We start from the raw sequence: 72,089 nt of genomic DNA on the forward strand, positions 1-72,089 counted from the left end.
CAGACTCCTGAATTACATTCAAAACATGTGACCTGGGGAAAATCATCATAAATTTCTCTCTGGGGATCGGATTGAAATTTCGTAAGAAGGTACAAAAAGAGGACGGACATTAGTTTCTTGTATGCATGTTTCAAATTCAAAGGTTGAAACAGTGACTCGTGGCACGTTGTACAAGTTCGATCTACTGAACTAGTCTAAAAGCAAGTCACTGTGGGAGATTTCACATAACGCTTCCTTGGAGAATCCAATTTGGGTCAGACGTGTGGCATTGGAAAGAGGACACAGAATGCTACTACAAGTCACAATTTTAGAACTAGATGATCCGAAATTACAAAGATACATCAGATTCAATATCAGGTTTCTATAAAGTGAAAAAAGGTGTGTAGTTTTTTTTAAATTTTTGTGTAAGCTTGGTTTAACGGAATACAAAGGGCATAGTAAAGCATTATTATCGGTAACTGATGCCTCGAGGAAAGAAAATGAAAACACCTAGTAAGGAACCTGAAAGCTCTAGCATGACTCATGAAGAAGAGGAAGAAATGCTACATGATATATCAAAATTACAAGAACAAGTGCAACAAATGTCACGCTCACAAAAGCTAACAAAAGCTAAGATAAGTGGCGTAGAATCTAAGATAAATGGCGTGGAATCTAAGATAAAGGGCATGGAAGCTAAGATGGATGATTCAAAGACAGATTTGAAGAGAGACATGGCAGATTTGAAGATAGATTTGAAGACAGACATGGCAGATTTGAAGACATATTTGACAAATTTTCTACAAGAAATACTTACTAATGGTGAAAAGGTTGTAAAGGAAACTCATAATGTGAAAAAAATTAATGTTAATCATGATTCCATAGACGCTAATGTTGGATCGAAGACCCACATATTCCAAAAATCGATATGAGGAAGTTTGATGGCAAGGATCCCGCCACATGGATATTACAGATGGAGCAGTTCTTCGATCTCAATAATGTGCAAAACACACAAAAGGTACGTATGGCAACTGTATATTTGGAACCAAATCAGTTTGTATGGTATCAATGGCTTTGCTCTTGTAAAAAATTTATCACTTGGGCAATTATCACTTGAGCACGTTGAGGAGTTCCAAAAATTGAACATAAGGGTAAAAGATATTCCAGAGGAGCATAGGATTGATGTGTTCATAGGGTCTTTAAAGGATAATATCCAACATGATGTTCGCCTTTGGGAACCTGATTCATTAGAGAAGGCATTGAGGTTAGCAAGAAAAATGGAAAGCAAAATTATGGCAACCAGGAAGCATACCACCCACAACTATAAAGACGGAAGTGTTGTTGCCCCTAGTCTTCCACAACCTATAAGGTTGACACCACAACAATTGGAAGAAAAAAGAGCAAAAGGGCTTTGTTACAGTTGTGATAGAAAATACACTAAAGGTCATAAATGTGCTGAGAAGAAATTATTCTACATAGATTGTGAAGAGGAAGAAGAAAAGGAGCAAGAAAGGTCAAAAGAAGAAGATATACTCCAGGAACAAAGCCTAGATGAAGAAAAAATAAATCCGACCATATCTTGTAATGCATTGGCGGGAATTACCACTCCTCAAACCATCAAGATAGAAGGACAAATCAAGAAGAAAAAGGTAATAGTGTTTATTGATTCAGGAAGCACCCACAATTTTGTTCATTGTAGGGTAGCAAAAGAATTGAATTGCTTCCTATATCCAGCACCAGAGTGTCAAGTGATGATTGCAAATGGAGGAAAAATAAATTGCTCTGGAAGGTGCCATAATATCAAGCTATCCATGGGAGAATATGTACTGACTAGCCCAATGCTTTCCATTCCAATGGGAGGTGCTGATGTTGTACTAGGAGTCCAATGGCTACAATCCTTGGGTACAATAGCTTTCAATTTTCAAGAACTTTTCATCAAATTTCTACGGAAGAAAAGCAAGTTGAATTAAGGGGTATTGTGGGGAAACCAGGAAAGATAATCAGCTCTAATGGTATGACAAAGCTTCTAAAAAAGGAGCAAAGAGGTGTAATTGCACAATTATGTTCGCTAGATGTTTCCACATCGGAATCATCTTTTTCTCCAGATCTCCAAAAAGTCCTGGACAATCATTCCAAGGTATTTGAGACTCCCAAATGTCTCCCACCTATGCGTGATCATGATCATGCTATTCATCTGATTCCAGGAAGTGTTCCTCCAAACATCAGGCCGTACAGATATCCCTATGTCCAAAAAAGTGAAATTGAACGTATGGTTGCAGAAATGCTAGAGGCTGGTATAATTCAACCAAGTCAAAGTTCTTTCTCTGCTCCAGTAGTATTGGTGCACAAGAAGGATGGATCATGGCGCATGTGTCCAGATTATAGGGAGCTCAACAATCTCACTATTAAAGATAAGTTCCCCATTCCTGTCATTGATGAATTACTAGATGAATTGCATGGATCAATTTACTTCACCAAGTTGGATCTTCGTTCGGGATATCATCAAATCATAATGAAGATTTAAGACATTCTGAAAATGGCATTTAGAACTCATGAGGGTCATTATGAATTTTTTGTCATGCCTTTTGGCCTTACTAATGCACCTTCAACATTTCAAGGTTTGATGAATTCAATTTTCAAACCATTCCTTATAAAATTTGTGTTAGTATTTTTTGATGATATACTAATCTACAGTAAGTCTTGGAAGGATCATGTTGAACATGTTGAAAGAGTGCTAAAACTATTGGAGGAGAAACAATTATATGCAAAAAGATCCAAATTTTTCTTTGGAGTCCAGGAGGTGGAATATTTGGGTCATATTGTATCTCATGAAGGAGTTAAGGTAGACCCTAGCAAAATTAAAGCCATTAAGGAATGGAAAATCCCCACATCCATAAAGCATATGCGAGGATTTCTTGGGTTGACAGGGTATTATCGCAAGTTTGTTAAGAATTATGGGAGAATAGCATCACCTCTAACAACTTATTGAAGAAAGATGCATTTTCATGGACTTCGGAAGAAACAAAGGCCTTTGAACATCTTAAAGAGGCAATGTGCCAAGCACCGGTCTTAGCTACACCGGACTTCACAAAAACCTTTATTGTGGAATGTGATGCTTCAGGAAATGGAATTGGTGCTGTTCTAATGCAAGATGAAAGACCCATTGCTTTTGAAAGTCGTCCAATCAAGGGAAAGTTTTTAAGCAAAGCTATTTATGAGAAGGAAATGTTGGCAATACTCCATGCACTTAAGAAATGGCGACCCTACCTAATGGGAAGACACTTCAAGGTAAAAACGGATCATGATAGCCTTAAATACTTTTTAAAACAAAGATTATCCTCTGAAGAGCAACAAAAGTGGGTCACAAAGATGCTGGGTTATGACTTTGAAATCATCTACAAAAAAGGGAAGCAAAATGTGGTGGAAGATGCACTCTCAAGAAAGGATGAGGATGTGGAAGCATTGTTGTGCGCCATTTCTATTATCCAACCAGATTGGATAAATGAAGCAAGGGAGGAATGGAAGAATGATGAAGAAGTGTGGGCACTTATTTGGAAGCTACAAAAAGATTCCAGTACGTCTGATACATTTAGCTGGCAAAATGATTCATTATGGTACAAAGATCGCTTATACCTCTGTAAGAATTCCCAGCTAAAACAAAAGATTCTTATGGAATTGCACACTTCTCCCTTAGGAGGGCACTGGGATTTTTAAAAACTTACCACATGGTTAAGAAGGAATTTTTTTGGGATGGCCTTAAATCAGATATTCAAAAGCTTGTGGCGGAATGTTTGGTTTTCCAACAAAATAAAGTCGAAACAATTAAGACACCGGGTCTATTACAACCTTTATCCATTCCAAGCCAACATTGGGAGGAGGTTTCAATGGATTTTATCACAGGTTTACCCAAGTTTGAGGGAAAAAGTGTCATCATGGTGGTAGTTGATAGACTTACCAAGTATGCACATTTTTGTGCATTATCACATCCATTTAAAGCCAGTACAGTTTCTACTGCATTTATGGAAACAATTCAAAAGCTACATGGAAACCCAAAGATTATTGTAAGTGACAAAGATCCCGTTTTCACTGGAAATTTTTGGACAGAATTATTTTCTTGTCTTGGTACTCCATTAGCTCATAGCTCATCTTATCATCCTCAATCTGATGGGAAAACTGAGATAGTAAACAAATTTTTGGAAGGATATCTTCGTTGCTTTGTATCTGATAAACAGACACAATGGGTCAAATTGTTGCCTCTGGCTGAATGGTGGTATAACACTTCCTTCCATACAGCAACAAAAATGACCCCATTTATGGCACTTTATGGGTATCAACCACCATCCATCACATCATATTTAAGAGAAAATTCTAAGGTTCAGGAAGTGGAACATCACATCGAACATCAAAAACAAGTCCTCCAACTCTTAAAGGATAACCTCGTGTTGGCACAAAATAGAATGAAACAACAGGCAGATCAACATCGCAGTGAAAGAAGTTTTGATGTAGGTGATTGGGTATTCCTATGGCTACAACCATATAAGAAAATGTCCCTAAAGAAAGCTAATAAGGATAATAAATTATCACCAAAATATTATGGTCCGTACAAGGTGTTGCAAAAGATTGGTACTATGGCATACAAATTGGAGCTTCCTGCAGCTTCTCGATTGCACCCAGTTTTCCATGTTTCATGTTTAAAGAAGGTTATAGGTGACAAGCTCCCAGTGCAAACAATATTTCCAGAACTAGACGAGGAAGGAAAAATTATATTGGAACCGGAAGCAGTCACAGAAACAAGAACTCGACAGCTATGAAATCGATCAATTTCAGAGTATCTTATCAAGTGGAAGAACTTATCTGCTGAAGATTCCACATGGGAGGATGAGAATTTTATGCAGAAGTATCCAGAACTACTCAAGCATTGAGGACAACACTTTTTTGAAGGAGAGGGACATGTTGGGTCCCTATAATACTAGTGATTACCCAATTACTATTGTAGTTATACCCCTTATTTATATTGTTGTGCCCCTATTACCCCCATGTTGTTATTTCTGTGCCCCATAGAATCCCTCTATTGTTATTTTTATGGCTTTATATTATTATTGTTAGGTTGGCTAGATTATATTGTGACCTTAGACTCCTATATATAGAAAGGAGGTTTTTTCATTTGTATCATCAAAGAATTGTTCATTTATGTAATGTAAAGGAGGTTGCCCCCTTGAAGAGGTTGAATTCTAAGGCGTTGATCTATCTTTTCTATCTTTTCTTGAGCTGGTTTCATAACATGATCATAGCCACTATGCAAGTACAACTTGGAAAAATAAATAGCTTCTTTCAACTGATCTAATAGATCATCTATGCAAGGAAGGGGATAAAGATTTTTTATCGTTATCTTATTCAGTGCTCGGTAATCTTATTCAGTGCTCGATAATCAATGCATATTCTCCATGAGCCATCTTTATTTCTCACCAAGACAATTGGAGACCCACATGGCGATGTGCTATGTTATGAAACCAGCTCACAAAAAGATAGAAAAGATAGATCAACACCTTAGAATTCAGCCTCTTCGAGGGGAAACCTCCATTACATTACACAAATGAAAAATTCTTAGATGATACAAAGGAGAAGACCTATTTTCTATATATAGGAGTCTAAGGGGTCATAATATAATCAGAGCCGACATAACAATAATAATGTAAGGGCACAATAATAACAATAGTGGGCTTCTATGGGGAACAATAGTAATAATATGGGGACTACATGGGTACAACAATATAATAAGAGGGTTGTACTAATAACAATAATGGGTTACACTAGCCTTCAAAAAGTGTTGTCCTCAATGCTTGAGTAGTTCTTGATGCTTTGGTATAAAATTCTTGTCCTCCCATGTGAAATCTTCAGCGGGTGAGTCCTTCAACTTGATGAGATACTCTAAAATTGATCTATTTCATAGCTGTTGGGTTCTTTTTTCTGTGACTGCTCCAGGTTTCAATATGATTTTTCCTTCCTCTTCAAGTTCTAACCATATTGTTTGAATTGGGAACTTTTGAAAATTTTGAATGAGTGGCCACACTTCTTCATCCTTCTTCCATTCATCCCTTACTCCTTTTATCCAATCTGGTTGGATAATAGAAATAGCAGAAAACAATGCTTCCACATCCTCATCCTTTCTTGAGAGTGCATTTGCAACAAATTTTTGTTTCCCTTTTCTGTCGATGATGTCAAAGTCATAACCAGACATATTTGTGACCAATTTTTTCTGTTCTTCTAAAGATAATATTTGTTCTAAAATGTATTTAAGACTATCATGATCCATTTTTACCTTGAAATGTCTTCCCATTGGGTAAGGTCGGCATTTCTTAAGTGCATGTAGTATTGCCAACATTTCCTTCTCATAAATAGCTTACTTGAGATGTAGCTGTAAAAATACCCAATCACCTACATCAAAACATTTTTGACTAAATGTTGATCTACCTGTTTTTTCATTCGATTCTGCACCAAAGTGGCGTTATCCTTTAAAAGTTGGAGAACTTGTTTTTGAGGCTCGATGTGATCTTTCACTACTTGAACCTTTTTCTTCTTGATATGTCCTTCTATCTTTAGAGTTAGAAGAGTGGTAATTTCTTCCAATGCTTTACAAGATATGGTCTGATTCATTTCTTGATGCTTGATGTGATCTTTCACGTCTTGAGCATTTTTATTCTTGATATGTCCTTCTATCTTGATAGTTTGAGGAGTGGTAATTTCGGCCAATGCATGGTTGGATTCATTTCTTCTTTCTTGATGTGATCTTTCACTTCTTGAACCTTTTTCTTTTTGATATGCCCTTCTATCTTGATAGTTTGAGGAGTGGTAATTCTTGCCAATGCTTTAAAATATATGGTCGGATTCATTTCTTATTTCTCTAGGGTTGGGTCCCGGCATATATCCTCTTCTTTTGATGTTTCTTGATCCTTTTCTTCCTCCTCTTCATACTCTACGTAAAATATTTTCTTCTGAGCACACTTATGACCTTTAGTGCATTTGCTATCACAATTGTAACAAAGCCCTTTTTCTCTTTTTCCTTTCGATTGTTGTGGTGTAACCCTTGTAGGTTGTGGAAGGCTAGGAGAAATAACACTTCCATCTTTATAGTTGTGAGGGGTAGACTTCCTTGTTGCCATAACCTTTTTCTCTTTTTTCTTCCAATTGTTGTGGTGTTTCTCTAAAGAAGGTGTTGCTCTTTGTATCCTCATAATGTGCTATCATTTCCTCCGTGAAAATTGACCACATAACAAGATTTTTACGAGAACAAAGCCCTTTATACCATAAAAATCGATCTTGTTCTAAATAAGAAGATGCAATACATACCTTTTGTAAAAGTGGTACACCATGTAGATCAAAATATTTCTCCATTTGTAGTATCCAATTTACTAGATCCTTTCCATCAAACTTCCTCATATTGCCTTTTCTTGATTTCAGGAGCTCGATCTTGAAATCGCTGTAACTCTATAATTTCAGATATTCCAGTTCTAAAATTGTGACCTGAAGTAGCCCTCTGCATCCTCTTTCCAATGACACCAGTCGGATCCAAATTGGATGCTCCAAGGAAGAGTTATGCCAAATCTCCCACGATGACCTAATTATAGATTAGTTCAGTAGAGCGAACTTATACGACATGCCACGTGTCACTGTTTTGACCTTTGGATCTAAAAAATGTATACAAGAAACTACAGTCTATCCTCGTTATGTAACTTCTTATGAATTTCAATCTGATGCTCAAAACAAAAGTTATGACTATTTTCCCCAGGTCACCTCTTTGGAATGTAATTCAAGAGTCTACAAAAAAGTCAACTTCCTCAGATCATATCTCCGTGAATATAGTGTGAAAAGCTCTGAATTTCGGACCTGAGGTTTAGAACGATTTCAACCAAAATGGTTTTTTTTTTTAGTGTCTGAAACGTTTCAAAAAAAAATTTCTAGCGCAAATTCCATGATGACCCGTTTGGAGCAACGAAACCCTAGAATCCAAAGCTCTGATACCAAATGTTATGAAACTAGCTCACAAAAAGATAGATCAACGCCTTAGAATTTAGCCTCTTCGAGGGGGAAACATCATTTACATTACACAAATGAACAATTCTTAGATGATACAAATGACAAGACCTCCTTTCTATATATAGGAGTCTAAGGGATCATAATATAATCAAAGCCGACATAACAATAATAATGTAAGGGAAAAATAATAACAATAGTGGCTTCTATGGGCCACAATTGTAACAATATGGGGACTACATGGGTACAACAATATAATAAGGCAGTTGTACTAATAACAATAAGGGGTTACACTAGTAGTATAGGGGCCTAACATGCTAGGTCTTATGAACCCTTTCTTGAGCAGCTCTTGTACCTGCTTCTTGATTTCTGCATTCTCTAAAGTGGACAACCTGTACATTCCGATGTTAGGCAATGGAGCATCTTGTTGTAAATTAATATCATGTATTATTTCCTTCTTGGGTGGCAGACCTTTAGGTTCTTGAAATAGTATATCACAACTTTTTCTAAATCAGCTCGTTGTTTAGCATTACAGCCCTCAAATACATTGGTTTTATCAGGCTTCTTTTCCTTTACAACCATGAGTGAAAATTGTTTTCATGAATTTACAATTCTTTTCATCTGCCCTGAGTTTATGAGAGTATAATTATTCTTGGGTTTGTGAGCTCTTACAATATATTCAATTCCATATTTAATGAGTTGATACTTAATCTCAGCTCTATAGAAAATCGCTTTCTATCATACAAGTAAGGACTTCCTAAAAAAATTCCACATATATCCAAAGGAACTATATCTAACTCAACCTCATCTGCAAATACTAACCCAAAAGAAAACTTAAGTTTAGATTGTCTAGTCACTTATAGCTTTCCTTTATCACATAACCAACCTAATGGATATGGTTTCTTGTGGGGTGTGGTTAGTAATCCCAGCGTCTTTACAATTTCTTCAGAAATTGAATTTACTTGTGAGCCACTATCAAACAAAGTATCAATCTTTTGATGCTTGGAAATAACTCGAATATGAAAAAGTTCATGTCTTTTGCTCTCACTTTCTTCATTATCAATAGATTGTGTAGAATTACTACTACATGCTTCAGAATTTTTACCTTTTACACCTGTGGTTGGGATTGTTTTTTCATCCACTGAATCTGGCCCCAAATCTTTTTGAATAGCTACAACAGTCTTCTTCTTTTTTCCATCGTACTTCTTGGGTATCAACTCTAGATGCAGAATCCAGTAGTGTTCATCATCATGCCCATCCTTCTTACAGTGAGTGCATAAAGATTTGGTCTTTTTTGTACAGTATTTTTCTTCCTCTCTTTCCATTTCTTCTTTATCTTTTCCTTATTCTTTCTTGCAGTGGGTTTTGATGATCCCCCAACTTCTGAGTTCACATTCTTGCCTCTAGCCTCTAGATGTGTAGCCTGAACAGATACCTCATCTATGCTAGTGGGATTAAACATGAGAATGATGTGCTTTAAATAGCTGTGTAGACCACCTATATACTTCAGAAGAGTTTCAAGTGAGTCTAAAGAAATTCCTAGAATCAAAGCTCTTTTCCTAAATTCTTGGGTGTAGCCTTGTACATTTTCCCCTTTTAATTGGGGAAGATTTTGCTAGCTCATCATGGCTTGTTGCATATAGGCTAGTTGATAGAATTTATTTCTAATTGTAGAAACAAATTCATTCTAGACAGAAAGAATTTTACCATGCTTCTTCATGTTAGCTTGTGTCCTTCCTTCCCACCATACCAAGGCAGTGCCTCCAAGGTGTAGGCTGGCTAGCTGAATCTTACTCTTGTCTAAATCGATGCTCTTCACCTTGCAATATACATCAATTTGTCTAATCCAATTATCAAACTTCTCTGCATTTAACTCTCCATTATATATCAGAAAATCAAATTTAACATCTAATTTAATCAAAGATGTTTTCTTTTTATTTTCAGGGCTATTAGGAGGTGTGGGCAATTTTTCTTCCTTCCCTTTGCCTTGAGAATGGTCATGGAGGAGAGATTCTTCTACTCCTTTATCTTGTTTGGAGTTTGATGAATCTTCATCTCTACCTCTCTTAAATTCTCTATACATTTCTTCTACCATGGCTTTCATGGTCAAGAAACTGTCCATGAACTGTTGGGTCGTTAATATGCCATTGTTATTGTCACTTGTGAACGTTTATTCCACCCATTTCTACCATTCTTCATCATGTCATTTATTATAATTTATTATATAAATCCATTTTATGATGATTTATGCTCTTACATTATTTATTCTCCTTTATTTCTAATAAATTGATTATTATGCATTATTTTACCAATGATAGTTCTAATAAGTTGGTTGTAACATTATTTACCATTTTTAGCCTCCAAGGTAACTTCCAGATTGAAGATTTGATTTTTAAATCTGCCAACTCAGAAATTCGCTGGTTTAAGGAGTGACAGTTTTGCGGTTGCGATTCTGAGCAAATGAAGACGAATTTGGAAAATCCGGAACATGGGTTTTGTCTAGAACGGGCCCAATTAACTTTAGTGAAGAACGGTTTGCCCAAACTCGGTTTGTACAGGGAGAAACGCAGGGTTCTTTGAGCACGATTTTCTCAGATTTACAGTTGCGGCCGTCCTCCAAATCTCAGCTGCAAACCCAAATTCGTCTTGCTTTTGTTGAAGAGATGAAGGGAAATATATTTTCTTGTTGATCATCTGGTTAGAATCAACCCAAATTTGTAAAACAAATCATGTTGTATTTATCTATGCTCTCTGATCTTTCTCTATTTAAATGACAACAAAGATCAGAGAGAAAAAAAAGAGACGTGATGATGGATTTGGGGAATGAGAAATGATGGACAACAATGGTGGATTATTCATGCTATAATTCTTAAGCTTCTGCTGTTGTAATAATTCCACATTTGGCTGATTAATAAATGATTTGGGAGTGCTGTTCATTTTTATCATTCTGAAGTAACCCCGCAGCGTCCGCTGGCGGCTAAGGGCCCAGCCTCTTGCGGAGTATGGTGCTACTACTGTATAGTATATTCTTTTGTTTTATGCGTGGTTTGCTTATCTTTATTGTTCAGTAATCTAATGCACGAATGCTATGTTATCATTAATTCATTAATATTCCTTTCCGAAATCCTTGTGGCGATTCTGCATTATATTATTAAATCTTTTCCAGAATTGATTGCATGGTATCAGACTGAATCGGGTATTTCCGTTACAGAGCTTTTTGAACATTACCATCATGAGATTTATTTGAAGTTATGATTATTGGAATCCGGAAGTAATGTTGTATTTGGAAACATAGTTATCATCTCAGATTACTATCTTAGTGTGTTGAATGTATATATGATTGACGTTCCTGTTTTATAATGAACCGCTGTTCCATAATTCATTTGTAAATATCTTCTTGTAAAGTAAAGATCATTGGAATTGCTTTTTCCGATTGTTATTTGATTGCCGAATGTGAGTAAGTTGGTTTTGCTCGCGAGATTTAGTTCTTTTAATTGCTGTTTCATTTACTGTTGTCCATTTCGTTTCATGCTGCTTTTTGCCATTCCTTTTACTTGCATTTATTGGTTTGGTGTGGGAGGAGGATCAAGGCTGTCGTGAGACACAACAGACGCTATTATGCTCCCAGATCCATGATCCATACTCTAATTCCTTTTGCATCAATTTCTAGAGGAATGAGTTATTGCTACTATATCCTCGATTGATGGTTGTTTGAATGAATGATTTAGTTTCTTGCTGTTCCAATTAGATTTTGTTTCAAGCATTCATTTACTTTTGGGTTTTAAGCACTATACTGCAAAACATTACTCTTAAGTAAATAGCCGCCTCAGACATAGTACACTCTTGAAATAAAAATTCGTCCCTGGGTTGACAATTAATGTGAGGTAATTAGGAGTTCACAAGACACCTTTTTATCGCTCCACATTTTGGCGCCGTTGCCGGGGAGAGTGTAGCCATTTCTAAAGAGTAGTGTGAATTTGATGAGTGCCTGCTAGGGAAGAGTTGGATCTTAAAAACGGAAGGTAAGAACCTGCGTACGGAGCATGTAAAAGCCCTGCTCCACCGTCCGCTTTCCAGCAGGACTCTTAAAGAACCTAGAGTAGAAATAGATGTTTGAATTTTTGTGTGAATTATTAGGAAAAATAGAAATTCTTTTTAAAAAAATGAATCACATGATTTCACTTAAGTGGTGATGTAAGCACCACCCATTTCACTAACTAATTGACAGGAACATTTGAAGAAGGAGCCTTGAAGAAATACATGAAGAACATCTTCTATTATGGTAAGAAATGGCTCACGTTTCTACTTTTGAATTTCCTATCAAAGATCTAGGAGTGACACAAATGCACATAATTCCCCCATCTTTACCAAATTTTCATGGGTTAGCAAATGAAGATCCACATACATTTTTGTTTGAGTTTGAAATACTTTGTAGAGGATATGATTATTGTACTAATGATCAAAGATTGAAAGTGTTTCCTCTTACTCTAAAAGGAGCAGCTCTCCGATGGTTCATGAGCCTAGGTAGGAATTGCATCCAATCATGGGAGGACATGAAGAACATATTCTTGAAGAAGTACCAAGACTATTGCAAAGCCAATGAAGATATTTTCAATATGATACAAGGGGAAGATGAAAGTTTGGAGGATTATGTAGATCGATTTCATTATAACTTTCAAAAATCAAAATATAAGCATTTGGAAAAAGAGATCTTAAAAACACTCCTTCTTAAAGGAATCAAAGATGAATTTTTAGAACTTTTAAATCAGATAGGAAAAGGTGATGTTTTTCAGTTATCATATGATGATGTTTGTGAGTTGTGCATAAGGTATTCAAGAGGAATCTCCAAGGCTGGTAAGAATCCTAGAGATGTTTTTTCTTTGTTTTCCAAATCTGCTACAAGAACAGGAGACATAAGAGCTGAAATCAATGTGTTATTTGAAAATTTTAAAGTTGATTTTATTAACTCTCTAAATGAAAAATTGGATGTTTTGCAGGTTCATAAAAATGAAGAATTTGATGAAATGTTTTGTTCTCATGACTGAAAGGAGCATCTCATAGATATTCACTCTTCCTTACCTAGGATGGAAGTAGCATATCAAAGAGGTAAGAAAGCTGCAACAAGGCCTATAGGTATGGTTCAAAACACTTTTTCTCCATTGTCATACTTGCATAATCCATTATGGAATGCTAATGTGTTAGGGCAGCCATGTCAATTTCAATATAACCACCTATCTTGTTTACAAGTTGGGCATGGTTCATCTTATGATGGCATGACTACTCTCCCTCATCTTGTAGCACAAACACATTCTCCATATTCTCCACCAGCCCTTTCACAACACCTTGCTTGCCCATCAAAACCATTCACACAACCCAATCAGCCACATCATCAAAATGCTCCATTCCATACACATTTTCCTGCTCAACTAATTCCACACCCTCACCATAATAAACCAGTACAACATGCTTACAATGTTGAACTGGCAAATTTACCCACCCTTCCCACCCATTCTATCTCACATGTGTTATTAGAGAAAACCTACAATGAGATTCAGAATGTTTTAAATTTTAAAATTGTAGAAGCTATGGAAGAAAATGAGGTTTCTTGTAGGATGCATCAACAAGTTATTTTAAAAGACCAAGAACTTCATGGTATGATGGCTATGCGAAATCAAAAAAGTAAAGGATATATTGAAGATTGGTTTCACTCCATCACTTCTTTGTAACATCACTCTATGCTTCAACAATTTTTGAAACCATCTTTTCAAGGGAAGTTGGCTTCTCATACCCTAATTTTTGTCAACATGCATTTTTCGAATTTGGGTATGTGCATACATGAGACCTTATTTCTAACATGGTTCCACTGGAAATACTCTTATACATAAACATAATCAATTCTCAAAGAAGAGTAGGATAGTGGAGAAAATAAAATAAATAAAGAAATAAAACAAACACATTTTTTTATTTTTGTAAAACTAGTTGTTTCTTTTGTTGCAACACGCTATCGAAATCAACATCGGTGATAAATATTTCAATCTATTTGTGTATGTAGATGAATCATAATAGAAATAATAAGTTCTACAAACACTCATTTTCATTTTTATCATCAATTTGAAAAAATGCTTGAATTTCATTTTTTTTGGCTTGCGGGCTTGATGAACTTTTTGGAAAAACAGTCGGAACAGTCATGTTTTGAGGGACCAAAAGTGAATATTCTTAAAACCTGTTTCTACCCTAGGTATCCCTTGATGTCTACCTTCTAACCCAATTTGAATCACTCAATTTGGATTTGAAACGAAAAAGTTAGAACCAAAACATTGACAGGGTGTCTAGCGGGCAGCTCAGGAACAGAGTTGGGACAGTCAGTTTTTGGAGGCCTAAATGACCATATTTTTAAAACACCTGTTTCTACCCTAAGTAGCCCTTAATGTATACTTTCTAACCCAATTTTAATCACTCAATTTGGATTTGAAACGAAAAAGTTAGAACCAAAACATTGACCGGTTATCTAGCGGGCAGCTCACGAACAGAGTTGGGACAGTCCATTTTTGGAGGCCTAAATGACCATATTTTTAAAACATGTTTCTATGGTAGATTTCCCTGTGAATCTAGTTTACAATGCAATTTGAATCACTCATTTTTGATATCGTATGGGGAAGTTATGATCAAAATACTGACTGTCTATCGTAAATCAGCACCCTTAAAACTATGTCTTTCCGGTTGTTCCTTACAGTATTTGACCCATCAATTCTTCTTCTCTTCAAAACCTGTTTCTATTGGAGATAAATAAATAAATTTAATTTCATTTCCAATTTGAATCATTTGAATCCGACATCAAACGAAAACGGTACGCTTGAAATATCAACTGTTGGTCTAAACCGGGTAATCGACAATGACTCTATTATGTAGGTTGTTCTAACTAAAATTGACATATCATATCATTGAATCTTTAAAACCTGTTTCTAATGGAGATAAACCTTTGAATTAGCTCTCATTAGGCTTTGGAATCACTCAATTTCGACGAAAAACAAAGAAGTTGTGATTAAAACACTGCAGGTTAGTATGATTGGCCACTGCTCTCCCGCAGGTAACAAATAAACTTTACTTTGTTATTTTCTCTATGGATTTGTTATATAGAGTAACTACTTGTTAGTTTTTTACATAATTCTTGGATTAAGGGAGCCCGTACACCTCTCTTTCTTCATGATTTAATGTTTTATTGCAGGTAGATACTCGTTTTTTTGTAGGTCTTGGGAAAATAAAGAAGGTCAACTTATGGACAAGTGATTTTTTCAAAGAAATTTTTATAAAACAAAGGAATTTTATCCAAATCATTACCCAACGGATTCATAATAGAACAAATGAAGAATTGATTTCCATTTGAAGATTCATGTCATGTTTTTGCTGCCAAAACATTTTTCGAATAGATCATTTTTTTGACATAACATCATAGCTGTTGCAACTCAATTTATTTATTTACATACTGTTTTTTGTTGTTTCTTTTCTAATTTCTCTTATATTTTGTGTTTCAGGTGTTGCTTCATTCAAAGTGCAACTCATCCTCAGCATCAATGCAGTGAACAGCTAATTCATTCTTTGCATGCTTGCATTTTATGGTTGTGTTTTTGCTGTTCCTTTTCGAAAAGGAACAACATTTGTGTGATTTTGCTGTTCCTTTTCAAAAAGGAACAACATTTGTGTGATTTTTGCTGTTCCTTTTCAAAAAGGAACAACACTTGCGTGTTTTTGCTGTTCCTTTTCAAAAAAGAACAGCATTTGTGTGATTTTGCTGTTCCTTTTCCAAAAGGAACAGCACTTGCGTGTTTTTGTTGTTCCTTTTCGAAAAGGAACAGCATTTGTGTGATTTTTGCTGTTCTTTTTCAAAAAGGAACAGCACTTGCGTGTTTTTGCTGTTCCTTTGCGAAAAGGAACAGAACGTGCGTGTTTTTATTGTTCCTTTGCGAAAAGGAACAACACTTGTGTGTTTTTACTGATCCTTTGCGAAAAGGAACAGCATTTGAGTGTCTCTGCTGTTCCTTTCTCAGAAGAAACAGCATTTGTGATTTTTCGAACGACATTTGCATTTTCACGTTTTTGTATGTATTTTTGTTTTTTTTGGTATGCATTTTCTTTTTTGTTCCCTACACAGAACACCACTTTCTTTTTGAGTGTTTTTGCTGTTCCTTCCAAAAAAAAAAGCAACACTTTGAGAGTATTTTTGAGAGCAACCCTTCCTTTCTCTTGTGGGATTATTCATAGTTCATCTCAACCACATTTTCCTGATTCTCTTTCATGGCATGAAGTACACTACTTTTATGAGGACAAGAATTATGGATTCTATTGAAGCAAGTTAATATCATTCACGTTATGATCTTTAAACAGGACAGCTCCTTGATGATAGATTTTTTTCAAAAGAGACACAATTATTTATATACTACTTTACTGCATTGTTTTCTGTTGAACATGATATTGATTGATCATCTTAATACCATGCTGGTTCCATCATCCCTGGTTATAATCTTCTCTGTCTGTAATAAATGAGATTATGGGTATATTTTTTTCTATTGACATCTTCAACTTCTTCCGCCATCCCTGCTCTTAAGGAGTACTGAGCCTCTCTCATTTTATCATAAAAATATGTAATAACAACAAAATTTTGTTTGCAGATGGAGGATAGGGGGTCTCATTACGAGCCAGCCTACCATGTTCATAAGGTTGTAACAAAGTGACATTCCCATTATGGCCACCACACCAGGGTTATGATCCATTGGATAGCCAAATTATCCTTGGAACAGGAGGTCTCATCACGAGCCGGCCTGATCACTTTTGCTACATCCCAGTGAATGGCAGTGTGATTATCTGGTTGCCACGCCAGCACACTGATCTCTTCTGTAGAACAGCACTGTAACTTTCCATTTATAAATTGAGGATTCTGGCTCATATGGGTTAAAAAGCAACCCTGCCGAGGCTATGGACGCCTGCTGGCAGCAGCGGCTCTGCTTATGGTATTGAAGTTATATTTTATCGTCATTTATTATTATAATACCCTTTTCTTATTTTCTTTTTATCAGAGAAGTTATTTCCTTAACTTTTTCCCTGTTTTGAACCTTTATGCATGAGAAATTGTTTTATGATCAATCACATCATTTTCAGCTAGAATACCGTCAGCAAAGCATCTTTTTAGCATATTGTTGTCCTTTTTCGTTTTGCATAAACTATCATCACTCCAAAGCGTCCTATCTCTTATTCATAACTATCTTTACATACTTTGCTCTCAAAATAACCATAACTTTCACCGTCCTATCATTGATAAGCGTACTCTGCCTCCCTTACTGATATATTGTTCATTCCATTGCCTTGCCGTCAGCACCACCCCTTTCATATGCTTTATGGTTATGGAACCCATTTTTCAATCAGAGGGGGGGAATGTATGCATTATGGAATTGCATGCGATATGATTACTACACTTTGCCATACCTTGTTGATTTGACAACATATTAGTATTGCATGTATACATAAGTTTTTCTAATTGCAATTTTCCATGCATCATTATCTGTTGCTATTCAAAGCTAACACTATGGCTTCAAGAACATTGTATGCACAAGTATGATTTGTTTACAGAAGAACAACAAGTATGGGCAGAATTCTATTCGTAGCATGACCACACTATTGCACTTCACAGTAGAGGCTCGCGAACGTGAACAATTCTTCAGACATGATGTGCTTCCCTGGATTCCACCTTTTGCATCACTTTTAGCACCAACTCTGCCTACATCAGCTTCAACAACTGCCAGTCCATATATGTCATTCCACATGTTTTGGAGGTAAAACTTGAGGTAAAATTGCATAGTTTTCTAATTTATTATAAATTTAGGAGAATCTAATGAAAATCCATTTTGAGCATTATTTGTCATCCTTCATTCCACATCTTTACCACTTCCCCTTTTTTCAGCAGCATGTCATTTTCGAGTATGGAGGAGTTTTCCTTTCATTCATTTCTTTCTTATGACCACGCCATTCATATTCTTTATCCTCCATTGCTATTCTTATTCATTCTCAACACCTCCCTTATTTCATGTTGTTTTACACCAAGCATAGAATTCAACAACTGGTAGCAACCGCCTCTATTTGTTTTCTAGCATCGCATGAGGACATGCTAATTTTTCAGAGAGGGGGAGGAATTGCTATGCGTGATGGATGTTTTCTACTTTCTTCCTTATTTAAGGCATACAATTTCATTTTTACATAGTGCAGAAATTGATTTCCACATATTTTTAAAACTATGAACTCAATTCTTGTAATTTTTGGAAAACACATACGTATCATTAATACAAACCCACACAATTTCAAGAGATATTGGTTCATAAAATTTCGGAAATCATGCACTCTCACCTACAACCATTTTGTTTATATCTCATGATCCATGCATCAAAACGATCTGATTTTTGGATCATAGAAGCCTTCATATATTACAAATCTACTTGCAACATTTCAACAAAATCTGGTTTGTAGTTTTTGGGAAAATGGTTAATGAAGTTTGTTGTTATCTATGTCATATTTTGCTGCAACCTCATACATATAGTTGAATGTCAATGTAAAAATTGTTATGCCTTCATCGAGATTGCTAAAATTGAATATTCATTAATTAAGGAAGCATTCATTTATTCTCAAATTTTTATTGCTTGGTTAACACATGGTTTTTGTCTTTGGGTTGCATGAGGACATGCAACATATTGAGTGTGGGGGTATGTTGGGTCGTTAATATGCCATTGTTATTGTCACTTGTGAACGTTTATTCCACCCATTTCTACCATTCTTCATCATGTCATTTATTATAATTTATTATATAAATCCATTTTATGATGATTTATGCTCTTACATTATTTATTCTCCTTTATTTCTAATAAATTGATTATTATGCATTATTTTACCAATGATAGTTCTAATAAGTTGGTTGTAACATTATTTACCATTTTTAGCCTCCAAGGTAACTTCCAGATTGAAGATTTGATTTTTAAATCTGCCAACTCAGAAATTCGCTGGTTTAAGGAGTGACAGTTTTGCGGTTGAGATTCTGAGCAAATGAAGATGAATTTGGAAAATCTGGAACATGGGTTTTGTCCAGAACGGGCCCAATTAACTTTAGTGGAGAACGGTTTGCCCAAATTCGGCTTGTATAGGGAGAAACGCAGGGTTCTTTGAGCACGATTTTCTCAGATTTGCAGTTGCGGCCGTCCTCCAAATCTCAGCTGCAAACCCAAATTCGTCTTGCTTTTGTTGAAGAGATGAAGGGAAATATATTTTCTTGTTGATCATCTGGTTAGAATCAACCCAAATTTGTAAAACAAATCATGTTGTAATTATCTATGCTCTCTGATCTTTCTCTATTTAAATGACAACAAAGATCAGAGAGAAAAAAAAGAGACGTGATGATGGATTTGGGGAATGAGAAATGATGGACAACAATGGTGGATTATTCATGCTGTAATTCTTAAGCTTCTGCTGTTGTAATAATTCCACATTTGGCTGATTAATAAATGATTTGGGAGTGCTGTTCATTTTTATCATTCTGAAGTAACCCCACAGCGTCCGCTGGCGGCTAAGGGCCCAACCTCTTGTGGAGTATGGTGCTACTACTGTATAGTATATTCTTTTGTTTTATGCGTGGTTTGCTTATCTTTATTGTTCAGTAATCTGATGCACGAATGCTATGTTATCATTAATTCATTAATATTCCTTTCCGAAATCCTTGTGGCGATTCTGCATTATATTATTAAATCTTTTCCAGAATTGATTGCATGGTATCAGACTGAATCGGGTATTTCTGTTACAGAGCTTTTTGAACATTACCATCATGAGATTTATTTGAAGTTATGATTATTGGAATCCGAAAGTAATGTTGTATTTGTAAACATAGTTATCATCTCAGATTACTATCTTAGTGTGTTGAATGCATATATGATTGACGTTCCTGTTTTATAATGAACTGCTGTTCCATAATTCATTTGTAAATATCTTCTTGTAAAGTAAAGATCATTGGAATTGCTTTTGCCGATTGTTATTTGATTGCCGAATGTGAGTAAGTTGGTTTTGCTCGCGAGATTTAGTTCTTTTAATTGTTGTTTCATTTACTGCTGTCCATTTCGTTTCATGCTGCTTTTTGGCATTCCTTTTACTTGCATTTATTGGTTTGGTGTGGGAGGAGGATCAAGGCTGTCGTGAGACACAGCAGACGCTATTATGCTCCCAGATCCATGATCCATACTCTAATTCCTTTTGCATCAATTTCTAGAGGAATGAGTTATTGCTACTATATCCTCGATTGATGGTTGTTTGAATGAATGATTTAGTTTCTTGCTGTTCCAATTAGATTTTGTTTCAAGCATTCATTTACTTTTGGGTTTTAAGCACTATACTGCAAAACATTACTCTTAAGTAAATAGCCGCCTCAGACAGAGTACACTCTTGAAATAAAAAGTCATCGCTGGGTTGACAATTAATGTGAGGTAATTAGGAGTTCACAAGACACCTTTTCGCTCCACATGAACTAGGAGTCTAATTCCAAGGGACTTTCTTTTGACATTTTCCTCTTAGGATAGGCTCATCCAATTTCTGGGTTAGCTTCAACCAACTCTCCTTCTCCTAATTTAAGCTTTGATCTAGTTAGCATTCAACAACAAAATCCAGCACAAGCTTGTCTAACCTTAGTAACCTAGAGCTCTGATACCACTTGATCTGGAATTGATCCAAGACAAAACAATTTAAGGTATTACATACTCATGTGTATGGATGTGCCTATGTTATTTTATGCAACGGATCGATAAGATTGCGAAATACATAGACACTGAAGCAGTTAGAGAAAACATAACAGGCAAACATATAAACACAAAACGTTTAATAAGGAGTTCACCGAACACTCCTGGGCTACGTCTCTTGGTCCAACCTTCAGTGGTGGCCTCTCTATTATGTTTTCGAAGCAGATTTTTTACAACAGTGAGTTCAATTTGAGTCTCACTCAACAGATATAATCAACAAGACTATACTTGGATCCCCGAAGTCTTTGGAGTACACAGACTCTCCTTACTGAAATTCGACCTCTCTGGTCATAGTAGTATGAGCCCAAACTGAGACTCATACATGACAGGCATGTAGAGAGGAGTTTGCATGAACCTCTCAAGCCTTCTCTGGAGTACACAGACTCTCTGACTCTCTCTGGCTCTGTCTAGCTTGATGTTGCCTTTGATTCCATAGGTCAGCTCGACTTCTTCTCTCTGTTCTCTGCTCTTAGATTTCTTAACTCGCTTTTCTCACTACTTTTCTGCTTGCCCTGTCTCTGTCAGTTCATGGCTTTAAAGCCAATCTTCTTTTTTAATATTCGTTTCCGCTTCCCAGATTTCTGGTTCTCTTGCCTATCCATTTGAGTTCCTCTATTTTGCGTCATCATCACCTTGTAATGCCTCACAGGGAGGTGGCCACCTATTTCATAATGAAATGAGTGTTAGTTCTCTTGGAAATGTTTGAACAACCATTATTTTCATTTGCTCCAAGATTGCCAATGAAACAAAAATCTTTTCCAACTCATCGTCCATGCCAAACTTCAAACCTTATACAACTCGACCTGTTTACCTCATTGAATGTAGTCATCCATCAAATCACATTTCCACCATTGATCTGGAGCCTCCAGATCCTACGGTCTCCATCCATATTGGGAGGATAAGTAGCATGACATTTACCCATCTGATGTGAGTGGTTTTCTCTCTCTTCCGCTGGATGTATGGCATTGGGCAGGAATCAGTTGAAACCGCTTACCACTCGAAGCCCTTCCGATATCTTGGTAGTTTTTGTGTGGGACCTGTTAACACCCAAGTTGTTCCCTATGACTCCCAAGGGAATACGGCCGGGGTAACCACTAACCAATCTTTGGATTACAGTGCCTAGCCACACTGTAATCAGAGAGGGCTCTCTCTTTATGATTTATCTCTGTTTGTGATGATTTTAGGCTAGATATAAGTTCAGGTTTGTTTTGAGTTTTTTGCTTGGATGGTAATTTCAATCAAGGTGCTTGTGTGTTTTCAAAGAGTTCTAGTCCATTGGGCTAAGGAGTCAGTGGTCCTTAAGATGCTTGATGTGCTGCTGTGATACTGTAGTGATGCTGCAGAGCCAAATTAGTGTCTGAGAAATAACGTTTGTAATAGTGATGGAATGGAGTGTTTCGAGTTAGTGCAAGGCAATTAAGAATCTTACAGCTTAACTGTTTGAGTAAGACAATGAGAATATTGACCTAGGAGAATTTAAGAATTTCTAGGTGATATTCATACACATAGAATTAACAGACACATGAGCAATTAAGAATTCATGTACATATTTAATCCAGAGGACAAACATTTACAGCAGCAAAAATTGAGCACAAGGTGTAATACAACAAATCTTGTACTATTCTTTCTCTCTTACTGCTAGCTTAGTGTGAGATAAGTATGATTTGATAAACATAAGAAAACAAGAACAGAGTTTTGAAGAAAACTTGTTATCCCGTCAGACAGCATAGGAATTCTGCATCAACACATGGAGCATCCTCCAGACATCAAATAGTTTCCGGAAATCACTGAGCTCATCCAGCCCTTTGTATTAGATAATTGAAAGTGTACAATACAAGTGTTCTCATAGAGAAAATTACCAACCCCTTGTGAGTTACTCAGGGGAGTATATATACAAAAATTACAAAAATATCAGCGAATGAGTTAATATCTCATTTATGATATGCTAATCTCAAAATTCAGTAGCTGAAGGAGTGAATGCAGCAGTAATTCCTTAATGCTTCAGCTGTCAAAAAGTCAGAAGATATTTGGTCTTTATGGCTGTTGAAGTCGGTCGAAAATGCACTGTTTGAGCTTGGCATAGCTGTCATGTATGTGAGATGAGTCACCTTTTCAGGCTGCTTTAACTGTTGACATTTGTCTTGTCAATTTGCCTTGTAGTGACCTGGAGCTGGCAGTGACCGAATGACTGAAGCTATCGTGGCAGAATCTGAAGCATGGATTGCCACCAATCCTCCTTAGGCATTTGATGCCTGCACATCTTTATCAACGTTTCCTCGGCCTCTGTATGCCTATAAAGATTGGGAGGAGTCTCGAACAGGCGATTTACTTCATTCTCAATGAAGAACAGGCCTTCAAGTTTTTCATATATGCTCTGTCCTGTAGGAGGCCCTGCTGGTTCAGATGAGCTGCAAGATGAAATAATCTGATTTTCAATAGTGGTTGCCATTCTGTTGGCCATCTGCTCTAGAGAGATCAGTTTTCCTGCACCACTTAGTAGGCTGGGCAGGCCTTTTCCTTGCAGCACTCCCATTTTGGCTTTGTACTCCTCCACATCTGCTTGCATCTCATAGAATTTCCTCTCTACTGTTTGTATATAATTTCTGAGGGTAAGCACTTTCTTAGCAAAGAGGACAACCTCCGTTCTGTTGGGAATGCCTATGGCTGCCAATTCCTCCCTTTCTTGCCTGTTCAAGAAGTCTATCATCCTATTTGCTTGCTCTGCTCTGTTTCCCAGCACTGTCTTGGCCCTCTGAATGTCTGCTTGAGCTTGGGCCATCAAATCCATCTGCTCATGCATTATTTTTATTGACCTCCACTGCTGCTTGATGGATTGGCCAATTTTTGCCCATAGAATTCTTTTGATGTCAGCCATGGCAGTCTCTAGATTCAGCTCTTTCTCTAGGGCCTTTATCTTTTCCTTTTGGGCCTTTATTTCTCTGCCCTGTTCTGCTACAGTCACTTTAGACTTGTTATATTTGGCATCCAACTCTGCCAATTTCTCCTTGGCCTTCTTTATTTCATCTGCTTGGAGCTCCATTGCTTTGACGGCCTTGGTCAATTCTTCTACACTTGGACTAGCATCTGGGGCTGTTGCTGTTCCTGCTGCTTCTGTTGTAGGGGCCATTGTTGCCCCTGAAGTTGATGCTGTTGTTGATGTAGTTGGAGGAGCTTGGGAAGTGGAATCTGCTTGTTTTTCCTGTAATATTCCTTCCAGCTCTTTCTCCAGTTCCCTAATCCTTTGGTCTTGCTGCATTAGGAGGTCTAGCTGGTCCTCAGCCCATTTTTGCTTTTGGAGTTCTGCTGTTTGAGGGTGCTCTGTGGGCTGCAGCTTCAAACTCTTCTTCATTGCGTTCAAGTCATCATCTTTTTTCTTCAGGAGGGCCTTTACACCCGTTGGGTCACTAGGATCATGTCCTAGATCGATGATGATCTCCTCCAGGGACTTTATCCTGTTGTCCTTGGCTTGGGATGATAATCTCTCAAAATCCAACTGGGTGTTGGTGTTTTTGAGGGACTCCTTCAGCTCATGGGCCATGGTGGCCTTCTCTATTAGGGTCGTATAGACCATCTCTCCAGTTTGCCTGTGGAGTTCAATCTGGTCCATGGGATGTATATCCCTGGCTAGGACCTCCACCCTTGTTTTTATGAAATCTGCCGGTGTTTTAGGCTCCGGCCCCATTGGCTTGAAGTGGCTCAGGAGCAGTCTCTCCTCCTGAATGTCGTATACCGACAATAGTCTCTCTTGCTGGGCTGGTGTTGCATCAACGAATTGCTTGTAGACTTCGGCCCTTAACAGCTCATTCTGAGCTTTTATCTGTTTGAAAGAAGCCTTGGTGCTTTTGGGCTTCTTGGTCAGCTGGGAAGAGGAGGACACCTCTAAGCCATGTTGTAAAGTTTGCTCCTGCTGAAAGGAGCTTGTACCTGTATGTTGGCTGCCCTCCTTGTCTTTTCTCTCACTCTCCAAGACATCATCAGTAATGTCTTCCACCTCTGGGGAGTCTGCTCTTTGCCTTTTGGCTTCTGGCTGGTGGGAGGATCCACTGAGAGGAGTGGACTCTGCTCTTTGTCTTTTAGTTCCCCTTTCCTCATGTGCTGGGGTCTGTAAGATTGGGGCAGTCACTGGCTCTTTTTGTCGAGGTGGAATTTGCAGTGGTGGAGCTGCTGGTAGCTGAGTCTCTGGAGGGACATTTTGCCCTTGTCGTTGTTCTTGTTTCTGCCCTGTTTGCTGCTCTGTTTGCTGCTCTATTTCAGGGGCAGGCTTTTCTTTTGTTACCTCCTCTTCTGTGCCCATTATACCCTTGCCTTTATCTAACACTGGTGCTGATGTAGAAGGTGCCTGTGGTGCAGTCTTTGTAGCCGAGGTCCCTTCTCCTATTGAATAAGGCGGTCTGAAAGGTACCTGCTGCACATAGTCCAGGTCAATAGTCTTTTCAAGCTCCCTCCTACTCTTTAGCACTCTTTCTTCCTCAGTTAGATTTTCAAATAGAGTGTCCATTTGCCATTCTTGCAGGTTGGCATATTTTTCAATGTGAGGGTAATGGCAATGTTTAATGCCTATCAGCCTATACTTGTTTCTTCTGGAAGTGATGAAACCTTGAGGGTCATAATGGACCCACCGAAAGCTATAGGATAACTGGTATTTATCCTTGAGGATTAGGTCTGCCTCTTCCCACCCTTCTTTTTTGTTCATGATGAAGGGGCCTAACTCGTGTTTGAACTTGAGGTGGGCCTTCTTTTTGGCACTGCGGAAATGGGTGAGGTCTGACTGAATCAACTGCCTGTAATATTCTAAGGCAAATAACCTCATTGGTACATATTTTGGGAGCCTGTATGGACAGAGCTCACAACCATAGATCCTAATGACAGTATGGTTCTCATATAGGTACCAGTCACCTATTTTATATTTTCTAGAAAGCTGCAGAGCTTTCTTTATCTCATTTGATACCCTGGGAGGAGGGGACTTCATTAACAGGCAAGAGACTGGGTATACAAATTGGTCAACAAATTCACAGTAAGTGTAGGGTGAGTTTGTGACCTTATGAAAGACAGAGGTCCAGAAGATAACAGATCTTCTTTCCCCTTTCTGATCCAGCCTTCTGATGTAGCATGGGAAGGCTTCAGAATGGTAGTACATGAATAGGTGGTAAATATATGCTGAGTACCTGAAGACCCCTTGCCTGTCCACCTTGCTCAGTTGATCATGAATCTTATTGGCAATGAATTTAGCAAAGTTATATTTCCTGGCAGGGGGTTGCCGTGGGCTATATGCAGACAGCAATACCAGCATCGTTCTGTCCACATGCTCACTGTTTTTGTATCCCAGCACATAGGCAATCATGTCCAGTAAAAGTCTGCCTATGTCATTGAAATGGGTACCCAGGTAGGGAGGTGGCTCTGTAGGCTGGCACTCAGGTCTCATGAAATCTCTGGTGACCTTTTGAATCTCCTCACTGGTCATCTTTTCACCAGTCTCTATCAAATAGCTCAAGGAAAACGGGATTAGCAATTCTGTCTGATCAAAGTGTAACATTTTGTTGATAGACTCAGCATTGATGTAGAAAAGGATTCTTCCAGATGGAGTACTAACAGTTCTGTGCTGCCCATTATAGTTCTCAGCACACAGGTGAATGATCTCAGGGAAGACATTTACAGCTGGGAGACAATAATATGGTAGGTTTGACTCCCATATCCCATGTGTGCCATGACCATCCTTATAGTCTTCTCTCAACTGACTGAAAGTTTGTAAGAAATCCCTGTTGCCCTCAAAGTCTTCAATAAGACAGTCCTTATCAACCAATGGCAAGGCCTCCAGCTCTCTATTTGTTGGATTCAATGGAGCTACAGTCAGGGATGAGGATGCAGAAGCAGACATTGTAAAGCTTGATTTGAAATAAGGTGATGGCAATTGTTAGACTAAGTCTTTAAGCATTTTTTCTCAGTGAAAATGCAAGCTGGTCTGTGCAGTTTGCTGCAAACTCTCAGGGATGTGAACTGCCAGGGGTAAGTTGCACAGGTAATGAGGTTTATTTTGGTAAGAATGCAGGTGGCATGTACTCGGCAAAAGGGAACAATGCCGAGCAGCTCGAGGGCAATTTTACGGTTTCAACCCATGGAATGACTGCTCTAGTATTGAATTATAGTTCAGGGGTGGTGCAGGTTGCTTGAGCTTACTAAGCAGAGTTGAATTTTAGGATTTTTTACCAGTTCTTAATGGTGAATTCACAGAGAATTGGAATGCATGGGAAAAAGTGGGGAAAAACTGGTGAAATACCTGGAACACTAGCTTGGAAGCCTGCGGGCCGGGCTGTGGAGGTTAAATGCCGTCGAAATCTGGACTTGCAGCGGTTGAAATGTCAAATTTGATGACTGGGGACAAATTTCGCGGCAGCTGCTTGTCAACGGCTCCTTCTTTTGCGCGTGAAAATGACCGAAAATGGCTCATTTGGTCGTTTATAACGTTAAATTTGGAAAAAGTATGTATTTGGCGCTTTTCCGCCGATGACGTCAGCATGACGTCATGGCGGGGCCCGGGTACGGAGGTGACGTGGCTGCTGAGGTGTGAGCCATGGTGGCAGGACACGGTGGCGGGTGAATGAGGTGGCAGGGGTACGTGGAGGATCACATGGCGCGGGGTGGGCGAACAGGTACTACGTCAGGATGACGCAATGATGACATGAGGGGTGGCGGTTTGGAATAGTGGTAAGCGGGTTCCCCGCACCGCTTTTGCTGGCGAGTGGTATTGGGGAGGGGGGCTCCGAACAACCCCGGTGGTTGACACGCGTCCAGGGTACGGAGCGGGAAACCACTTTCCCCGGACGCTAAAGTTCGGCAGGTCGGGGGACGAAAATGACCGCCCACTGTTAGATCTGGGCGGCGGAGATCGGACGGCTGGAGGGTCCTCCGACGGATCGTGCAGGTTAGGGGGGGTCCCGCCGGCCCAATATTATATTCAATTTAATATTTCGGGCGGAGAACTATAGGAAAGTGGGTTTTGCATGGTTTTGGGGATTTTTTTGGGTTTTCAAAGGTTTTTCAAGGGTTTTATGAAAAAGGGGTTTATAGGGGTGATTTTAGCAAGGGAAACAAGGGTTTTTTGTGTTTTTTGAGCAAAGGGACGATGAGGGCTGAGGGAACAGGTTACTGCTCATAACCAGGGGTTAGAGCAGCTCCAAGATAGGGTTGACCACAGTCCCAGATGGACTAAAGTCTCCCTTGACCATTTATTTGGCTATAGTGCCAATAGGAAGATATGTACATAGTGCTGGGATTTATACACCTTAGTGTTATTTATAGTAGGGAAAGGGGGAGACAGGGGATTTAGATAGTAGAGTTAGTGGTTAATATGGGGGGAAAGATGTGAATGAAAGGGGGAAAATCACTAAGTTTATTTGAAACTTACTTAGTTTAGGGAGTAGATCAAAATGAAAAGAGTTTAGACAAGAAATGTGGCTTTTGAATGAACAAGAACCATCATAAAACTTTGGAAATTTCTCATCAATCTCCATGGATGAAGGGATGTTAGTAATAAGAGGGGAAGGGGAATTCGGGGAATTAGACATGCTCCTTTGCCTCGCTTTTCTTATTTAACCAGCAAGATTGAATCTGGAATGAGTACCACTTCTGCAACCCCATCTGCTTACCTAGCTACTGTGCCTAGCATTTTTATTTCTTCCTGGAGGGTGCACTTGGACTTGCAAACCCTTACTTGCCTTTTCTTTTATTTGGCTTTTTCTTTTGTTTTCCTATCTACTTCTACCCTTATTTCTTCCAAGGTCCCAGATTGAGCTGTTGGGAGCCTTTTCTTCTCTACCTGAACTATTTGTCTGCCAAGATTAAACAGTTTGGACAGACTCCTTTCTCTATTCTACAACTGCAAATTTAAACCATGGAATGATCCAGATTAGACTGTTGGACCATCCATCAAAATTTTAAGTCCATACCAAGCTATAAGCACAGATTAGATTCTCTTGGGAATATGTGATCTTTGAATCATCAAAGTAGAGCATATTTGGACCTTTCATAGCCAATCATGAAATATGAAACCTATTGGTATAGGTAGCTAACAGTGGCTCCACATGGGGATGGTGTTTCATTTGAAAGACCAAGAACAGCAGGTCAGATTGCCTTGCTCCTTGGTTGCTCTTGCCCATTTTGTGGTTTGCTGCTTTGAAGTGCCAAAATTGTGTGCTTATCTTCTTGGTAGACTTCTGATTCTATTTACCTTTTGCTGACAGTCAATAAACTTGGAAAACTGCATTTTTACAATCTAAAACAGAAAATAATATATACATCTGCATATATACAAGGGAACCTCAGGCTGCACTTATGGGAAATAGTCAAAATAGTGCTTCAGCATCCTGCCATTCACAGGACCTTCATCCAAGTCAGTTTCACTAAGACCTTTTAGAAAATAGGTGTTGTTTCCTTGCACTGCTTGGACAGCAAATGGTCCTCTCCATAAGGAATCAAATTTTCCATGTTTTCCTTTGTCTTCTCTCCTTGCATCCCACTTGAGGACTTTGTCTCCCACACTGAAATCTTCTGCCTTAGTTCTTCTATCAAAGGCCTTCTTTAATTTCTCTTGTAAAACTTGAACTCTGCTGAAAACTTGGTCTCTAGTTTGCTGCAGACATATGATTTGATTTATCCTTCTTTGCATATCATTTGGTTCAGCTTGGCTTTCTTGAAGAAGTTTCATAACAGGCACTCCTAGTGATGAGGGAAATTTGGCTTCTAGTCCATAAACCAACTCATAAGGGCTGGTCCCAATTGATCTTTTGGTTGTTAGTCTATCTGCCCATAAGGCATTGACTAGTTTCTTATGCCAATTCTTTTTATTTTCTTCCAGTACTTTCTTTATGATGTTTACCAGACTTTTGTTTGATGATTCAGCAAGGCCATTTCCTTGGGGATAGTAGGCAGTGGAATGGCCCAGAGTGATGTGAAATTTATGGCAGAAGTTCACCATTTTCTTGGATCTGAAAGCAGCAGCATTGTCTGTTATTATTTTGTCAGGACAGCCAAATCTAGCCAATATGTTGTTCTCCAGGAACTGAATAATTATTGAATCATTTGCTTGCCTACATGGGGCAGCTTCAATCCACTTGGTGAAATAGTCTGTTGCTGTTAAAATCCATCTGTGCTGTCCTGAAGATGAGGGATGAATTTCCCCAATGAAATCCAAGCCCCATTGTTGAAAAGGTCTCTCTGTTGCAATGGGTCTTAAGGGGAGTGGCAGCAACTGTCTCTTTCCCTCAAACACTTGACATTTATGACATGAGGTGATGAATTTCTTGACATCAGAGAACATGGTGGGCCAGTAATATCCAGCCCTTAGTATTTTGTCCACAGTGGACTTCCAGTACAAATGTCCACCACAGTCTCCTGCATGAAACTCTTGCATGATATTGTTAGTTTCATTTTCAATTAAACAGTGCAGCAATATACCTTCATGGTTTTTCCAAAGCAGATTGCCATCCATCACACAAAATCTTGAGGTTTTCATTTTTAAGAATCTACACTTAGTTCTGGACAGTCCTGGGGGAGCACACAGGTTTTGTAACACATAACAGATATCTGAATACCAGGGGGATTGTTCAAAGGCTACATTGATCTTTGGAGTCGCCAGCTCCGGTTCACTGTCCAGCTGGTTAATGTCTAAGGCTTGAAAATTTGTTTCTGTCATTAATTTGGCCAAGCCTTGCCCTTTTATCAGTTTTGTAGGTTTTATCTCAATGTCAAATTCTAGTATGTTAGCAATCCATTTTCCTCTTCTGCCCTCTAAATTTTCTTGGGTGAGAATGTCTTTGACAATAGGACTTGGCACATATGCTATAACATGGGAATAAAGGATATAAATCCTAAAGTCTTTAATTGCTTTGACTAAAGCATAAGCTTGCTTTTCCATGATTTGATACTTTAAAGGTGCATCTCTAAGAGCTTTGCTAAAGAAAGCAATTGGCTTCTCATTTCCTTGGTCATCTTTTTGCAATAAAACAGCAGCAATAGTATGCTGGGAGGCAAAAGAGAAAATGATAAATTCTCTGTCAAACTGAGGATTGGTCAAGACTGGGGTTTGGGTAAGGGCCAATTTTATACCTTCAAATGCTTGATTGGCTTCAACAGTCCATTTGACTTTTGAATCTTTCTTTAGCATGTTATTTAATAATCTGATTAGTTCTGCTAAGTTTGGGATAAACCTTCTCAAGAAATTGATTTTTCCCAAGAATCCTTGCAACTCTTTGACATTTCTTGGGTGGGGCATTTGTAGGATAGCCTGTATCCTATCTGGGTCAATTCTTATGCCATCCTTAGAAATGATGTGGCCCAACAGCTTACCTTCCTCTAAACCAAACAGGGATTTCTTGGGATTTAAGGAAATTCCATATTTTCTGCATTTAAGGAAGATCTGTCTCAAATGTTTTATATGTTCTTGGTCTGATTTTGAGAAAGGTGTAAGGTCATCCAGGTAAATGACCAAAAAGTCATGAATCTCTTTGGCAAAGGCAATATCCATTGCTCTTTGAAAAGTTGCCCCTGCGTTTTTCAATCCAAAAGGCATCTTTACATATTTGAAAGTTCCCCATGGGGTTGTAAATGCTGTTTTGTCCTGATCATCAGGGTGAACTAAGATCTGGTTGAAACCTGAGAATCCATCAAGTAGAGAAATTCTGGAAGCCCCCACTACTCTCTGCAAAATGTGATCCATCTTGGGTAAGGGGTAATTGTCTTTGAGGGATACTTGGTTCAGATTCCTCAAATCCACACACAGCCTAATTTCACCGGTCTTCTTTCTTGTAGGGACTAAGTTGGAGATCCATTCAGAGAATCTGATTGGTGCTATGATGCCTGCTTTGAAAATTTTTTGTACCTCTTGTTCCATTGCTGGGAGAAGCATAGGGTTGATTCTCCTCAGTTTTTGTTTAAAGGGCTTTTGATCAGGTTTGAGAGGGATAGTGTGTTGGATTACAGAGGTGTCATAGGACTTTAGGTCCTCATAGCTCCATGCAAAAACATCCTGGAACTCTTTGAAGAGGTCAATGTATTTGGGCTTTTGATCAGGAGGTAAGGAAGCAGATAATTTAATTATCTTGGGCTTCTCACTTGTACCTATGTTGCACTCTTCAATGGCTGCATTTAAGGGCTGCATTTTTGGTTTTCTAGGGATGTCATTTGAGTCAAAGATGTCTTCTAGTGGAGTTAGGCCCGTTGGAAGAAAATTGTCTTTCAGGTCTATGATTTCAGTTTCAGCATTGGCCACCTCTTCATAGTTGATTTGTTGAATTTGCTGAATGTTTTCCTTGTTGAAAATGGTTGGACTCAGCATTAGTTTTGCAGTTCTGGGTGATATTGGGTGAGCAATCTGTTGAAACTGTATTTGTGATGGACTTGCTGTCTCAAGTATTTGTGATTGACTTGCTGTCTCAGGTATTTGTGATTGACTTGCTGTCTCAGTATCAATATTTAGTCCTGCAAATTCTTGCTGCATAGTTAAAAAATGATTTATTTGCTTGTCATCCTCAAATACTTGCCAATCATTGATATTGTTTGGAATGGAAGGTCTGTGTTTTACCTCAGCTGTAAAACAATGGTGGGACTCAAAGGGCAACTTGCAGGTACTTGCAAAGGTGGCTAAACTATGAGCATGTAGATTGTGGGTTCTAGGAATTTTGGTTATTTGAAATTCAGAAAAAAAGTTTAGTACTTCAGCAACAGCAGACCTATAAGTCCTTAGTCTTTTGTCATTGGTGACAAAGTTTCCCTTCACTTGTTGGATAACTAAATCTGAATCACCTATGATTGAAACCCTGACAGCTTGCAAGAACTTTACCAACTTGAGTCCTAGTAAAAGAGCTTCATATTCTGCCATGTTATTAGTGCATCTGAAATTCAATCTATAGGCTCTGCCTTCTGCATAGCTATTTTCTTTATTGTGTACCCAAACTCCAGCTCCAGCCCCTAATTTGTTGACTGAGCCATCAAATTCAAGGAACCATAGAATATTCTGTTGGGAAGGAGATTTGATGACCTGTTCATGGGCTGGCAATGTGAGTAGAAGTTGTGGTTTTCCATCTAGCTTGTCTTCTAGGACAGTTTCATCATTTGATTGGACATGGTTGAGATTTAGGACATCAGTAGTATCTAGTGTTTGTTTGACTGTTATTTCATGGGTGGTGAAACTTTCCCTTGAGTCTTTCTCTTGTATGAATATCTTGGTTTCATCCTCATCTTTTGAGGGCATTGTGGTGTCATTGAAGAGAATGTATGAGTCTATGTCTGAATGGACAGCATATATAGGAAAGTTTTGAGGCTTTTCTTCACTGCTGACCATGTATTTCATAAGTGTTTCTCTGTACAGTCTTTTTGGTTGCCCAAAAACAGAGATGGTGGCATATGACATGTCTAATTGTAGGGAACCTTGGAGTTTAGCTCCCCATGATCTTGATAACAACATCCCATACTTAGGTGGGATATCAGCGACTACCACATCCATTAGGATTGTCTTGTTTGGGTATTGAACTAGAGACACACATAAGTCTTTTATGAGACCTAAACACTTGACTTGGCTGGAGTCAAAGGAAAACAGATCCTTATATGGTCTTGTTATGTCTAAATTCAATCTCTCCATGACTGCTTTTGGCATGAGATTGTGAGAGGCACCTGAGTCAAACATTGCATTATGTAATATTTTATCATGAATATGTAAACTGACATAGAAAGGCAGTACCCCTGTGACTATTGTTTTTCCATCTACTTCTGGGCCAAACAGGAGTTCTGGGGTGTCATCCAGCACATTGACATCATCTTTGTTGCTAGTGAGTTGAAGGGACCTTTTGATCTGTAGTTTATAGATGTCATGCTTGGCAAGTTCTAAGAGAGGAATTGCTATCTTTAATTTGCCAATTTTTGTTTCTAGATCAAAAGGTTTTTCAGATTGCGTCTTGGGGTTATAGGTGACAGTTCTTTCCTTGTTCATTACATCTTAATCTTGATTTTTGTCTTGACTTTGGGACTTATCCTTTTTACTCATCTCTTGAGGAGAAAGAGTTGAATAAGGATGAGCAGGGGGAGTGACCATAGGCTACTGTCTTAAGGACAGCAGTTCAGTGATCTCTTCAACAATCACTTCTTCTGTAGGTGAATTTAGTTTGTCATTAGGTTCTGTGACTATAACTCTTTCAGGCTGCTGATTGTCCTTTTTCTTTTCAGGCTGGTTAACATTCACAGTTCTGCTCCTCAGCTTGTATTGTTTATGGACTTCATAAACAGCAGTGTCATAGCCTTGTTTGAAGTCAAAGGATTCACCTGACTTGGTTTGGAACTGTTTGCTTTCATCATCCTCTTGATCTTCTTGTGTTAAGAAAACTTGACTTTCACCATCTAGACCCATTAAATTAATCTCAGGATCTTCATTGGGCTCTGTTGAAGTGGAAGTTTCTGCATAATTTTCTTGGAAAGGGGGTCTTATGTCTTGATCAGCACTGGTTTTGCCAATGCCTGGGTTTTGAGTTCTCCTAAAGTTTGGATTCCTAGGAGGGTTGTTTTGTGGTGCTTCCCATGATGATTTTCTTTCAACTGATTCCACTCTATCACCTAATCTTTTCATTCCATTAAGTATGGCATCAAGCTTTTGATCAAAGGCAGAGGGTTCCTCTTTAAAAACAGTCCTCTTTTCCAACCTTGCCCTGTTTCTTTTGGCAATTAGGTTAGCTTCCACTGTGACAGCAACCCTTTGGGCCTCTTCAAGGGATTGGCAGTCTCTTTCCTTCAACTGATAGGCCATATCAGGGTCAAAACCATCAGGGAATTTGTACAAGGCTAAATCAGGAGGAGGCCTTAAATTTTGTGGAATTGAGTTATATACATTGTTAAATCTTGCACAATATTCCAAAACAGTCTCTTGGGGACCTCTTTTGATAGTGTCATATTCCCCAAGTATGTGCAGAGGATCTTTCTTCTTCTCCCATCTACTAGTAAAGGCTTGATACAGTTCAGCAGGAGTTGTAATGGAGTTTGCATTCAGGGATCTAAACCAAGTTCTTACATCCCCAGTTAGGCTTTGAACAAACATCCTCATTCTGACACTGTCATCATCTATTTCATAGGTCTCAAAATGGTCTTGCATCCTTTTGGCATGCTGGGCAGCTGTCAGAGGGCCATTGGAGTCAAAATATGAAATTTTGGTTTGGTAATCTTGGGGTAGAGCTGCAGCATTAGCTGGTATCTGCAAGGGTGCATATCTGTTAGCCATATTTACAGGATTTAGAGGATTAACAGGGGCAGCTGGGATAATAGGAACAACAGGTATCACAGGGGTAACTAGTAGGGGTGAACCTAGAGTGTTGGTTAAGGGGATATGTGCAGTGGAAGAAGATGCGAGAGGAGGACTTTCAGATGTGGATGGTGAACTAGGGGAACTAGGGGTAGACCGGAAAAGGACCTTGCATGGGGTCGAGATAAGGTTAGGATGATCTGAATCAGAGGTTAAGTCAGCAGGCTGCTCCTGCTTTTGCTGCCTCCTAATGTTTCTTGGGATGGTATTTGGATTATCAACAATGATGGGTGGATTAGGATCAGGATTTGCCCTAGTGTGCCGTGGATTTTTCTTAGGAGCCAGCTTCTAAGTGCTTTTTAGGATTTTGTAGGAAATTTTTATATCTTGAAAGGACTGGATGAAGATTTTGGAATGGATATATATTCTCAGAGCTAAGATGAAGATTCCCTAAACAAGCTCCTCCCTAAAGCTGTTAATGTGATACAGAAACAGATTAAAGGCCTCTTGGCTGATCTCAGGCTTGATAGTAGCTAAGAAAATATATGGTAATTGAAAAATCTCAAGCACTCCCCAGTGGAGTCGCCAATTATGTTAACACCCAGGTTGTTCCCTATGACTCCCAAGGGAATACGGCCGGGGTAACCACTAACCAATCTTTGGATTACAGTGCCTAGCCACACTGTAATCAGAGAGGGCTCTCTCTTTATGATTTATCTCTGTTTGTGATGATTTTAGGCTAGATATAAGTTCAGGTCTGTTTTGAGTTTTTTGCTTGGATGGTAATTTCAATCAAGGTGCTTGTGTGTTTTCAAAGAGTTCTAGTCCATTGGGCTAAGGAGTCAGTGGTCCTTAAGATGCTTGATGTGCTGCTGTGATACTGTAGTGATGCTGCAGAGCCAAATTAGTGTCTGAGAAATAACGTTTGTAATAGTGATGGAATGGAGTGTTTCGAGTTAGTGCAAGGCAATTAAGAATCTTACAGCTTAACTGTTTGAGTAAGACAATGAGAATATTGACCTAGGAGCATTTAAGAATTTCTAGGTGATATTCATACACATAGAATTAACAGACACATGAGCAATTAAGAATTCATGTACATATTTAATCCAGAGGACAAACATTTACAGCAGCAAAAATTGAGCACAAGGTGTAATACAACAAATCTTGTACTATTATTTCTCTCTTACTGCTAGCTTAGTGTGAGATAAGTAGGATTTGATAAACATAAGAAAACAAGAACAGAGTTTTGAAGAAAACTTGTTATCCCGTCAGACAGCATAGGAATTCTGCATCAACACATGGAGCATCCTCCAGACATCAAATAGTTTCCGGAAATCACTGAGCTCATCCAGCCCTTTGTATTAGATAATTGAAAGTGTACAATACAAGTGTTCTCATAGAGAAAATTACCAACCCCTTGTGAGTTACTCAGGGGAGTATATATACAAAAATTACAAAAATATCAGCGAATGAGTTAATATCTCATTTATGATATGCTAATCTCAAAATTCAGTAGCTGAAGGAGTGAATTCAGCAGTAATTCCTTAATGCTTCAGCTGTCAAAAAGTCAGAAGATATTTGGTCTTTATGGCTGTTGAAGTCGGTCGAAAATGCGCTGTTTGAGCTTGGCATAGCTGTCATGTATGTGAGATGAGTCACCTTTTCAGGCTGCTTTAACTGTTGACATTTGTCCTGTCAATTTGTCTTGTAGTGACCTGGAGCTGGCAGTGACCGAATGACTGAAGCTATCGTGGCAGAATCTGAAGCATGGATTGCCACCAATCCTCCTTAGGCATTTGATGCCTGCGCATCTTTATCAACGTTTCCTCGGCCTCTGTATGCCTATAAAGATTGGGAGGAGTCTCGAACAGGTGATTTACTTCATTCTCAATGAAGAACAGGCCTTCAAGTTTTTCATATATGCTCTGTCCTGTAGGAGGCCCTGCTGGTTCAGATGAGCTGCCAGATGAAATAATCTGATTTTCAATAGTGGTTGCCATTCTGTTGGCCATCTGCTCTAGAGAGATCAGTTTTCCTGCACCACTTAGTAGGCTGGGCAGGCCTTTTCCTTGCAGCACTCCCATTTTGGCTTTGTACTCCTCCACATCTGCTTGCATCTCATAGAATTTCCTCTCTACTGTTTGTATATAATTTCTGAGGGTAAGCACTTTCTTAGCAGAGAGGACAGCCTCCGTTCTTTTGGGAATGCCTATGGCTGCCAATTCCTCCCTTTCTTGCATGTTCAAGAAGTCTATCATCCTGTTTGCTTGCTCTGCTCTGTTTCCCAGCACTGTCTTGGCCCTCTGAATGTCTGCTTGAGCTTGGGCCATCAAATCCATATGCTCATGCATTATTTTTATTGACCTCCACTGCTGCTTGATGGATTGGCCAATTTTGGCCCATAGAATTCTTTTGATGTCAGCCATGGCAGTCTCTAGATTCAGCTCTTTCTCTAGGGCCTTTATCTTATCCTTTTGGGCCTTTATTTCTCTGCCCTGTTCTGCTACAGTCACTTTAGACTTGTCATATTTGGCATCCAGCTCTGCCAATTTCTCCTTGGCCTTCTTTATTTCATCTGCTTGGAGCTCCATTGCTTTGACAGCCTTGGTCAATTCTTCTACACTTGGACTAGCATCTGGGGCTGTTGCTGTTCCTACTGCTTCTGTTGTAGGGGCCACTGCTGCCCCTGAAATTGCTGTTGTTGTTGATGTAGTTGGAGGAGCTTGGGAAGTGGAATCTGCTTGTTTTTCCTGTAATATTCCTTCCAGCTCTTTCTCCAGTTCCCTAATCCTTTGGTCTTGCTGCATTAGGAGGTCTAGCTGGTCCTCATCCCGTTTTTGCTTTTGGAGTTCTGCTGTTTGAGGGTGCTCTGTGGGCTGCAGCTTCAACCTCTTCTTCAGGAGGGCCTTTACACCCGTTGGTTCACTAGGATCATGTCCTAGATCGATGATGATCTCCTCCAGGGACTTTATCCTGTTGTCCTTGGCTTGGGATGATAATCTCTCAAAATCCAACTGGGTGTTGGTGTTTTTGAGGGATTCCTTCAGCTCATGGGCCATGGTGGCATTCTCTATTAGGGTCGTATAGACCATCTCTCCAGTTTGCCTGTGGAGTTCAATCTGGTCCATGGGATGTATATCCCTGGCTAGGACCTCCACCCTTGTTTTTATGAAATCTGCCGGTGTTTTAGGCTCTGCCCCCATTGGCTTGAAGTGGCTCAGGAGAAGTCTCTCCTCCTGAATGTCGTATACCGACAATAGTCTCTCTTGCTGGGCTGGTGTTGCATCAACGAATTGCTTGTAGACTTCGGCCCTTAACAGCTCATTCTGAGCTTTTATCTGTTTGAAAGAAGCCTTGGTGCTTTTGGGCTTCTTGGTCAGCTGGGAAGAGGAGGACACCTCTAAGCCATGTTGTAAAGTTTGCTCCTGCTGAAAGGAGCTTGTACCTGTATGTTGGCTGCCCTCCTTGTCTTTTCTCTCACTCTCCAAGACATCATCAGTAATGTCTTCCACCTCTGGGGAGTCTGCTCTTTGCCTTTTGGCTTCTGGCTGGTGGGAGGATCCACTGAGAGGAGTGGACTCTGCTCTTTGTCTTTTAGTTCCCCTTTCCTCATGTGCTGGGGTCTGTAAGATTGGGGCAGTCACTGGCTCTTTTTGTGGAGGTGGAATTTGCAGTGGTGGAGCTGCTGGTAGCTGAGTCTTTGGAGGGACATTTTGCCCTTGCTGCTGTTCTTGTTGCTGCCCTGTTTGCTGCTCTGTTTGCTGCTCTATTTCAGGGGCAGGCTTTTCTTTTGTTACCTTCTCTTCTGTGCCCATTATACCCTTGCCTTTATCTAACACTGGTGCTGATGTAGAAGGTGCATGTGGTGCAGTCTTTATAGCCGAGGTCCCTTCTCCTATTGAATAAGGCAGTCTGAAAGGTACCTGCTGCACATAGTCCAGGTCAATAGTCTTTTCAAGCTCCCTCCTACTCTTTAGCACTCTTTCTTCCTCAGTTAGATTTTCAACTAGAGTGTCCATTTGCCATTCTTGCAGGTTGGCATATTTTTCAATGTGAGGGTAATGGCAATGATTAATGCCTATCAGCCTATACTTGTTTCTTCTGGAAGTGATGAAACCTTGAGGGTCATAATGGACCCACCGAAAGCTATAGGATAACTGGTATTTATCCTTGAGGATTAGGTCTGCCTCTTCCCACCCTTCTTTTTTGTTCCTGATGAAGGGGCCTAACTCGTGTTTGAACTTGAGGTGGGCCTTCTTTTTGGCACTGTGGAAATGGGTGAGGTCTGACTGAATCAACTGCCTGTAATATTCTAAGGCAAATAACATCATTGGTACATATTTTGGGAGCCTGTATGGACAGAGCTCACAGCCATAGATCCTAATGACAGTATGGTTCTCATATAAGTACCAGTCACCTATTTTATATTTTCTAGAAAGCTGCAGAGCTTTCTTTATCTCATTTGATACCCTGGGAGGAGGGGACTTCATTAACAGGCAAGAGACTGGGTATACAAATTGGTCAACAAATTCACAGTAAGTGTAGGGTGAGTTTGTGACCTTATGAAAGACAGAGGTCCAGAAGATAACAGATCTTCTTTCCCCTTTCTGATCCAGCCTTCTGATGTAGCATGGGAAGGCTTCAGAATGGTAGTACATGAATAGGTGGTAAATATATGCTGAGTACCTGAAGACCCCTTGCCTGTCCCCCTTGCTCAGTTGATCATGAATATTATTGGCAATGAATTTAGCAAAGTTATATTTCCTGGCAGGGGGTTGTCGTGGGCTATATGCAGACAGCAATACCAGCATCGTTCTGTCCACATGCTCACTATTTTTGTATCCCAGCACATAGGCAATCATGTCCAGTAAAAGTCTGCCTATGTCATTGAAATGGGTACCCAGGTAGGGAGGTGGCTCTGTAGGCTGGCACTCAGGTCTCATGAAATCTCTGGTGACCTTTTGAATCTCCTCACTGGTCATCTTTTCATCAGTCTCTATCAAATAGCTCAAGGAAAACGGGATTAGCAATTCTGTCTGATCAAAGTGTAACATTTTGTTGATAGACTCAGCATTGATGTAGAAAATGATTCTTCCAGATGGAGTACTAACAGTTCTGTGCTGCCCATTATAGTTCTCAGCACACAGGTGAATGATCTCAGGGAAGACATTTACAGCTGGGAGACAATAATATGGTAGGTTTGACTCCCATATCCCATGTGTGCCATGACCATCCTTATAGTCTTCTCTCAACTGACTGAAAGTTTGTAAGAAATCCCTGTTGCCCTCAAAGTCTTCAATAAGACAGTCCTTGTCAACCAATGGCAAGGCCTCCAGCTCTCTATTTGTTGGATTCAATGGAGCTACACTGAGGGATGAGGATGCAGAAGCAGACATTGTAAAGCTTGATTTGAAATAAGGTGATGGCAATTGTTAGACTAAGTCTTTAAGCGTTTTTTCTCAGTGAAAATGCAAGCTGGTCTGTGCAGTTTGCTGCAAACTCTCAGGGATGTGAACTGCCAGGGGTAAGTTGCAGAGGTAATGAGGTTTCTTTTGGTAAGAATGCAGGTGGCCTGTACTCGGCAAAAGGGAACAATGCCGAGCAGCTCGAGGGCAATTTTACGGTTTCAACCCGTGGAATGACCGCTCTAGTATTGAATTATAGTTCAGGGGTGGTGCAGGTTGCTTGAGCTTACTAAGCAGAGTTGAATTTTAGGATTTTTTACCAGTTCTTAATGGTGAATTCACAGAGAATTGGAATGCATGGGCAAAAGTGGGGAAAAACTGGTGAAATACCTGGAACACTAGCTTGGAAGCCTGCGGGCCGGGCTGTGGAGGTTAAATGCCGTCGAAATCTGGACTTACAGCGGTTGAAATGTCAAATTTGATGACTGGGGACAAATTTCGCGGCAGCTGCTTGTCAACGGCTCCTTCTTTTGCGCGTGAAAATGACTGAAAACGGCTCATTTGGTCGTTTATAACGTTAAATTTGGAAAAAGTATGTATTTGGTGCTTTTCCGCCGATGACGTCATGGCGGGGCCCGGGTACGGAGGTGACGTGGCTGCTGAGGTGTGAGCCATGGTGGCAGGACATGGTGGCGGGTGAATGAGGTGGCAGGGGTACGTGGAGGATCACATGGCGCGGGGTGGGCGAACAGGTACTACGTCAGGATGACGCAATGATGACATGAGGGGTGACGGTTTGGAATAGTGGTAAGCGGGTTCCCCGCATCGCTTTTGCTGGCGAGTGGTATTGGGGAGGGGGGCTCCGAAAAACCCCGGTGGTTGACACGCGTCTAGGGTACGGAGCGGGAAACCACCTTCCCCGGACGCTAAAGTTCGGCAGGTCGGGGGACGAAAATGACCGCCCACCGTTAGATCTGGGCGGCGGAGATCGGACGGCTGGCGGGTCCTCCGACGGATCGTGCAGGTTGGGGGGGGTCCCGCCGGCCCAATATTATATTCAATTTAATATTTCGGGCGGAGAACTATAGGAAAGTGGGTTTTGCATGGTTTTGGGGATTTTTTCGGGTTTTCAAAGGTTTTTCAAGGGTTTTATGAAAAAGGGGTTTATAGGGGTGATTTTAGCAAGGGAAACAAGGGTTTTTTGTGTTTTTTGAGCAAAGGGACGATGAGGGCTGAGGGAACAGGTTACTGCTCATAACCAGGGGTTAGAGCAGCTCCAAGATAGGGTTGACCACAGTCCCAGATGGACTAAAGTCTCCCTTGACCATTTATTTGGCTATAGTGCCAATAGGAAGATATGTACATAGTGCTGGGATTTATACACCTTAGTATTATTTATAGTAGGGAAAGGGGGAGACAGGGGATTTAGATAGTAGAGTTAGTGGTTAATATGGGGGGAAAGATGTGAATGAAAGGGGGAAAATCACTAAGTTTATTTGAAACTTACTTAGTTTAGGGAGTAGATCAAAATGAAAAGAGTTTAGACAAGAAATGTGGCTTTTGAATGAACAAGAACCATCATAAAACTTTGGAAATTTCTCATCAATCTCCATGGATGAAGGGATGTTAGTAATAAGAGGGGAAGGGGAATTCGGGGAATTAGACAAGCTCCTTTGCCTTGCTTTTCTTATTTAACCAGCAAGATTGAATCTGGAATGAGTACCACTTCTGCAACCCCATCTGCTTACCCAGCTACTGTGCCTAGCATTTTTATTTCTTCCTGGAGGGTGCACTTGGACTTGCAGACCCTTACTTGCCTTTTCTTTTATTTGGATTTTTCTTTTGTTTTCCTATCTACTTCTACCCTTATTTCTTCCAAGGTCCCAGATTAAGCTGTTGGGAGCCTTTTCTTCTCTACCTGAACTATTTGTCTGCCAAGATTAAATAGTTTGGACAGACTCCTTTCTCTATTCTACAACTGCAAATTTAAACCATGGAATGATCCAGATTGGACTGTTGGACCATCCATCAAAATTTTAAGTCCATACCAAGCTATAAGCACAGATTAGATTCTCTTGGGAATATGTGATCTTTGAATCATCAAAGCAGAGCATATTTGGACCTTTCATAGCCAATCATGAAATATGAAACCTATTGGTATAGGTAGCTAACAGGACCTAGCCTCTCATGGAATCAGTGCGACATCCGTATGTTTTATAGCTTTTCGGGTCCGGGTCGCTCAGGGCCTTTCCTTATTCGAGGGATTTGCCTAGAGATACGCGATTAGCGATATGCGATATGTGATATGCAATATGCTAATTGCATATCAAAAACCACCCCTATTTCTCAAAAATGCCTCCCGTTTTGCCAATTTGTGACAACATGTATTACCATGGGCCAACGGTCTGCACACTTGACCGAGGGTCCTCGTTGCTCCACGCTGCTCACAAATTGCAACAATTTCGAGAATATTTTTGATAATCTTGATCTTTATAAGACTTTGAAACTTTGGCATGAATTTTATAGAGTCATGAAAACTTAGAGAGTGTTTTAGGATCCAATTCGTATCAGTCCTCTTTCTCGTTTGTATACTCCATTAGGAATTAGTAGTTCCTTCTAACAAGTCAAATTTTGATGTTTCCCTACATTTGTGAGCTATCATAAGAGAGAAACTTGGGATATTTCTCGATCAACTTGTTCTCTTAACCCCTAGAAACTCATTAAGGTTCACTAACGCTCTTCCCAAGGTAACAGACAAAGTTACCCTAGGCACTAATGCACACTTAGCCTTGCTAGAAGCTTTATAAAGTAGGTTCCTTGTGGCTAGACAACGTTAGCTTGACAATTGGGCCTGTGAATTTGGTCAGTCCTTCAGTCATCATGTCTTTCTCCTCTGAGCTGGTGAGGGGGTCATTTTACTATATAACACCTCCTCGTGGGTGTTACATACAAAAATTTTAGTTGTTTCTCAAAAGCTTCAGCATGCCACAACATTCACATACAGTGTTGGAATGAGGTGTCATTCATGTCATTGGATTTTGAATGGTGAACTCTTCGATCTGAGAGAGGTTTTGAACCCATCCCACTCCCCACTTAATCCGTCGAGCTACTAGGAGGCCAATGACCTATTCGTTGTATACTTCACCAACTATTTAATATAAAAACTTGCCTCATTTTCCATGGAACAAGGGGGGGAGCAGACCAGTGAAGCAAAGGGCGGAGATTGGAATCTAGAGGACATTGATACACGAATCGAAGTTGAACCATAAGCTGCATGGGTGTGAATCCAGGAGTATAAAATATACTTAGATGCAAAAAATATTCGCTTGAGCACCAGTGGTGACAGTGACATAATTTCTCAAACTTATAATAATTTTTACATCCATAGAGTTTAAAAGCCTTCCTAACAATTTTTATTGTCATTACTCTCTCCTCATCTGTGTACTGCAGGAATGAAAAATGGAAGTTATGCAACGCAATGTGCAGGAAGCTATGAGGGAAAAAGAGTAACGCTCCAATGTTCAAAGATAGAAAAAATATGCCCTCATAAATGGATGCCACGTGCAACAGAGCCGCAGATTCACAGAACGCTACGGAGCCATCCATTACAGATCTTTCATTCACAGCCATGGTTGAATGAGTAATTGAACAATGCTGATATCAACAGGTGGTTTAACGCTCAAGGTCAGAAGCTCACGAAAGCAATATTTTTACAAATTTTGAAGCTTATACCCAGCGATAAAGGCGAAAAACGCATCAGAGAGGCCTGGATCAAAGAGCGGAGGCAGTTTCTGATGCGCGATTAGTGCTAATCACGCATCGATGAGAAAATTGCTCAAAAAGCAAAGCCTCTAACTGCTCAATCACTTGTAAGCCCGAAAAATGCAAGAAAGCAATCGTAAAGAACAATCTGGAAACATAAAGCTGAAAGAAAAGGCAGAAGCAATTCGAGAGTTAACCAAGTTGAACTTGCATTATTACTGGGCATACATAGTAAATCCACATAGCTAGAGGATGACTCTTGAGTATATCATCAATTTTTCTGAAAAGATGGTGCCATCTCTTACCATTTCTATTTTCTTAGCTCAACCAAAAGCGGAAGATAGTCAGCCGACTCTACCCAGGCAAATACTGAATGCTTGCAACATTAAGGAGCAAATGCAGAAATAGTTAGATATTAGATTTAATTTTTAGAAATAGTTTTGCTTAGAAAAAGGGTGGTAATTTAAACCGTATAATGAATCTGTGTAATTAAGTTATTTAGTTAGTAGTATTTAAACCCTTCTCATGCATTTAGAGAAGGGTCCAGAAATTTATCAAAAAATTGTCCTCAGAACATGCACTTTTGCACCCTCAGAGGAGGTTTTGGTGAATGAATGGATCAAGATTTGTTGATGTTTGCATTTGATATCTGCTACTGATGTTGCACTTCTGTACTCTTAGTGGATGTTAGAGTTGTTATCACTCAGGTTGCCCCTTGGCTCCTCAAGGGATATGGCCGAGGTAACCACAAACCAATCTTTGGACTACAGGTGCTAGCCCACCAGCAGTCAGAGAGGGCTCTCTCTTTAGAATTTAGCTTTGTTGATGATGATTTTAGGCTAGTTTTTAGGTTCAAGGGGGTTTTGTTTGAGTTTTGGTGGGAAGATGATGCTTTCAAGTAGAGAGGCAGGGATAGCATGAAAGTTTTAGAACCATTGGGCGTGGAATCAAGGAGTAAGACCGCTGGTGCGTTTTCTTGGTCACAAGAGGGAATATGAAGCAAGCTAGCTACACATGAAACAAAGATTCATGCTAAAAGGATGGAATGAGGGCTAGGAATGAGAGGCAGTTAAGAATCTCTCGTTCATCTTAGTAGAGGGAAGGTGAATGAGCTCTACCTAGGAGCAGTGAAGAATCCCTAGATAACTGTCAAACATGGGTGAATTATGGTAAATATGAGCCACAAGGAATTCATATTCATTACTAATTCAGATGAAAACATAAAGAAACATCAAAAATTGAGCATAGAGGGCAATTAAACCAATTCTAAACTATTCATTCTTTCTGCTATTTTAGATGGTACATCAATGGAAAACAAAGGTAAGAAACACTTATTGAGTCATGTTGCAGCACAAGAATTCCACATTCAATTCTTCAAAACATTAATACACGGCACACAGTCATTCCTCCAAGCTTTTCAACAGTCTTTGATTAAGTAAAACATCAGGTATATAGAGGGAGTCTCTCTTGGAGCTATACAACCAACCAACCCTTTAATCAGTGAATTCATGTGGTTTTATAGATAAAATATCTACAAAAATAAGATCTCAGATAGATCTGCTGTAATAAGTGTCTTTAACCTAACATATGTCGGAAATAAATGTGGAAAATATCTTCGAGCTACGCTGGGGGCAGCTGTATCAAAAGGAATTAATGTGCTATCTTTATGGCTCTGTGCTGATCACTTAGCCATAACTGTGCTTTGGGTTTTGATCGATGCTCCTGAGTGGTTCTGAGGTGCATTAACTATGATGGGATAGCCTTGATTAAAGCTCCACCATTTTCTTTGACTTTGTTGGGGGGCATTAAATGTTCACCTGTATTGGGCAATAAAGATATCCATTAAAAACTTTGACTGATACTCTTTGCCACTTCCTTGATAGGCTTTGGCACTGAATGTGCGCTTTTCTCACTTCTGATACTCTTTAAACTGTTGCATCAACTTTTAATGGCTACTGTTCCGCCCTCTAATACTTTACAAATTGTCTTTGTTCCTTTCCTGGATCTCTGTGAAGAAATATATGTCATTTTCCATTCTAACCTATTTCCCTTAGCGATGCACGATTAGCGCTAATCGCGCATCAAAAACTGCCTCAGATTTTGATTCCGGGCTCTCTAGGCTACGATTTGCGCCTTTCGCGCTTTTTGACGGTGACGTCAGTGGTAGGTCCCAGTACGGCGGTGACGTGGCAGGGTGACATCAGCCGGGTGATGTCAGCAGTACGACCGGGTGACATGGCGGTACGGTGGAGGAGGTGACGTGGTAGTACGGTGGCAGCTACGTGGCAAGGACATGGTGGCAGGTGGCCGACGCAGGATGATGACGTCAGCATGACGTAGTGCTGATGCAGGAAGGGGGAAGGCGGTATCTGGTTTCGTGTCGCACCACTTATGTGCGCAGGCGGTTTTGAAGGAGGGGGCTCCGCCACAGCCAAGAGGGTGACGCATGGCGGGAGTACGACGAGAAAACCGCCCATCTCCCGGGCGCTAACCCTCAGCAGATTGGCATGTGAAAACGCCCGCCCACCGTTGATCTGTGGCGCACCAGATCTGACGGCCGACGGGACAGACAAGGCGGCGGAGGGTTAGGGACGAGGCCCGCGCGCTATTATTTGTTTTATTCATACGACGGGGGGGAAAACTTTAGGAAAGTGGGTTTTTTGCAGGTTTTTCATAGTTTGAGCGCCGGGATTATAGTTTAATCAAACATTTGAAATTGAACCCGAACCTGTGAGGACGAGAGGGTAAAAATGATGAAATGTTATGGGTAAAGGGGTGAGGAAAAAAGGTTATTAACTTAACCGAATGTCAAGTTAATCCCAGGGTTAGGAGGCGGAGGGCTAATGCTAAGTCCCAGATGAACTCGGCATTTCCCAAACTGGTATTTATAGGGCTATAATTCCAGGGGATGGGAATATGTACATAGGGGAGTTATTAACATAGTTCTAGTAGGGGAAGGGGAGACAGATAGGGAGCTACATAGTAAAATTAGTAGTTAATATGACAAGTGATAAGAAAGCACTAAGTATGTGAATCTTAGGCTATTTAGGGGGAAAATGATTCATATAGGAAGTATGAACATTCCTTGAGTAAAGCAAATCTTTACCAAGGCAAATGATATGGAAAATGATGAAGCTAAGAGGTATCAAGCAGATCTTGACCTCTTCAGGGAAGTTAGTGAGTGATTTGGGGAATAAGAAGAAGGGGGACTTAGACATTCCTCACTTGAGCTCCTCTAAATGAAAACTGCCTTGTACTTGTGATCTAAAAAGATATAACACCTGAAAACACAAAATTGATCACAAATCAACATTTTGCAACCTCAAAACTACCTACCCAACCTACTTACCTAGCATTTTTTCTTCTTTTTGGTTTGGGTGCACTTAGACTTGCCGACGCTGCTTTACAATTTTTCTTTTGACTACCCTCCTATCTAAATCTACACTTATTTCTTCCAAGGGCCCAGATTGAGCAGTTGGTCTCCTTTGCTTCTCTACCTATCTACAAATCTGCCAAGATTAAACTGTTTGGACAGATAATGATTCTCTATATTCTAAAACAAGAAATTGAAACCTAGGGAAGCCAAGATTAGGCTGTTTGGACTTCCCTTAATAGAAACTTCTTCAAAAATGGTTAACTCATCAAAATTGGGATACAGTAGTGGCATTTAGACTGGCACACTTTCATGACCTCTTCTTTGGCCTCTTTCTGGAAATATGGAGCATTGCAGCATGCAAAGTATGACATATTTGGCATGTGAAAATGTCAATCATGAAAGATGAACACCTGTTGCAACAGGAGGCTAACAGTGGCTCCACTTGGGGATGGATTTTCCTTGTGAAAAGCCAAGAACAGCAGGTCAGACTGCCTTGATCTTCTATTGTTACTGTGGACTGAAGAATTTCTTTGTGCTGGCTACTAAAAGTGTGAAACTTTGAAATATGAGCAGCCATCTCCTTCATTGAAATATTGTGAAATACATAGCACTGCCTGCTTTCTTCTGCGTGCTTGATATTATATACCATATTGCTTGAGCATTTTCTTTGAAATAGATCCAAAATATGGATCAGAACTGATGTATTCCCTTAGCTTCTGGTCTAGAAATAGTTACTGATGTGAAACTAAACAATGCTGCTCTGTTATTGATACTATTTGACTGGATACTGCAAATTGCAAACAGTTTCTTTATACCATGAATTGCTGTGATATGGCAGCGTTACTCCTGCTGTTTTGCTGAGATTAATGCATAGAGAGAGCTTTTTAGAAATGGAATACTTGCAATTGGCTGTGTCTTAGCAAACTTTGCTGTTGCTGCTCTAACACTCAGACTGCTTATATAAAAGAAAAATAAAAACAAAGTGCTGATATATACAAATATCAATGTACAAAGAGATATATACAGAGCTGCATTGTATCCCTTAAAAGGGATCATGGTAGTGTTTTAGCATTCGACCATTAACAGGGCCTTCTTCAGTAGTGCTGCCCTCTACAGATTTAATGAAATATGTGTTATTTCCTTGAACAACAGAAATAACAAATGGCCATTTCCATAAAAAATCAAATTTTTCATGTTTGCCCTTGTCTTCTCTTCGTGAATCCCACCTTGGAACTTTGTTTCCAACCCAGAAATCTTCTGCCTTAACTCTCTTATCAAACATCTTTTTGAGCTTCTCTTGCAAAATTTGAGCTCTGTCATAAACTTGCTCTCTGGTTTGCTGAAGATGAATGGTCTGATTGATTCTTCGTTGAATGTCATTTGGTTCAGCCTGAATCTCCTGTAACAGTTTGATAGTAGGGACGCCCAAGGATGAAGGAAATCTAGCCTCCATGCCATATACTAGCTCATAAGGGCTCATCCCAAAGGATTTCTTTGTTGAAAGTCTATCTGCCCATAGGGAATTTGTGAGCTTTTTATGCCAGTTATTTTTGTTTTCTTCTAGCACTTTCTTTATGATATTAATCAGGCTCTTGTTAGATGACTCGGCCAAGCCATTACCTTGGGGGTAATAGGTTGTGGAGTGGCCCAAGGTAATGTGAAATTTATGGCAAAAATTGATCATCTTTTTGGATGTGAAAACAACGGCATTGTCAGTGATGATCTTCTTAGGGCAGCCAAATCTAGAAAGGATATTGCACTCAAGGAATTGGATAATAATGGAGTCATTGGCCTGTCTGCATGGGATGGCTTCAATCCATTTAGTGAAATAATCGGTGGCTGTTAAAATCCACTTGTGCTGGCCTGAAGAAGAGGGGTGGATTTCTCCAATGAAGTCAAGACCCCATTGTTGAAAAGGTTTCTTGGTTGAGATGGGCTTAAGAGGCAAGGGTAACAGCTTCCTTTTGCCCTCAAAGACTTGGCATTTATGACATGAGATAGCAAACTTATTTATATCTGCAAATAACAAGGGCCAATAGAAACCAGCCCTTAAAATTTTATCAGCAGTGGAATTCCAATATAGATGTCCTCCGCAGTCCCCTGCATGGAATTCTTTCATGACATTGTTAGTTTCATTCAGGGTTAAACAATTAAGCAATATACCTTCATGATTTTTCCAAAATAATGCACCATTATTACACAAAACTTTCGAGCCTTCATCTTTAAAAATCATTTCTTGGTTCTGGAAAATCCTGGGGGAGCAAATAGGTTTAAAAATACAAAGCATCTATCAACATACCATGGGGATTGCAAAAAGGTTTCACTGATCTGTGGAGTCGCCATCTCCTGTTCATTATCCAGTTGGTTGATGTCTAAGGCTTGAAAGTTTGTTTCGGACATCAGTTTGGCTAAACCTTGTCCCTTTATGAGCTTGGTTGGTTTAATTTCTATGTCATACTCAAGGATGTTAGCAATCCACTTGCCTCTTTTTCCCTCTAACCCCTCTTGGGTTAATATGTCTTTTACAACAGCATTTGGGACATAGGCAATCACATGTGAATATAAAATGTAAACTCAGAAATCTTTGATTGCTTTAACAAGGGCATAGGCCTGCTTCTCCATGATTTGGTATTTCAAAGGGGCATCTCTTAAGGCTCGGTTGAAAAATACAATTGGCTTTTCAGCTCCCTCATCATCCTTTTGCAAAAGGACAACAGCTATGGTGTGCTCAGATGAAAATGAAAATATGATGAAATCTTTGTCAAATTGTGGACTGGTGAGTATAGGGGCTTGAGTTAAGGGAATTTTGATACTCTCAAAGGCTTTCTTGGTCTCAAGAGACCATTTTACCTTAGCATCCTTTTTTAACATGTTGCTTAATAGTCTTATTAGCTCGGCTAGATTTGGAATAAATCTTCTTAAGAAGTTGATTTTTCCAAGGAATGCTTGCAACTCTTTTATGTTTCTTGGATATGGGATTTGGAGGATGGCTTAGATCCTTTCCGAATCTATTCTGATACCATATTCTGAGATGACATGGCCAAGGAGTTTGCCTTCTTCATGGCCAAAGAGGGATTTCTTGGGGTTCAAGGAAATGCCATATTTCCTACATGTCATGAATATTTGCCTCAAATGTTTTAGGTGCTCTTGATTAGATTTAGAGAAAGGGGTTAATTCATCGAGGTATACAACTAGGAAATCATGTATTTCCTTGGTGAATGCAATGTCCATTGCCCTTTGAAAGGTAGCACCAGTGTTTTTAAGTTCGAAAGGCATCTTCACATATTTAAATGTTCCCCACCGTGTGGTAAAGGTTGTCTTGTCTTGATCATCTGGGTGAACCAGTATTTGATTGAAACCTAAAAAGCCATCTAGCAAAGAGATTCTAGATGACCCCACTACTCTTTGTAGAATGTGGTCCATTTTTGGCAAGGGGTAGTGGTATTTTAGGGAGACTTGGTTTAAATTTCTTAGATCTACACATAGCCTAATCTCACCTGTGTTTTTTCTTATGGGAACAAGATTGGATACAATTCAGAGAATCTGATGGGTGCTATGATACCTGCTTCAAACATTCTTTTCACTTCCTTTTCAATCAAAGGAAGGAGCATAGGATTAATTCTCCTCAGTTTTTGTTTGAAGGGCTTTTGGTTTGGTTTTAAGGGAATGGTGTGTTAGATCACTGAGGTTTCATAGGACTTCAAGTCCTCATAACTCCAAGCAAATACATCTTGGAATTCTTTGAGCAAATCAACATATTTGGGTTTTTGATCGGGTGGCAAAGATTGAGATAGTTTGATCGTTTTGGGCTTGTCTGCTGTCCCAATGTTGTGTTCTTCTATAGTAGTGTTTAAGGGTTGCATTTTTGGTTTTTTGGGAACATAATTTGCATCAAACATATCTTCTAATGGAGTGAGGACAGCAGGGAGAAAGTTATCATTTAGATCAACAATCTCAGCCTCTGTTTCTACTATTGCCTCCAAATGCATTTGTTTCAGCTCTTCTATGTTTGCATTGTCAAAAACAGTTGGGATTAGCATTTGTTTGGCTGTTACAACGGTTACAGCCTACTGATTTACATTTGTTTGTTGTTATTCATTTGTCATAGCATCCATGTCAATGTTAATATTTGAAAACTCATGCTCAAGAGTGAGGAAGTTGTTAATTTGGGCATCACTTTCTGTTGGACACAGATTGTCATTGATGTCAATATGGCAATATTCAAGAGGAGGAGACAGAGCATATCGGAGCCAAGAGGAGCAAATGGAGCCAAGAGGAGCAGACCAAGCCAGAGGAGCCACATTGGAGCAAAGAGGAGCTATAGGAGGAGCCACATATATATATGCCATATATATGCCAAGAGGAGCAGAACTCATATAGATATGTTATCGGGCTTGTAAAACCCATGTATGCATGCTTTAACATTATCGGCGGTTAAAAATCTTATATATATGCATTCACAACTATCGGCGGGCACATATTACAAACACACTATCGGCGGAGAAGTTTATATATATATATATATATATATATATATATATATATATATATATATATATCGGCGACATCGCTAATCGGCAGTCCAGCTATGTGCCACCACTGAAACCTCCGATTGCGATAATAATGCGGACCTGATGCAGAATTATGTTATGGTTGAATGCTATATCGCATCTGCCCATCGCAACAACACACAAAGGCATGACACTCTCCCGATCACCGATTGCGATAAGGCTACGGACCCGACAGGAATATAGACTGTGGATTAATATCATATCGCATCCGCAGTGATCGCAAGTCATAAGGGATGGTGCTATAATCTGCCGATTGTGATAGAGGCATGGACCCCATGGACTTATTAAAAACAGTCTATAATATATCGCATCTAGAATGTCGGAAATGTTCAAGGTGCAAGCTCCAAAATCCAGAGCCGAAACTATTATCAAGTGAAGTGTAAAACCATATCAGGTCCACAGAACTCTTGTATCGCATCGGAGCAGTGGAGGTAGCGATCGCCGAAATCATCCGGAGCCGAAATCATATTAGAGAGCAGCCTAAAGGGAGATTGGGTCCGCTAAACCTTCACATTACAAATCCACCAAGGCGAACCTGCCGATATCCCGGACCCGAATTCAATATAGAGATGGGAGTATAAGAAGGTGTCGGGTCCGCATTCCGTCGGAGGATTGGGACTATTGTTTACAGCGAGTGTCGATATACATCGGACCCAAAACTAATATAGAAGGCAGTCTAAAAGAGCATCGGGTCCGCTCCTCATCGGAGGTCAGGCCTTAAGAGTTTTGTTATGGTTGCGAAATCCGGACCCGCCGAAATTGTAAAGGCGGGTGCATAATAATTGAAGTCCGGCATTTGAATTAGAGCGGGGGTTTATAATGTTTTCCGTGTATTTTATGATACATGGCCGCGGGGTTAAGATATATATTAAAGCCCGTGTGATGGTTGATTAATGGCTCGGGTGGTGGCTTCCGATGGTTGATTATTGATAGAAAGCACTGAATAAAAGGTGTCTTCCGATGGTCGATTAAAGCGCTTGGTGATGGTTGATTAAAGCGCTCGGTGATGGTTGATTAAAGGTTCGGTTGGTGGCTTCTGATGGTTGATTAAAACACTCGGTTGGTGGCTTCCGATGGTTGATTAAAATGCTCGGGTGGTGGCTTCCGATGGTTGATTAAAACGCTCGGGTGGTGGCTTCAAATGGGTGATTAAACGCCTCCGATAAAGCCTGTAAGATATTAACCACAGGTAAAGGGCCGAGTTTTATTTAAGAAAGGGGAGTTTGGGTTTGTTCTACTCATATTTTGGAGCACGTGTATAGACAGAAGAAGCAAAGGAATGGAAGCCGAAGTGTCAGAGCGATCAAGTGAGGAGGAAGCCAAAGAGCCAGCATGTAAGAGGAAATGAATGGACAGGGGCATGGAGCATATAAAAGCAGCAAAAACAGAGAACTGCAGAGTTTTTGGTGGATGGCATAACTTGAGCATGAGCTAATGGAAGCAGCAGAAGAAAAGGGGGCAGCAGAAGCAGTTGAAGCTGAAAAGAGCGCAGCAGCACACCAGTGTATACCAAAGAGGTTGGAGCCTCAGAATTGAAAAGGATTGAAGTCCTTGGGAGTTGGTGCTCCTAAATCCAAGATTCGTGTCTTGGAAAAATAGAGTTGGTGCTCAGGAGGTTGGAGAGTCACCAAAGTCCAAGTTGGAGCTTGGAAACAATTGTGACATTCTATTTATTGTATTTATTTTACTGCACAGTTATATTAATAAAATCATTTATTCCTGCTGTTCATTTTGTGTTCGGAACATATATGATTTAACTAGTAAAACAATAGTGAGAAAAAGAAATATTGATTCACCCCCCTCTCAGTATTTCCAACACTTTCAAACACTTGTCAATCTTTAACATTATTTGGGATAGCAGGCCTATGTTTTATCTCAGCAGTAAAATGGTGATTTGGCTCAAAGGGAAGCTTGCATGTACTAGTAAAAGTGGCTAGGTTGTGTGCATGAATGTTATGATCTCTTGAAATCTTGGCAATCTTGGATTTAGTGAATGCATTGAGTATATTAGTGGCAGCAGTCCTATAGGCCCTCATTCTATTGTCATTGGTAACAAAGTTGCCTTTCATTTGTTGTATGATTAAATCAGAGTCACCTAGAATAGACACTTTTGCAGCTCCTAGAGCTCTGAGCAGTTTAAGGCCTAAAAGGAGAGCCTCATACTCTGCCATGTTATTGGTGCATTTGAAATTTAGTCTGTAGGCATGACCTTCTGCATGATTGTTATGTGTATTGTGAATCCAGAAACCTGCCCCTGCTCCTAACTTGTTAACGGAGCCATCAAACTCTAAATACCATGTGATTTCTTGCTTGTGGTTAGTATCAAGATTTTCAGTCACTTTAGGATTGGGTAGATTTGAAATTTCTGTTTAGGGAGGTTTTTCTTGTATGTCGGTTGCCTTGATTGTTTTGACAGTTTCATCAGTATGGGCAACCAATTCTTCATCGGTGTGTGTGTTCAGTTCTAAAGCCAATGGCTTGTCATCAGTGAGAGGATTTGTTTCATCATTAAATAAAATAAAAGAATCCATATCAGAATGGATTGAGTGAATAGGAAAATTTTGGGGCTTGTCCTCACTAGTTACCACATACTTCATCAGTGTTTCTCTATATAGTCTTTTTGGTTGCCAAAAGACAGATATAGTAGCATAAGAGAGGTTTAATTGGAGGGATCCTTGGAGTTTTGCTCCCCACGATCTTGACAATATCATGCCATACTTTGGTGGAATGTCAGCAACCACCACATCCATGAGGATTGTCTTGTCCGGATATTGGACTAAAGAGATGCACAAGTCTTTGATGAGGCCTAAACACTTGACTTGACTTGAATCAAAGGAGAATAGATCTTTGTAGGGTCTTGTAACATCAAGGTTCAGTTTTTCCATTACAGCTTTGGGCATAAGATTGTGTGAGGCACCTGAGTCAAACATAGCATTGTGAAAGACTCTGTCATGTATGTGAAAACTGACATAAAAAGGTAGAACAGATCCATATGTTGATTTTCCATTAACTTCTGGACCGAACAGCAGTTCAGGCTGATCATCAAGAACATTCACATCATCCTTAACCTCTGGCATTTGAAGTGATCTTTGAATTTGCTGCCTATACACACCATGTTTGGAAAGTTCAGATAAGGGGATAGATATCTTCAGTTTACCTATTTCTGCCTCTAAGTCAAATGATTTTTCAGATTGGGTTTTAGTATTTTGAGAGGCATGCTTCCATTTTTCTATTGGAGTATCAACAATTTGGTCTTGTTTATCAGCATTGAGGGAAGTAATTGCTTGCGGTTTTTCAGTTTTAGGAGGGCTTTTTGGAACGTTGTTCAAATTTTCTTTCGAGGAAGAAGGTGACAGAGGGTGATCATTAGAAGGCTGCATGTCTGTGACATCCTCTATGGTGACATCCTTTGGATTAGGGACTATTTTATCAGCAGTTTCTATGAGGGCAACCTTTTCTTTGATCTTCTTCGGCTGCTTGGTATCATTTGGTTTAACCTTTTCGGGCACATCTATGGTTCTTGTCCTCAGCTTATATTGTTTGTGGACCTCATACACAGCAGTATCATAGCCTTGTTTAAAATCAAAAGACTCACTAGATTTAGTTTGAAATCGATTAAAGTCATGCTCATCTTGGTCTTGTTGAGTTAGGAAAATTTGTTGCTCAGCCTTCAAATCCACCAAGTTCATGTGAGTGTCTTCCGTCTGTTCACTAGATGTAGATGCTTCAACATAATTTTCGTGAAAAGGAGGCCTTACATCATGGTCTGGGCTAGACCTACCAGCATTTGTATTCTGAGTTTTCTGGAAATTTGGGTTCCTTATGGTATTAGGTTGTTGTCCTTCCCATGATGATTTCCTCTCAACACTCTCTACTCTGTCTCCCAGCCTGTGCATGCCACTGATAATAGAATCCAGCTTTTGATCTAAGGCTGAGGGCTCCTCTTTAAAGGTGGTTCTTCTCTCAGTTCTACCTCTATTTCTTTTGGCAATTAGATTTGCCTCTACACTAATAACAATATTTTGCATGTCTGCAAGGGTTTGAGGGGCTCTTTCCCTTAACTGATAAGCCATGTAAGTGTCAAAACCATCAGGGAATTTATACAAAGCAAGATCAGGTGGAGGTCTTAAGTTCTGTGGTATTGTGTTATAAACATTATTAAATCTTGCACAATAGTCCAAGACAGATTCTTGAGGGCGTCTTTTGATGGTGTCATATTCAGATAATATGTGCAAGGGGTCTTTCTTTTTCTCCCATCTGTTGATAAATGACTAGTATAAGGCTTCTGGGTCTATTATGGAATTGGCTGTGAGTGCACTAAACCAAGTTTTGACATCACCTGTCAAACTTTGGACGAAAATCTTCATTCTCACACTATCGTCATCTATCTCGTAGTTCTCAAAATAGTCTTGCATCTTCTTTGTATGCTGAAGGGCTGTGCAAGAACCAGTTCCATCAAAATATGTGATTTTAGTTTGATAATCCTGAGGCATAGCCCCTGGATTAGCAGGTAATTGCAGGGGTGCATATCTATTAGCCATGTTTACAGGGATAAGTGGAACAACAGGAACAGCTGGAACAGTTGTAACAACAGCGGTAATGGGAGTATGTGCAGTAAATGGTGGTGTGGAAGGAGAGCTTTGAGAGGTGGATGATGAACAAGGAGAAGTGGGGGTTGAACGAAATAAAACCTTGACAGGGGTTGGAACACAACTTGGCTGAAATGTTTCAGGGCTAAAGTCAACAAAATCTTCTCTTTGCTCTAGCTTCCTGAGGTTCCTTGGGATTAAATTGGGATTTTTAAAAATAGCTGGGGGGTTTGGGTCTGGATTTGACCTTGTATATCTTGAATTCCTTTTGGGAGCCAGATTCTGAACCTGCTTTGGTATCTTTTGTGAATGCTTTTTAGGATTAGCAAGGAACTGATCAAATTTTGGAATAGCTATGTATAACTTAAAACTAGCATGAAGATTGACTGAAGCAGCATTTGTTTACTCCTGTAAATGCAAAGCAAGAACAGTTCCAAAGGCTTGCTGGCTGACATTCAGGCTTCATCTGTAGTTTTAAGGAATATGTAGCAATTTGAAAATTCATTGTTTTCCCCAGTGGAGATTTCCAACTTGATTTGTGAGATTTAACTGACGATAGTCCCTAGTGGGGTCGCCATTATGTTATCACTCAGGTTGTCCCTTGGCTCCTCAAGGGAAACGGCCGAGGTAACCACAAACCAATCTTTGGACTACAGGTGCCAGCCCACCAGTAGTCAGAGAGGGCTATCTCTTTAGAATTTAGCTTTGTTGATGATGATTTTAGGCTAGTTTTTTGGTTCAAGGGGGTTTTGTTTGAGTTTTGGTGGGAAGGATGATGCTTTCAAGTAGAGAGGCAGGGATAGCATGAAAGTTTTAGAACCATTGGGCGTGGAGTCAAGGAGTAAGACAGCTGGTGCATTTTCTTGGTCACAAGAGGGAATATGGAGCAAGATAGCTGCACATGAAACAAAGATTCAAGCTAAAAGGATGGAATGAGGGCTAGGAATGAGAGGTAGTTAAGAATCTCTCGTTCAGCTTAGCAGAGGGAAGGTGAATGAGCTCTACCTTGGAGTAGTGAAGAATCCCTAGATAACTGTCAAACATGGGTGAATTAGGGTAAATATGAGCCACAAGGAATTCATATTCATTACTAATTTAGATGAAAACATAAAGAAACAACAGAAATTGAGCATAGAGGGCAATTAAACCAATTCTAAACTATTCATTCTTTCTACTATTTTAGATGGTACATCAATGGAAAAAAAATGTAAGAAACACTTATTGAGTCATGTTGCAGCACAATAATTCCACATTCAATTCTTCAAAACATTAATACACGGCACACAGTCATTCCTCCAAGCTTTTCAACAGTCTTTGATTAAGTAAAACATCAGGTATACAGAGCGAGTCTCTCTTGGAGCTATACAACCAACCAACCCTTTAATCAGTGAATTAGGGTGGTTTTATAGATAAAATATCTACAAAAAGCAGATCTCAGACAGATCTGCTGTAATAAGTGTCTTTAACCTAACATATGTCTGAAATAAATGTGGAAAAATATCTTCGAGCTGCGCTGGGGGCAGCTGTATCAAAAGGAATTAATGTGTTGTCTTTATGGCTCTGTGCTGATCACTTAGCCATAACTGTGCTTTGGGTTTTGATCCATGCTCCTGAGTGGTTCTGAGGTGCATTAACTGTGATGGGAGAGCCTTGATTAAAGCTCCACCATTTTCTTTGACTTTGTTGGAGGGCATTCAATGTTCACCTGCATTGGGAAATAAAGATATCCATTAAAAAATTTGACTGATACTCTTTGCCACTTCCTTGATAGGCTTTGGCACTGAATGTGCGCTTTTCTCACTTCTGATACTCTTTAAACTGTTGCATCGACTTTTCATGGCTGCTATTTGGCCCTTTGCTACTTTACAAACTGTCTTTGTCCCTTTCCTGGATCTCTGTGAAGAAATATATGTCATTTTGCGACTTTCGGGCCTATTGGAGGTCGAGCCACGAAAGGGCTTTCCATTCTGGCCTATTTCCCTTAGTGATGCACGATTAGCGCTAATCGCGCTAAGCGCGAATTGCACTAAGCACTAATCGCGCATCAAAAACTGCCTCAGATTTTGATTCCGGGCTCTCTAGGCTGCGATTTGTGCCTTTCGCCCTTTTTGACGGTGACGTTAGCATGACGTCAGCAGTAGGTCCCAGTACATCGGTGACGTGGCAGGGTGACGTCAACTGGGTGACGTCAGTAGTACGGCCGGGTGACATGGCGGTATGGTGGAGGAGATGATGTGGTAGTACGGTGGCAGCTACGTGGCAAGGACACGGTGGCAGGTGCCCGATGCAGGATGATGACGTCAGCATGACGTAGCACTGATGCAGGAAGGGGGAAGGCAGTATCTGGTTTCGTGTCGCACCACTTATGTGCGCAGGTAGTTTCAGAGGAGGGGGCTCTGCCACAACCGAGAGGGTGACACGTGGCGGGAGTACGACGGGAAAACTGCCCATCTCCCAGGTGCTAACCCTCGGTAGATCGGCATGTGAAAACGCCTACCCACCGTTGATCTGTGGCATGCCAGATCTGATGACCGACGGGACAGACAAGGTGATGGAGGGTTAGGGATGGGGCCCGTGCGGTATTATTTGTTTTATTCATACGGCGAGGGTGGAAAATTTTAGGAAATTGGGTTTTTTGCTATTTTTTTGTAGTTTGAGCGCCGGGATTATAGTTTAATCAAACATTTTAAACTGAACCCGAACCTGTGAGGAGGAGAGAGTAAAAATGATGAAATGTTATGGGTAAAGGGGTGAGGAAAAAAGGTTATTAACTTAACCGAATATCAAGTTAACCCCAGGGTTAGGAGGTGGAGGGATAATGCTAAGTCCCAGATGAACTCGACATTTCCCGAACTAATATTTATAGGGATATAATGCCAGGGGATGGGAATATGTACATAGGGGAGTTATTAACATAGTTTTAGTAGGGGAAGGGGAGACAGATAGGGAGCTACAAAGTAAAATTAGTAGTTAATATGACAAGTGATAAGAAAGCACTAAGTATGTGAATCTTAGGCTATTTAGGGGGAAAATGATTCATATAGGAAGTATGAACAATCCTTGAGTAAAGCAGATCTTTACCAAGGCAAATGATATGGAAAATGATGAAGCTAAGAGGTATCAAGTAGATCTTGACCTCTTCAGGGAAGTTAGTGAGTGATTTGGGGAATAAGAAGAAGGGGGAGTTAGACATGCCTCACTTGAGCTCCTCTAAATGAAAACTACCTTGTACTTGTGATCTGAAAAGATATAACACCTGAAAACACAAAATTGATCACAAATCAACATTCTGCAACCTCAAAACTACCTACCCAGCCTACTTACCTAGCATTTTTTCTTCTTTTTGGTTTGGGTGCACTTAGACTTGCAGACCCTGCTTTACAATTTTTCTTTTGACTGCCCTCCTATCTAAATCTACACTTATTTCTTCCAAGGGCCCAGATTGAGCAGTTGGGCTCCTTTACTTCTCTACATATCTACAAATATGCCAAGATTAAAATGTTTGGACAGATAATGATTATCTATATTCTAAAACAAGAAATTGAAACCTAGGGAAGCCAAGATTAGGCTGTTTGGACTTCCCTTAATAGAAACTTCTTCAAAAATGGTTAACTCATCAAAATTGGGATACAGTAGTGGCATTTAGACTGGCACACTTTCATGACCTCTTCTTTGGCCTCTTTCTGGAAATATGGAGCATTGCAGCATGCAAAGTATGACATATTTGGCATGTGAAAATGTCAATCATGAAATATGAACACCTGTTGCAACAGGAGGCTAACAAGAGCAAGGAGAGATAAATCATTGTCACTTGAAGCTTATGAGTAGGACTAGTCATAAATGGTACTTTTATCTCTTGACCATTTCTGCTTATATGTTAAAGTGATATACAATTTTTAGTTGTTTATATATTATTGCATGAATTCTTGAGTTATCATTTGGCACTTTTGTATGGTGATAGCTATTTATTTATGCCTAATGTATGAATAGCTCATTATGTGATATGTTTTTCCCAACTGTTTCATCTAACTTTTTATGCGAAGTGGTTCATCTTGATTAATTTCCTTTCTTATAATCATTGAATTATCTTTATTACCAGTTGTTATTTGAAATCTCTTTAGATCGCATAATAGAAGAATTACATCCTAGGTTAGTATAGATTTAGATGTGCTGTTTATTAGATTACAATAGCATAGAATTAGATTAAGGTTTGAATTAGAATATCTTAAATAGGAACTGTTAGAACAGCAACATCAAATTCTACACACACACTCATAGATTGGGAAACTGGTCCCATTATCCCCAGTCGGACCCGCTATACCAAACGGATAAGGCGCTGCCAACCAAGGTCCGGACCGGGCGGGTATCCCCCTTGTTGTCGACCCGATTTTTGGGGCTTCAACACATCACAAAGTAAAAGATCTTGGATAATTACGATAGCTGAAGACATCTGTATCATTTTTGACATAACCAAGTTCTGCATATCGAGGAAATTCCTCCACTTTGATAAGATTCGTAATGCCTTCATCATTAAATTCAAGGCCCTTTCCTTGATACCTCATTTTCTTTATCAATTTTTACCCAATTCCTGTAGTGTGTTTTTCAAAAGTAGTGAAATCATCATCATCAAGAGAACTTGAAATTGAAGAATCACCTTTTAACTCAGGTTTATTACGTTGCAACTTTTCTAAGGCCTCCTTCTTGGTTGAAAATTGATGTTGTAACCTTTTTCTCTCCTCCTCTGCTTCTTGTAGGAGTTTCCTCAGTTCAACATTCTCTGCTTGAATACTTTAGTTGATCTCTTTGAGTTCTTGGAGCCATGTTGTCTCTGGTTCCTTTCACATCTTTGGCCCAACATCTACTGAAATCCTTATCTCATCGCGTGAATCAGAACACAAGTAAATAGGTCCATCACCTACTATGCCGAGAGCTACAATATTCATCTCATCACTTGAGTCATATCCTTGGTCAATTGGTAAAACACCTACATATCTTGCAGCTACGATCTTTTTGCCATCCTTTGATTCATATTCTTGGTCTTATTTCATGATAGTGATTGTATTTTGCTTCACTTTTCTGCATTCCTCTTTGGCCTTATTTCTAGATACAATTCTTAGCAATGCTGCTCAACATGCCCTTATTTCTCACAATGAGTACAAGAGGGCTTTTCTTCCTTTCTCTTAACTATTTGTTGTTATGTTTGGGCAGTCATCTTGCTTATGCTTCCCATTTCTTTCAAGATGTAAAACATTCACACTAGCTTCATCAAGAGTTATATGTTCAAATAATAGCAACAAATGATGTAAATAATTATGCAAAGAGCTAATTTATTTCATCAAAGTCTTAGGACAGCCTAATGGAATGTTTAATGATAGTGCTTGTTTCCTAATCTCCTCTTTAAAATTATAAAAATTTTGAACTTTACTTTGTTCCAAATGTTTCCATTCCATCATGGCCTTTTATCTATAGCCCAATGGGTAAAATTGTCTTATTAAAGAAGAAACAAACTTGTACCAAGATGAAATAAAATTACGACTTATCTTACAACATTTATGCAGTTTTCTTTCCCACCATACTAAAGTGGTTCCACTCGATTGAAGAGATGCTAACTAGATCTTGGGCTCATCCTCTTCAATTCATTGTATGTGAAAATATGCTTCAACTTGTCTTATCCTTTTATTTAGTTTTTCTACATTAGATTCTCCATTATAGATAGGACAATTAAACTTGACATCCAACTTGTAAAAGTATTTTTTTTTATATACTTTCTACTTTTAGAATGGTGAGAAGATGAGAAAGAAGTGGAATATTCACTAGCAGATGGAAATGTGGGTTCAAGAGGATATTTTCCTCCTCCTCCTTGATTTACCAAGGCATAATCATCTGGTTATTTCTTCTCCTACATCGCTATTGTCTTCTCATACTTTGTAAACATTTTGTTAACTTTGTCGAACATTTTCTAAAAGGCCTTATGAAAAAATCACTCTTCCTCCAACTCAGCATCTTATTCTACCATTTTCATTCTTCATGTTACACACCCTACTTTTGGATCAAATGACTTAAGTTTTCCTTTTCATTTCCTTGATCACACATTTGACTGACACTCAACAAGTTATGCTTTAGACCATCAACATACATAACATTCCGAGCTTTAACCTTTTCTTTTAAGTAAACATATGCTTAACCTTTTATGACAGTAGGAGTGTCATTTCCAAATGAGACATTCTTTTCTTTTTCTAAGGCATTATATGAGTGAAGTTTTTCTTTGTCACTTGTTATGTGTTTTGAGCATCCACTGTCAATGTACCATTGATTTTTTTGTCCTTATGCATACAAGGCTATGCCACATCTTTCTGTTTGTGGTTCTTTATTTCTCCATATTTTGGGTATTAATGGAGTTTTCTCCTTTTGAGATATTTGCTGAAATTTACTCATGCATTCAGATTCTTCATGACCGAAGTTGTTGCAGATAGAGAATTCTATTTCATTTTCAAGAAGAGAAAAGTTATTGTAGGACCTTTTCACTATCCTTGTCACATTCCTTTGATTTCTTGCTTCTCTAGTCATGATGGTCTTGTAAGCAACACATTGAGCAGCTTTGTGTCCAAAGTTATGACATGAAAAACATTGGCCATTAAAGAAGTTCCTGTGATTATCAAATCTACTGACCTGGTGATTGTAGTGTCTATTCATTCTTGAATCAGATTGAGTATAATTTACCTGAGGTTGGTTGTGGCTTCTATTCATCCTTGAAGTAAATTGAGCCTGATTTACTTGGTGATTTGTTTTATGCCTTTGCTGACGATTGTCAAACTCTTCACTGCTCTTTGTTGCATCAAGGTAGCTTTTAGTGGAGGTTGTCAACTTCTATACTTGGGATGCTTCTTTAGTATATCCAAGACCTATCTTTATCAAAGGATAATGTTGTACTTTGATAATTTCATTCAAGGTTTATGATCCTTTCGCAAATCTATGATTGAGATATTTAATTTCTCAATATCCTTTCTTAGACCCATAATTTCAAATTCTAGTTTTTCATTGTGTTTTTCTCTTTCAGCATGTTGGAATGTCAAAGTATCTATAATCATATTCTTTTCTTCTAAACAGATTTTTAGTTTAGAGATTTCTTCATAAAGATCATCTTCATCTAAAGCATCCAAGAAATGATCATCTTCAGAAGCCATCAGAAGTCTACAGTCATTACTATTTTCATCTTCATCACTAATTGATAAACCATCGCTATCTTCATGAGTATAGTAGCTTCTCTTACTTAAACTTTGTTTGCTATTCGGTTTTGCAGATTCCTTACCTTTATCAAATTTATCTTTATGAGGATATTTGGCAGCGTAGTGACCGACTCTTCAACAAGCAAAAAATTTGAAAGGTACTTTAGCTTTGAATCTTCCGGAACCCCATTGAAGGTTCTCGACAAAGTTTGCTTCTTCTTCTCCTTCTGAAATATGTCCTGATTCATTAAGTTCTTCTTTTCCTTTTGCTGAAGCTTTAAATGTGGCTTCTCTCATATCTGATGGACCTCCTTTTCTCATCTCAAAGGCAATTAAGATTCCATATAGTTGTGTCATAGTAATAGTCTATAGATCATACTTTTCTTCTATTACATATACGTTTGATTCAAACTTAGCAGACAAGGATCTTAAAACATTTTAAACTAACGTAACTTCCTTTATCTCTTCACCTAGATTCTTCATGCAATTAACAATCTCATCTATACGTAAGAAGTAACTAGCTATACTTTCATCATTGTAAATCTTGAGAGTTTCATATTGAATTCTGGGAGTTTGCAGATTTTACGTGAGAGTCTCCCTCGTAACTTAGAATGATTTTGTACCATATTTCTTTGGTGGATTTGAGCTACATAACTTTGGAAAACTCTGATTGTGACAAACTTCCCAATAATGTATTGGCAACCTTGGCATTGGTTTCATATTTCTTTTTACCTGCCACATCTGTAGGAATTGTTGATGGAAATGTATATCCTCCTTCCATGATTTCCCAGACGTCTGTTCCAAGAGATTGAAGATAGGTTGTGGTTCTTACCTTCCAATAAAAAAAAATTCTCTCGTCAAAGATTGGCGGTCTGATGGATCCCATGCTTTCTTGATTACTCATGATCATGGATCTTCCTTCAGGCGATCAAGCTTCTTCTGAAGGACCTGCTCTGATACCAATTGTTGTAAATAATACTGAGGGGGGGGGTGAATCATTATTATCATATCAATAATTTAATTTTAAAAATTGATTTCTATACACTACTTCAGCGAATTGAACTAGCATGTATACTCAACTATACTTAATGAAACCAGCATATATGCATATATCTTTTGATTTACCCAAATTATGTAGTGAACTTTAACTAGTATATCAACAATTCATTAGATAGTGTAGTAAGAGCAGAATCAACCATCACACATAGGCAGCACACATAAACACCAAGATATAAGGTGGGAACCCAATGTGGTTGAAAACCATCTGCTACAATCGTCTCTGTCTTGCTTTAATAATAAGAGAATTCTATTTACAATTATATTTTGTACTGGTACAACCTTATACCATTATGCAGGCTTCTACCTGCAGAAGGCTACAACCTTCTCTCATTCTCCAGATTCTACGAGAAGGGAGCTACAACCCCATAGCTCTTGTACTAGCTGATATGTTTACTAGTATGTAGATGCCGGCCTACTAAAGGCTATGACCTTCTCTTCTCTTCAAGGGACCACGTTTGATAAATTTTCAGAATAGATCCATCAATAACATCATTCAATCATCAAATATATCTACATCAGACAATCTCCTTTGAACCAACCACAACTGAATCAATTAATCACTCTAACAACCCTTCAATCTGATCTTTTAGAATGTTGTAACCAGAATACAGTAACCAGAACCCAAGCCAAAACCCAGAACACTGCAACAGCAAACAAAAGCAGCTAAAACATATTTCATAAGGTATATGCTACTGCCATGTGTCGAACCTACATGCATACACACTTTCCTCAAGGTGAACCTACATACAGATATCATTAGATCTTATCCTTCATCAGGTGCTAAGGTTCATCCTTGGTTCAGATCCAGCTATGCACCATAATCCAATAACCTGCATACTAGATCTTACTCTTCAATAGATATTCAATACTTTAGTACCTTTGCCTAATGATCTTCTCCTCCTTTTATAGTCTTAGGCCTCACTCAATATTATGGACCAAAACCACTTAGGATCAATACCTTGGACCAAATACTTAGGGTCAATACCTCAGACCATATACGTTGGACCAAAATACCATGGACCAAATACCTTGGACCAAAACTTAGTTTTCCAAGATATACGCACCTTTCATTATGTGAAAGTGCGTGTGTACGTATACGCTCTTTTTGGTCTGTTAACTCGCGTGTATATGCTTCTTTGTCAAGGTGAAACTACGTATACCTCTCTTTCGTCATTCTGTGAAGTCTGATCTGTAACTCTATGTTGTTAACCTTGTTACACAATAATATGTCACTGTCTTCACTCCACTCCTCCTAATGTGTCATGTGTCCAAGTCAAACATGCTCACGTTAGACAAATGCTCTATAATTTTGCCAAATGACCGACTTTTCCTAAGTTATCTGCCTCATCACGACTATGGATTAAATATACGCGCTGAAGGGCACTCATAAACAGTCCAGATGCACTGCCAGCGCCGAAGTACATCTGATTCATGCGATGGTCTGATTTCATGTTCCAGCACGGGGTTGTTTATAATCCTTAGTGATGATCTGACTAGCTACACTACTCACTAGCGATGTCAGTGCTATAGCTCAGTTATGCCCCTACAATGATCCAGATTGGGTGAATTTGCTCCAATAGTCGGCCTTCTAGATGACTCCAGACCTAGTTGTTGGTAGAGTTTGTATCGCCCTCCTTTCTCTGGCATGGCTATTCCGTCATTTGTGCTACCTTCCTTGAAGATAATCTCACTCTTACACCTTTCATGGAGACTCATTCTCCTATTTCAACTCTCACCATTGCTATGCATTGCTAATTTTTCTAATAGTTGGCTAGTTGAGCAGTGTTGTTAGTGTTTGTGAGTTTGCTAGATAGCTGGTGTGAGTGTGATAAGTGTGAGATTGTTGATAGCTTGTGGAAGGCTACGAAGTTCCCTTAATATTTCGTAAAACTTATGAGTGAGAGAGACTTGTATGTTGGGAGATCCATCTTCAAAGAGTGAATGCTTGAAGAACATGTTGGCTGGATCCCTCTGAGAAGGCTTGTGACATCAAGACTTTGGTTGTAAGCTTACTCTTATCTCATTATTAATACAATCAATGATGCTTTCCTATGTCTTGTATGTAATTTACTTGATATCTCATGACTTCTTGACTTTGTGAGTAAATAGATCATTGTCGTTTTCTGGTTACGTGCTTTGTTGTATTTCCTTTGCATTGTTTCAGGTTGATCACTCATTAGGAGAAGGAAGCGGAAGCTGGAGCAGTGCAACGGAACTCCATCAACCATTGGTTGAGGTAGGCCTCCAACTATGACTATTTAAGGAATGATATTGTTGATCTGTCCTTGTTTGTGATTAGACCCACTATAGGGATAGAGGGGTTGCCTCGGTCCACAGAGGGAACACTTTCCTGCATAAAAAATTGGCAACTCCGCTGGGGAGATTTGGCCTCTATTCTTTTCTTGTTTGCTCTTGTCTTGATTTTTGATTTGGTCTCTTTTGAAGTTTGGCGATTAGTTATCAGTCCTTTGAGTTTCCTGGGTTGATCTGGGAAATACCCCTATTTGATTGAAAGATTTACTGCTTTTGATTTGGGAGTTTTTGTTTGCCTGTCATTGTTTTGAAAGTCATGGCAGATTTAAATTTAACAGTCGCGCTGTCATCACGCTCACCCTTTTGTAATATATTGTGCATCGTGTAATTACGCCTCACAGTTGCGACGATTTTGGAAATCTGACCATTGCAGAAAAGTCGTGTACTTCCGCGCTGACATTGCTCTGTTGCTACGGCTAGTGCTTTATCAGCGCTTGTTGCTTGTGTATTACTGGTGCTGATTGTTGTAGAATTGATTTTCTCAATTGTGCCTCCTGAGTCCATCAGTCCTGTTGGTCCCTTGCTTTTTCTCACTTTCTTGGTAACTTGTTTTTCACTATTCATGGTTGAGGCACTCTTTTATGAGCTTTGTTGAATGAATCTTGCATTTTTGCTTATGTGACATAGTTCATTATTTCAAGTTCCTTGAATTTGTTTGCTTGGTTGCTTGTTTGCTCAAGGTTCATTTGCAGCTTGTTGTTAGTTTGATTGAGCCTTCCCCTTTGTTTGCTGTTGGTTGATTGTTTAGTGAATGTTATTGAACCAATCTCTAGCATTGATTCAATTTCTTTTCACTACCAAACATAGATCACAATTGTTTGGGTCAACCGGGTTTTTTTTTCCCACACTTTCTTGTTTCTTATTTGTTTCTTCTAGATTTAAAGACATCAAAATCAAAAAGATTGCATTCATTTAGTGTGCGAAAGTGAAAGTGAATTTGCATTTCAAGTTTGCATATTGGAAAGCGAATGATAAGATCTCCCATTAGTAATATTCATGCACTTAGGAATTGATGTCTGTATGCATTGAATGGCTGCCTTTGTTGTCTTGGTTTTCTTGGTTTGGGAATGATCTCTCTACCCTCCTGTAGGTAGGTGTTCATTGAAGAAAAAGGATATTTTTGCTCATTCTAGCTGCATCCTAGGATTTGTTGTATACATACGGTAAGGCCTGAAAACTGAAACATAATCCAAGATCAACTCTAAAATGAACTGAATAAATCTAAAAATGCATTGGAACATAACGCACACTATTTATAGGTCTAGGCTAGAGACGTGCTCCGGCATTGTTAAACCTAGTCGCTTTTGTTTCCACTCAAGGTTGGGTGATTCCTCCTTCTGTGACTCAATAATGGTCTAGCACAGAATTGTGCTCCCATGTACCATCGAGTATATGTTGGGAGACCCCACTACGTTATCATCCTTTATCCCTAGAAAGCAATGTCTGCCGCCTTACAAACCGTAACGCGCCAAAGACATCATTTGGGAATGTTGACTACTGTACGGAAAGTCCTTGGTTTTCGAATGACTGCCAAGGTGTATATGCAGTTTTAAGGATTTGTATGGTAAACCTTTTGCCTAGTTCTCTGGAGTAGTCCCTTTCATTCCTTTTCAGACTCCCTAAAAGAAAAGGTCCATCTGAGCGCTTGTCACTTCAGGCTCATTAAATATTCGAAGGCGACTAGAGTCATATTTTTGTCCTTTTCTCAACTCTTTAAATATGAAAAGGTCAAGTTCTATTCCTATGTCTTAAAATTTATTCGGCCACGTTCACATTTACCCTGTTAGTTCTTGTTTGCATTAGCTTAAGTAGGGTCCTTTCTTGTTAGTTTTCCTAGGGTTTTTGAATCATCATCCTGGCGGAGTCACCGATCTCGTCTCCCGTTCCAAGTGACCAAGGTTCTCCCTCTTCTGTTGCTCCTAAGATACTGGTTGTTAGTGATACTCTCCCTATTATTCCAAGTATCCAACCGATTAACTCTCGTGCTCTAGAAGACGAGACTTATGATATTCACTGGAACCCCATTTGGGAGCCTTCTGAAGAAGATATTCCTGGTACTCCTCCTAGTGTTTCAGTCCCAATGTCTTCTTTTGACATGGAGGACACATCCCTTGTCACGAGTGAAGAATCCGTTGTGGTGAGCGGTGAAATTCCTATCTCAATGGAAACTACACCCTTCCGTGTCACCCCTCTTGGTGTCACGTTGCCTTTATGCTATAAGGCTTTGAGGGATGTTATGGGTTCTAGGACCTCCCTTACGAGTTCTATGTGGTCTCACACCGTCACTCCGACCTTAGAGTCTTTTATTCCTCAAATTCACAATGTATCTGTCACCTCAGTCCCTACTATTCCAACTGTTTGTGTGGCTTCTTCAATCCCTGTTGTTGGTGTCATTACTGAATCCTCAGTTTTCACCACTGTTGCTAGACCTTCATCTGGATCAGCGAATAGTGGACCATCGGCATTTATACCCGGAGTTGTTGATCCTACACTAAATGCCCCACCTTCTTCTGGTTCCATTCTAGCAGGGGGCATACGATCAATTACTGCACGCTCTTCAAAATCCAGACCCCCAAGATTTGTTTCATTATTACAATTCTCCATAAGCTCATATCTATTACCCTGGGCCTTTACCTCTTAGCCTGTGATTGAGGTTATGGTCCTGTTATCTATTGCTTGGGGTAGCACCAGTTATCATGGTGGCCAAGTGCCCCCTGTGAATTTTCAAGGACCACCTTATCAAGGTCAACCGTCTTACAGGTGACCCTCCTATGGGCAGCAGTATTACGGATAGCCTTATCCAGGGCAACTTGGAGGCCCACAAGGACAACCCTTCCAGGGACAACCTTTGGCCTCTGGTGGTTCATCTTTTACCTATTTTGGGCAACCTTCTACTACTACAGGACAACCTTACATGCAACAAGGCCAAACAGGTGTCGAGCAAGGCTACCCTTTTGGGCAAGTCGGTTAGCCTTACGTTCAGTAAGGCCAACCCATTGTCTAGTCTGGACAACCATCTGGACAAGTTGGTCAACCTCAAATCCAATCAGGTCAACCAACTGTCGAGTCTGCTCAGCCATCCGGTCCGTGACGACAGCCCTCAGTTGTGCAAGGACAACCCAATACCCAGCAAGCTCAACCTTCTTGGCAAATGGGTCAACCTCAATCTCAACTAGGTCAACCTTCTGGGCAAATGGGTCAACCTTAATCTAAACTAGGTCAACCTTTTGGCCAGGTGGCTTAGCCTCAGTTCTCTCAAGGACATTTGGGCCTGCTCAACCGGGCACTCAAATGATTGTTGCTTCTCAAGCTCAACCCAGTTTTCAGCCCTAGTCTAGGCTCCAGACCCAATCTGGTCTTCAAATGTGGGTTGGATCTCAATCTCAACCTACTTATCAAACGCAGCCTGGCTCCCAGGCTTAGTTTGGAGCCCAGCCGCCTTATGGTTTCCAGCAATCCCAAGGGAAAACCCAATTTGCCCCATACCGAAATTATCAACAACTACAGGTGAGTCCTTATTAGAATTACCAGCAACCATATGTTGCTCCTGCAGGCCAAGTTGGTAATCAATGGAATGCTAGGGGGAAAATCCAGGGCCAGCCGTCCAGTTATAGCTATAACCCCTATGGACAAAATCCCTACGGACAGAACGCTCCTGGGCCAAATTCATTTGGATAGAATCAATAGGGGCAACAAGCAGTTGGTTGGAACTCTGGTGCTACCCCCTACCACGACCTCAGATGTCTTTTAATCCTCAATTACCCTTTTTAGCAACGTTGGAGTTACCGTATGTCTCCAAATTGACAAATGATCCTATCCTTCATAATCTGTATCGGCCACCGATTCCAACTAAGATTCCCAGTGATTGTCCCAAATTTGATGGTAAACCTGTAGAAGATCCCCAAGCCCATGTTATGACTTATCATCTATGGTGTTTGTCAAATTCATGGCTTGATGATTCAATCCAGCTCCGCCTTTTTCAAAGGACCCTCACTGGCTCTACTGCTAAATGGTATATTGAGTTAGCTCGCAGATCTTTTCAGGATTTTAACTTTTTGGCTACGGCATTTTTAACTCATTTTCAGTTGCCGATTCGATATGAAATGGGCAAAAACCTCTTGACATCCTTGAAACAAACAACGGATACGCATATCTTTGATCATATCCATAAATGGAGACAATGTCACTGTTTGATTAATTTTTGGATTCTCGATCAGCTTTTGACTAGTTGGTTCACGACCTCATTTGTTGGTCTGATAGCATGGGACATTGCTATGGGGGCATGTGTAACTGAAGAGGAGGCTATTGCGCATGCTCAGTACCTCGATTTGGTCGAGACCCGGAACTTCCAAAGCCCCACCAACACCATCTGTTGATGGCGTCATTGGTTCTGTTAATCCACCCTCTAAGAAATCTTCCGCAAACCCTGGGAAGCAAAAGGCGAATGCTCTGAATGAAAATACTTCTCAGGCCATATCCAATTTTGGTAATACTTTCGAGGTTAATGCCTTCTAGTCCACCACGGAAAATAAAGCCTCAAAAGGAAAAAAGAATGGAAAAGGAAAGAATAAAGCTGATCAACCCAAGTAGGATTCCCCTAAATCTCCACCCGAGGAAGGTGCCAAACGCAAGCCCAAGTATCCTTGCCTTATCTGTGATGAGGATCACTATACCAAATACTGCCCGAG

The sequence above is a fragment of the Pinus tabuliformis genome, chromosome 6 (genome assembly GCF_031772625.1).
Source record: "Pinus tabuliformis cultivar Carrire ecotype Pingquan chromosome 6, CPIR1, whole genome shotgun sequence".
In the NCBI taxonomy this organism is placed as follows: Eukaryota; Viridiplantae; Streptophyta; class Pinopsida; order Pinales; family Pinaceae; genus Pinus; species Pinus tabuliformis.